We start from the raw sequence: 72089 nt of genomic DNA, 5'->3' as shown, positions 1-72089 counted from the left end.
TCTCTTCTCCTCACAGAACACAGTGCATGATGGGAAACACTCCACAAGTGACACCCTTTATATGTTTTAAAACTACAAATGAACTTATTAGTGCAGGGATTTATTTTAGACAATTTTTCTTTTTACATTTACATCAGCCAGTAGCGGTTTCGCGCATGCGCGATTCATGCGCAGTCTGAACATCTTCTGCTCTGACTGCTGCTGGGAGGGTGGACGATAAGTGCATCAGAGTCTCCATCAGTCTCCAGTAACACCAGAGAGTCGCTAGATTTGTCACTAGTTGCTTTTTTTTTTTCGCTGGAGGGTCTGAAAACTCGCTACATACAGAGACAAAGTCCTCTAAATTGGCAACACTGTGCAGCCCGGAGCCGGGATCCAAACACCATAACAGTACGAGAAGAGTTCAGTCAGTACTGCAGCTCGGCTCCATTTTCTAGCAGTTTGCAGTCGTAGTAAAGTGATGTTCCTGGTAGAATGTCCCTCACACAGCTGACTGAAGTGTCCTGTCACTGTGGAAGCAGTGATGAGTTCACTGTCTGTTATTTCCCTCTCTGATAAACACTGTAGTGTCCAACAAACAGCAGGATTTCATGTTTTTCACTTTCTTGCCAAATCCATTCTGCTTTATATGATTCCAGATCGGATGTTCAGGTTCAGATCACACGGTCATGTTGTCCCCGACATATATTCACATCACTTTATTGCACTTCAACGTCAAAGACTGACTTCCTGCTTTACTCTGATCAACACTTCTATTTGTAAGACAGTATATATTCTCTCCTCTCATCGTCCTCTCGTATATAGATATGTGTCTGAATAATCGGAGTTAAATCACACTTGTTTCCATCAGGAGAAAAGTGGAGTGTTTCCCATCATGCACTGTGTTCTGTGGAGAGAAGAGAAACATCTGCAGCTTCTTCATGATTTAATTCTGATGCTTCATACACAGATAGATATATATGAGAGGAAGATGGAGAGGAGACAAACTGTGATTTCACTCTGAAGCTGCGCAGGAAACTTTGAACAGAAACAACTTAAACTTTTGTTTCACTCTGAAAATGCACAAAAAAACTTTTAACCAGAACAGTGTCAGAGAGACAGAGCAGGTTTCTTTTGCCTCCCTGTATTTATAACCTTTCAATTACTGGAAGTTAACAGTCATAAGATCTGACATTGTTGATTGTTTACACTATACTGTATGTAGAATATGTGTTATGGCAACAATGTAAATTGACCTTGACTAAGCTTTAATGCTAATAGGCAACACGTTAACACAGGAGTATAAACACTTGCAACTTTCAAAAGCCAAGTTGAAACTCTGATGTCTGAGACAGGGACCTCCTCTAACTAGGTTTACTCTGGCTGTTTTGACTTAAGGACTTCTTCCTCCGATGTCTGCACACGTCAGCAGCTGCTCTGTGAGTACTGTTTGTTGGTAGAAGTCAGATGGATCAGATCATTTCCACTTGTATACATCTTGTGTGAGAAGATTTTATTGATGAAAACTAAACAGAGTCAGTGTTGATATTTCCCTCCACCTTCATCTACACACTTGAACACATTCATTCGTCAGTATTGAGTCAAACAGTGAGCTGTGAGCTCCTGATGTCCTGTGTGACAGTGATGTGAATGTGGACTGGGACGGAGTCGTCCTTCGTCTACAGCTGACTCTGTTTTGTCTCTACTGAACTTTACTAACAGCTGCTGGACTTGTTTGTCTGTGATTCTGCTGAACATTTAGAAAAGTTAATTAATTTTATCTAACCCATTCATTTTTACCACTATAACGTGAGCCGAATTAACAAGAAGGCCCAAATAGTTAATAACATGTTGTACATGTTTTTTAATGGAGTCTGGTGACTTTTCCATGGACCACAAGAAACAGTTTATATTAATTACTATTCACTGTGTGTGTAAAATGTGACATGTTTCCTGTCAGTATGTTCTGTTGTTTAATAGCTACATGAGGTGTAAATGTTGAGGTTCAGCTGCTGGAGGTAACAAACTCTTCAGACACAGAAGCAGACAGACTCTGACAGCGAGGAGACCACAAACTGACTCTTTACAAACAAACAAACACCTGAATGTTTGTGTTTAATGTTGAATTTACAAGAAATCATCAACGATTCATGTGTGTCATGTGTGCTTCCAGAGAAAGTCACCAGACTCCATCAACCCCCCCCCCCCCCAAAAAAAATGTTCAATTTGCAGCTTGTTGTGTAAAAAAAAACAAAACACTGAGAACACATTCTGAACTATTTGGGTCTTCTTGTTAATTTGGCTCACAATACAGTGGTAATAATTAATACGTCAAATAAAATCACGTAGTTAATTTAAACATAAATAAAACTTCATATCAAACTTGTTTCCATCAGGAGAAAAGTGGAGTGTTTCCCATCATGCACTGTGTTCTGTGGAGAGAAGAGGTTCAGGTCATTATTTTGAGATGTTATTGTGATCAAACACTCCTGTTAGCTGTCAAAAGAAGTGTGTTTTGCCCTGGACGCTCCTCATGAACAGTCTCTGTGCAAACAAAGACAGATAATTACGTGAACAGACGGTTAAATGTGACATTTCGGAGTTGTCGTGTCATGGCTCGATGATGGCCTTTCATTGTGTGATTTGTGACTGAAGCAACATACAGACATGAATTCATCTCATGTCTGTTTTTTGTTATTCTATTCATTAATGTGAATAGTGAATGTGTATACAAAATAGAGCAATGTGACAAAACAAAACACTGCTGCATACGACAATAACATCTCCACCTCCCTGTGATGCAATGCTCACCTGTTTAAAAGGCTGAGTCCTCTGTTCTCCTCCAGAACGAGGAGTTTTCTGTGTGGTTTAAGTTTTGAGTTTGGTTTTATTTGATTGTACATGTTGTTCAAGTTCTATTAAGACTTTTTTCTGTTTCGGATCCTGTCTGGTAAACGTCCCTTCATTTTATATTGATTATTTTTTGACTGGCTTCATGAGATAATTTTGTTTTTTACAACTGAGAGGATTTTACAGGGATCTTGCCACCATCTGCATCTAAAGGTAATCCTGACTGTAAAAATGATTTAGCAGCTGTTTTAGGCTCTTTTATAAACACTGAGTGAACTTCGCTGTCTTTCCATCTCAATGTTTGTTGCTCATGTGACTTCCTTCCTCTTTCTCTGAATGCTCTCTTGCAAGTTATAGCAACAGGCGAGAAAATTAAATGCTCTGTGTACTTGAACAACATGACAGGTTTCTCTGGTTTGAACATTGTTGAAATCATGTAGGATGATGTAAGAACACAGCTCAACAAAATATGTAGGAAAGCTCAAGTTGTTTTGGGGATTTCATTGCAGAAATGGTCAATATACGAAACGTGTGAAGTGCACAATAATGCTGATGACAAGCTGGAACGCTTAGGATTCAAATCATGAAAGCTTTCACTTTCATGTTGTGACAGTGTCGTACTAATGTGCTGAAATCAACATTTCTGTTAGGATTCAAATCATGTTTTGAGACAAACAAAAAATCTGGTTTTATGCCCGATGGAATTTCCCCATGGAATTGTTTATTTTTATTTAACCTTTATTTATCCAGGAAAATTCCAGTTAAGATTAAGAACCTCTTTATCAAGGGGAGTCCTGACCTAGAATTCCTGGAATTGTCTTGATGTGTTGTTTTAACTATCCAGTGGTTTCAAACTTGTAAATGTGAAAGCGCAGTTGTGAACAGGGGTCACCAGCTTGGCACCTGATTAGGGTTTGGACAAGATCCTGTCTTGGCTTTAAATATCTGGAAGACTTGCAAATGTCCAGCCGTTTTGACAAAAATATTTTGGTTTTGTTGGTACAATAACATCAGGAAAACATTCTGATATCCCGACAAAAATAGCCCAATTTTGTCACAACAAAAATGCCTGAAATGTCCTGATTTCTCATCAGAAATGTCCAGCTTTGTTGCCACAAACACAGCAGAAAATGTCCTGACAGCTTGTCAGAATATCTCTTCTGTTTCCAGAAAACTTGGTGGAAATTGTCCTGACTTATCAATAAAATCAGGTTTGTTACGACTGGAAATGTCCTGATGTCTCCTCAATGAAATCAGGTTTTGTTGCCACAAATACAGCAGAAAATTGTCCTGACTTCTCAATAAAAACAATCCTCCGCTGAGGATGTCTCAACATCAGAAATATCTGGTGGTTGATGGTTGTATGTGAGGACTGAACTTCATCACGTCTTTCAGGTCCGTCACCTCTCACATGGAGAAGATGATCTGCAGGATCCTGCTGTTCTTCTGTCTGACCTCCTGTGGTTAGTTCACACCTTCCCTTTATTATCCATGAAGAGAAAAGACAAAATACACTTTCAACCAACCGATTTTAGTTAGAACCAAACAACTTTAATCCCTGTTCTGTCTTTTCTCCTCTCAGTTATGCTGAAGCCTCGTTACACAGATCCAGTCTACCAGTCAGAGGAGAACCACAACATCACAGTGGAGTGGCGCTTCTCGTCCGAATCCAACATCTCCGTCCACTCACTAAAGGTCCACTGTGTGTTCGTGTCTGGGCTGAAGGTGTTTTATCACCTGAACAACAGTGTTGACGAGCCTCAACACATGCAGTTCTCAGGACGGGTTCAGTGCGACAAAGACGCTCTCAGAACAGGACGGGTCAGACTTCATGTGTCCAGACTCAGGACTGAAGACTCAGGCCTGTACCTCTGTAGGATGGCCACTGGATCTGGCAGGAAGGTCTCACAGTTCTCACTCAATATCACTGGTGAGTCGAGTCAAGTTGTCACATGTATCTGATCACATATGGAACAGATTGAGATAGTTGTTGCCAGTAGACAGTAAAAAAATACACAAAGTAACCCTCATCAGAACCCTCTTTGGAACAATAATACCTGGGAAGGAAAGTGCTGTATGTAATCATAATCAATTATCTTCCTACCTTCTTCTTGATATATTTTGGAAATGTGTTACAACCTAATCTGTTGGGGATATTTTGTTTTTGTTAAAAACGTCCAGTTTTCTTGTCACAAACTGTGGAAATGTCCTGACTTCTCATCAAAAATATCCCGTTTTATAGTCAACAACGTGACTGTACATTTCCTGACTTCTCATCAAAAATACCTGGTTCTGTAGCCAACAAAACAACCATAACTTCGTATGTTGACGATATTTTGTTTTGTATTGCAGTGAAGTGTTTTTCGTCACGTGACTGACACAGATTTGTGTCTTTACAGCCGCGAGGCATTGGCCCAAAACTGAGGGACCCAACACGGAAACACCTGAGAGACCCAACACAGTGAGACGAGGAGGGATCGACATCTTTCTTGTACTGTTACTGACACCAGGATTGGTAGCTTTGTTGTTCGTTTTATACCTTGTTGTTTATTCAATCCTGTCTAAGTTCATTCATTAGAGTATTGTGTCAGTGTCTTAGAGAAGAGTCCAATGTTTGACTCAACCAGTAAGGATCGGAGACAAAAGTTATACCATGGACACAGAAAATACTTGTTTCCCATTGGCTTGCAGGTAATAAAACTGTATATCAAGATACATTAAACACACCAGCAGGTAACCATAGTGACAACTTTGATGCTTCACAGACAAACTGTAGAAGCTGATAATTGTTTAAAGCAAATCGTGCCTTTATATTGTCCAAAATCTACCTTGTATAAATGTGAAATTACTCTGTGAAATGTATTTTTTTTCAACCTTTTGTATTTCAACCCTTTTCACTCTGCACTTTAAAGGACATTATTACAATTATTAAACGTTGCTGTGTTCCAGGTTGTAAGCTATATAAACAAAGCAAATCTGTCACATTGTCAGAGATTAAAGTTGTTTATAGCTGCTAACGTTAGCATTCAACCCCTTCATGGCGAACGTTACGGCTTGATTACATCCGGTGTGTCTCACTTCCAGGCTTATATCAAATGTTTGTTGAAATTTCAGAATTAATTCAAGCCTTTTCCCATCGTATTGTGTGACATTATAACAACAATATTAGCCAAGAAGTAGTTGAATGCTAAAATTAGCGAATGTGTTATCAAATATGTTGTTTTACCTTAAATAATGGTATATTTCACTTTTTATCGTTTTTACTTGTGTTCCATCAGTGAGCGGTGGTATAACATTTATAGTCAATTAATGGATACATCATTTAAAATGTAAGTTTATATTTTCAGTTTTCAACTTACCATAAAATCTGTGTTGTCAGGGAGGTTTATTTATCTCTGATAGCTTGTTTTTATTGTTTTGTCTTGTTTTATTAATAACATGTATTAGTATTTAAAATATGCACTTATATTCTCATTCACAGTTGTTTTTTATTGTGTGACCAGCATTATTTTGTCATGTCTGTTATTAAGGATAGTGTACACCACTGACTAATAAAATATATATATATATATATATATGTATATAGTGTGTGTATATATATATAAATATTTATATATATATATATATGTATGTGTATATATGTATATGTATATATGTATATATATATATACATATATATATATATATATATATATCTACATATATATATGTAGATATATATATGTATGTGTATATATATATATATCTACATATATATATATATATATATATATATATATATATATATATATATATATATAAATCTAGTACGGCCAGAGTCCAATCTTTAATTGAAGCCTATTTTTCCAGTTAGTGGTTTCAGTAATCTCATTAGATGTTTTCTTTAGGAGGAAATGTCTTCACACACGGTTGTTTTAGAAATGAAAATCTTTTCATCAGTTAGTTAAATAACTTGTTGCCATCTGAAACATATAATCACTGCAGTAATTATCCAATGGATGTTTCTGACCTATTTGCTTAGTTAACTCCAGGTGGTGACGTTTCTTTTGACCAGACAGTTTATAAATGTAACATATATACAGTTGTAACATAAACATGGTATTCTAGATCAACATGTTTCTCACAGAGCAGTTTTCAGATCTGAAGGTGAAGAACAACGTTTCCTCCATCAACTCCATCATTGTTCATCTCCTCTGACTCTTATATCAGGACACTTACTGAACAACATGAAGGCACGATGTGTTTTAACCGTCTCATTTACAGTGTTGATAAATGTTTTTCCTCTTGTTCTGCAGAGATGGAACTTTTCTTAAATCCTCTGCTGGACTTCTGTTTCTCAGACTGACGGTGAATAAGTAAAATGCAACAAACAAACAACACAACTACCACTGTTGCTGCTGTCAGTCCCAGTCCATTGTAGAGGCCCATCTTTCCTCGATTTGCTGTGCTGGGTCTCTCAGGTTCAGGTCGATCCCTCGCTGCTGTAAACAGACCAAACAACAGAACATAGTTGTGACATATTTCTCAGATACTGTGAGGTTCTTATTGATCCAAAAAACGTTGTACTGACTTCTACTCAACCAACTTACCAGAGACGTTGAGCCAACAATCACCAAAGTCCACACCATAGTTTGTCCTCACATCACACAGGTACTGTCCTGAGTCCTCAGTCCTGAGTCTGGACACATGAAGTCTGAGTCGTCCGTCTCTGAGAACGTCTTTGTCCCACTGGACTCGTCCTACAAACTGTTGATCCCTAAATCTGGGATCACAACACTGTCTTGTAAATGAAACAGGACTGAGACTTTGTGATCAGTTTTCATCTCACAGAAGATATAAAGTGAGTCGGGGGAAGTGTCAGCTGTGGTTGTGAACGTCCATTCCAGTGTGATGTTGTGGTTCTCTTCTGCCTGATAGAAGGTCTGTGTCACATTCACTACAAATGTTCCTGTTGAGGAGACAGAGAGGGAAAGTGAGGAGCAGACACACTGACAGCTTTAACATGGCAGCCTTTAAACTCCATCTCCATGTTTGTGTGGACAGTTTAGTGACGTCTCAGAGCTGCAGAGGCTCATCAACATCAGCTGTTTGCTCACATGTGGGCCACTTTAACTGCTTCATTGAATCACAGTGTCAGAAAGTGAAGCTGTAAACTGACCACAGACACAGTTGAGGCTGATGAGCAGCAGGATCCTGCAGATCATCTTCTCCCTGTGAGAGGAGACAGAGGTGAAGAGTCATGTGATCACAGTTCAGTCCTCACATGTACCACAACCAACATCTACAGTCTGTCTTTAGTCTTCTAAACACTCCTCTGTCTTCATCATTCTCATCATCACACACAAGGACTTCCTGACTGGACACAGTCTGGATGCTAATGCTAAGCTGCTGTGTTGTTCTTCTGACACAAGATGGCGCCAAAAGTCTGTGAAAAACACAGAACACGTGCTGCATGGAGGCAGACAGACAAACCAGGAAGTGGATTATTCAGCCTGTCTGGTTGTAAAGGTGTGACGACATAATGTCAGTGATGTAAACATGTAACACTGAAACACTATAAACACATATAAACAGTGTCTCCATATAAAGTCATGAGACAACAACTGCAAATGAACACAAACTATCTTCAATTTGGCGTCATGTGTCTCATAGTTGAACATGTCCTCTATAGACTCAATGTTTAGAGTCAAGATTTAAATGTTTTTGTTTCCACAAGATGTTTAAAGGTATAAATGAAGCTGTTTCTGTATAAAGTCCATCACACAGCTGACTGATCCCAGTGACCATGTCTCACACATCACTCATCACAACTGGTTCAAAAGTGAAAGTAAATTCAGGCTGCAACAAACAAACCTCATGGTTGGGACATGAACTGTTGAATATATTGTATTTTGGATGCTGGCCGACACAGTCTGGACTTAGTCTTCAGTTAGAAAAAGTTCTGTTATCCTTCTTTATTGTTTCCACATGGACACTGTACAGGATGTGTTGTGTTGAGGTTTCCTTGAAATGTACCAATAAACAACTATAAATGTATAAGTATGATATAAAGATAAAGTAATATGACTGTAAAATAAACAGACACATACTCAAAGAATGCAGTGATGTAAATAATACTCTCTAATGGCCGCACGGGGGCGCCTCAGAGGCGTAACGGTACTCGTCATGTTGATGACGTCGGTGTTTCCCCAGGTGTTCCCGTTGTCTATCTAAACCCGTGGACAGTTTATAATCATATGGATGCTGTTGTAATGTGTAGTGATTGAGATCCTGACCCACCAAACATCCTGGAAAGTGACAGAGTTAAGATTTTCGTGCTAAATTACATAATTATACATAATCACCATCAGTAAACAGGACGCTGTCTGACTCTGTCATTCCCTGAAGTCTTGGTCCGGAGAACTGATGGTCGCGGTGATTTATTTTCGTCACAAACACTCGGTGAGTTTAATTTTTTTGCCGGTGACAAACGCTGTTTTTTGAGCAGAAATGTGAGGAAGAGTCGGGAGGACAGACAGGAGGACAGACAGGAGCAGGGCCGGCCCTGTACATCTGGGGGCCCTAAGCAGGATAAAATTGGGGGCCCTGCCTCACAGTGTATACATGTACCATCAAATATTCATAAAACCAGCTACTGTATGCAATCCTTGCGTATTTTATTGTACCTCTATCAACATGATGGCGAGCAAATATTTTATTACTAATTAAATAGAGTCACTGAAACACTTAAAGCTGTCTAATTGCACTTGTCATTTTTTCTTCTATGTTTTTGTCTGAATGTTAATGTTAATATTGTGAAATGGCAGTAACTGTGTTTGTCCACTAGGTGGCTCCAAACCTGCAGTATTAAATCACTACTTTTGATGTAGCAGAAAGATAAAAGATTCTACAAAAGATTACAGTTTAAACAGATTTATTTTCTTTAAATTATCTGTACAGCTAAATTCTAGAACCTTTAAAACAAAACTTCAAACTCTATACAATTCTGTCCTGTGATAAGTAAACAAACAAGCCTAACATATACTGTACATTCACATCCAAACAAAATGAACAAGAAAACAGTTAACAAGGTAGAAAATGCAATGAATAATAGATAAAATATTCTTAATAAATGTGAATAAAATAAGAAAAATAATTAATAAGAAAAAATAAATAAATTATATTGTCTAAAACTTCAAAAAAACAAAACAAAACCTTCATTACTTTTTTTTTATCCCTGTCTTATACTCAAAGTTGCCAGTAATAAGTTAAATCTTACAACCCAAAACTTCAAACTCTATACAATTCAGTCCTGTGACAAGTAAACAAACAAGCTTAATTCACATCCAAACAAAATAAACAAGAAGAAAATTATAGAAAATGAAATGACTAACAGATAAAATAATTGAGCAATATGAAGGAAATAAGTCAATAAATAAGAAAATCAAAGTCAAGTCTAAAACTCTACAAAAAACAACTTTCATTACACCCTTATCCCCTTTTTTTCCTTCCTTTGTTCCAGTTCAGAATTTTGGTCTTCTTGCTTTTTGTGATGCAAAGTCATTTATAACATCATCATAGGAAATCTGGCTTCCAATCTGGTGGTTGATTCTGATGACTGCCAGTCCACTGAGGCGCTCTTCTGACATGGAGGACCTTAGGTAGGTCTTGATCAGTTTGAGCTTGGAGAAACTCCTTTCTGCAGATGCCACCGTCACTGGTAGTGTGCAGGCTATTCTCAGTGCCACCCAAAGGTTTGGATAAAACCCAGTCAGCTCATTTTTGTGGATGAAGGTGAGAAGCTCAAATGTGGTCATACTTGTCTTGGGTAGGTTTGGAAGGCTCTGGATTTCTGTGGCTAGTTCTCGCCAGTCCAGGTCAGTCTCCCCCCCTTCAGTGAGTGTGTTCCCAAGTAGCTCACAGTGCTCTCTGAGTGCCTTGTCATCCATGTCAGAGAAACTGAGTAGAACACAAAAATTTATCTCTGACATCCCTCAGTGACGTGAAACGATCCTCCAAAGATTGAATGGCAGTGTCAACTACAACATTAAAGAATGTCATCTCCATTCTCTTTAATGCATCAGTCACAGTCTCATCTCTTGCCTCATAGCTGAAATGCTTTTTGGTGTTACGAAGCCTCTTCTGCTTGAGCTCTGCCTCCACATTCATGTTCTCACATACTTCTCTTGCAGTTGTCTGGGCATCAGAGAATCCTGTGAACCTGTACTGCTTCAGGGATGTTTTTGTTTTGTCAATAAGATCAACAGCGACATCAAGCTGCATTTTGGGCGACTGCAGGAGTTTGCTAATGATGTTGATTTTGGACAAGATATCAAACCAAACCACTGTACAGATTTGAAATCTGAATGACCCTATCTCTTCTGCCAAGGACTGGGCCTCAATTCTTGCAGCCGGATCATTTGCCTTTTCTCTGACCTCGGTCAAGGCCTCTCTGACCTTGTCAGTTTGGTAACGTAACGGCTCAATGCTTTTGATTCTGCTCTCCCATCTCGTCTCACTTCAGGATTTGAGTGTGATGTTGACATGCTGTTTGAGAATGGCCCACCTCTGAGGAGCAGCAGAGAACAGGGTGTAGAGCTTCTGAACTACACCAAAGAAGCTGTTGGCATCTGTTGACTGCTTTGCTGAATCTGCAACCATTAGATTCAGGGTGTGTGTCCCACATGGAACATAAAGAGCACGACGATTTTTTTCAATCAGCCTGGCCTGCACTCCTTTATTTTTCCCCTTCATATTTGAGCCATTATCATAGGACTGACCCCTGCAGTCTTGAAAACTGATGCCAAGCTCCTCCAGCTTGATCAGTATCAGTGAGGACAAGCCAAGGCCAGTGGCGTCCGGGGCAGGTAAGAAACCCAGAAAGTGCTCTTTAATCTCTGGGGGTGTTAGTGTGACAATTCTGACAACAACTGACATTTGTTCCTGGTGGCTGATGTCTGGGGTGCAGTCTAAAATGATTGCATAATACTTTGACTGTTTTATTTCCGTCACCATAGTGCTCAGTATTTTCCCACTTACACTGGCAATCAGCTCGTTTTGGATGCTTTTCCCTAAGTAGGTAGTGTGTTTCTCACCAGCGGTGATGCGCCTAACATGTTCTTTTAAGACTGGGTCAAACTTGCCAAGAAGTTCTACCTCTTTTAGAAAATTGCCGTTGTTTGGGTAGTTGAGGGTGTCTACTGATCCTCTTAGAGCAAGGTTCCTCTCTGCTAGTGACTGAATGATGGTGATCAAACGAGTGAGCACCTCTCTCCATCGATTCTGCTCCGCTTGCAAGAGAGCCATCTCTGTCTGGTCAAATGTTTTTCCTGTTTTAAGTCTTAGTTCTAATTCCTTCCATGCTATCAAATGTTTGCCGTGATCTGGGCTGGTTTCATGGGACTTCAATTTTGCACTGATATTGACCCAGTCATTCTGTCCTTCTGTGTTGAGCTTTGAGGACTTTCTTGAAAACAACTTGCAGCAAAAGCAGTAAACTGCATCTTTCTGCTTTGAGTATGTTAACCAATTTCTTCTCACGTTCTCTCCATTTGCAAGCTTTCTAAACATGTGATGGTAGTGAAAGCTCCTATTTGAATGCGACTTGGGAAATTCAAACTCTCTCTCTACCTGTGCAGGACCCTTGCAAACCAAATCAGTCCGTAATTGGTTAGACAGATTAGGTGGCCACAGTGTTGGATCGCTCGGAGGTGGAGGAGCAGAGTTCCCGGAGTTGGAAGAAATAAAGGAAGAGGATGTTGGTTGGTCAGCAGCATCATCAGTAGTAACCACTGGAGCTGTGGCTTGGAGAAGCGTACGTGGAGAAGCGTGACGCTTCTCCACGTACAGCTGTGGTATTTGTTTTCCTCATATAAGTTGCCAAAGACAGTTACAGTTACTACGTTACTTTTGTTCAGTCCTGTAACGTTGCTTTGTGGGACATTTCTCTGTATTTAGTTGAGTGAAGGACCTGTGTAGTTATCAGACTGTCAGACCAACACGCCCTCGCTCCGCGCCTCCGGATTATCCGTTCACACTTGGACAGCTCACCAATAATGCAGCCCTGATACTACCTCCAGAGGCGGATCAGCGCCGGAGTGAAATTACCCCCTCTCCTCATCTGAAACTTTCACACAGAGGAGGGTGCGGAGAATTGGCGCAGGATCCCCGCACGCAAACGGCAGTGTGAAAGAGGCTAGTGACTCACCCGTCAGTTCTCATGGATTGGGCAGATGACATGAAGCATTAGCCCGACGTTAGCTACATCGACATGGTTAATTATGTTATATTTTCTAAGGGGGGTTGACGGCGGAGAATTACGCAGTTGCAAAAGCACAGAAGCATTCAACTACCTGCACAGTAACTAAATAGGGAAAGTACTGTTGTAGAAACACAGCAAGTTTATATTTCTGAAGGCAGCAGTAGCGCCCAGCCACAGTGTCAATCAAGCTAAACATTCAGCGTGGATAATGCTGAAGGAAAGTGGAGTCGTGGAGACAGGCGGCTGCTCGGACATTGCTGGGTTAGGGAAGTCATGCAGTCATGCAGCAGCTATTCTGTGGAAGATATTCAGAAACCCAAATATTTATTTTAGTGTCAAAGCGGCGAGCCGCGCTAGTCTCCGTCCCTCCTTCCTCAGCATGGCGTGCAGGGCGCAGGGCACGGACAAGTTTGTCTAAGTTGTTGATGTACTACACAAGACGTTTCTGAAAAAAACTTCATTTTTCATGAATTGTTGTGGCAACCAACAACGGCACATGTTGTACCTGAGCTCATTCTAAAAACAATTTAGCACTTATGACCTAACACTGGCCTGTTTAGGGCTAGCTTAGTGGCAGCGGTCAGTGACGCAGTTGCAAGGCAACCGGAAAGTAGTTATCCGTCATGGCAGCACCCATAGGCTTCTGAGGAAACGGCTGGGTATGAAGGAAGACAGACATAGTAACCGCCTCGTGGCAACATATCTCATATGGACAATTCTGTGTGCGAGAGCAAGCGTCACAACATGGTCCGGATCCACACCACGCACATTGGAAAACAGCATAAACAACAAACAACCTATGCAAACTCACTTTGTACTCACGCACAACAGACACAAGGCCACAACCTGGACAGCCACAGTCCGGCTCTGCTCAACGCTGTTACAACCGAAAAGGATGTGCGCAGCACTCAACAGGTAACTCAGAAGCCCTCTGGGCTGTTCTGTGGTTCCATTGGGCCTACTCGGGTCCTTCCGGTGACGCTCGGCTCTTCTCATACACAGCAAAGTTTGCACATGAACCATCAGTTCTATCTGATCAACTCAAACTCAACCTTTAGTGAATGCGTTCAGTGTTTCCTGTGATGGTGATGTGATTATGTTGCCAACTCTTTTCCAAGTAGCCACCACTAGCTCCAGAAGTCGCTACAGTCACCAGGTGACGTCATACGCTCCATTTACATATTGATGACATAATCATGTACCAATTTGCATAATGTTACTGGTTGTGTCTGTTGCAGTGAGGGGGAGATCACAGTTTGATAGAGAAATCTTTACCAAATAATCACAAACTCACTGCAGAGACAAACATATTTGAGGTAAAAACAGTAACGGGAGGGAGAAGATAAAACGAACTATGTACATTTTTACAAGATAGAGGAACATCCTAATCTGGAGTCAGCAGCTTCAGGTTATCACCGGTAAAGTACCAGTTGAGCCGCGAAAGACTAAGAAGTCAGAGAATTAACAGATCAAAACAGAGTAAACGGCAGCTATCCGGGCTCAAATCCTCAGAGCGAGCGCCCCCACACTGGCCTGCCGCCTGCGCAGCCGCGGGACAGGAGAGACAAATCAGGTGCTGCTGCAGAGGAGCTGTGGACTGCGATGACTCTGAGCAGCATGTGAATTCATATATTTCTCGCCTTTCCCCCTGATGATATGAATAAGTCGCTAGTTGCTTTTTAGAAATAAAGTTGCTAAGAGGGTAAATCTAGCGAGAAAGTCGCCAAGTTGGCAACACTGGATGTGACAGCAGTCAAAGCTGTGAAGCTCTCAGTCAGAGTCTTATTTCACCTTCATGTACAAAAGATCCATCAGGATGTTCTGGAGGCTTTCTGTCAGCAGTAAACTGTCTGTATATTTATACATTATTAAAGTAATTGATGCTTTTTAAGTGGCGGAAAAGACAAAGGATCAAAATATATAACTATTCATAAATATTAAACTTTCAGTTAATCAACATTGAAATTCTGGTTTGTTTCCACTGAGTTACATTAAATAAATACATGAGTTTGTGAGGCTTCAGTTATCAGTGGACGAAGAAACAAGAACAAATCACACTGACTGTCTGACTGACTGTGTGGTGAAGAGAAGAAAGTCGCTTGTTGCAGCTCGACTCTGAAGTTCACACTCATGTACAGATCACAAACACAAAGACTGTCTTAAGACACGATCATCAACTTTTTCACATCGACTTCAGTAAAGTTTAATTTTACACCCAACAAAGATTTTAAATACAATATAAATGTAGAGTTGATATTAATATCAAAGATATAAATTAGAAAAACATTCTCAAACACTAATCTAAGTTCTGCATCTTAGTCAACTAGACTTAGTTCAAAATGTTTTACCTCTCAGCCGAGAATGTTCAAGAAAAACGTCCAGCTCCAACGACTCAGTACAACGAGTACAGTGATAAGCATTTCACAATTTGAATAATATGGTCTTTTTGCGGAACCTCGTTTGCATTTTTAACATGAGCCAGGAAACGTCCCTCACTTTCCTGTTTGCAAACCGAAAGTATTATAGGCGAGACGGTCAAAGTCAAAAGACAATATTAATACAAAATTCCTCATACTATCAAATTAGAGAGCCAGTCCCACTCTGCTGTGACTCTCTGACTGTTGTGGTGTAAAGTTTCCTGCACAGCTTCAGAGTGAAATCACAGTTTGTCTCCTCTCCATCTTCCTCTCATATATATCTATCTGTGTGTGAAGCATCAGAGTTAAATCATAAAGAAGCTGCAGATGTTTCTCTTCTCTCCACAGAACACAGTGCATGATGGGAAACACTCCACTTCTCTGCTGATGGAAACAAGTTTGATCTGAAGTCTTATTCATGTTTAAATGTAACTACATGATTTTAATTGGACTATTATTTTTTATCACTGTCAGTCGAATGAACAAGGTTGTAGACAGAGACAAACTGACTCTTTTACAAAGAAACACCTGAATGTTTGTTTTTACAGTTTTTTTCAATTGCTTAAGCACGATTTCGAATAGAGGGCCCGGTTTTTCAAAACACTACACACAATTAGCAGAACACCCCACATCCTTTGCAAATTGAAACACTCTTGTAAAAACTATACACTACTTTATAAAATGATATTTTGTTACCATATGAAAACACACACGTTTCATATGACATAATTCTGTCTGAACCAGTTACACACTGCTGTGCTTAACCTAAAACACTTTTAGCAGTTCTACTCCTCAGTTATTTGAGTAATGTAAGTGAAGTACACAGAGGAAGTGCAAATATGCAATACTAAAAATTCACCAAATACAACACAAGACCAGTGCTGAAGAGTGATGAAAATATAATTTATTTATCTAAATCAGTCAAAATTTCAACAAAAGATGTCCATGCTACAACAGTACTGTGCATAACACAAAAAAAACAACCAAAAAAAACAAAAATACCCACCCAATCAAAGAAAAAAAAAAAGATACTATAAAAAAATATGGGGGGGGGGGGGGCTAACAAAAAAAGAGAGGAAAATCCAGCAGGGAAAATATTAGGGATTATCTCTTCGCCGAGCTGGATCAGACCAGAGAATTTCGTCGACATCACAGGCGATATCTTCATTAGCAAGACAACGAGGGTAGAACCGTCGTGCATGTCGAATCCATCCTTGAATGGCTATGGCGTCAATTTGGTCACAGGCCTCCTCCATGGCCTCAATGAGGGGCACTTGAGCCTGGAGCTGCAGATCATACACCTTCCACCGCCACGCTGAGAAGAACTCCTCGACTGGATTGAGAAATGGAGAGTATGGTGGAAGGTATAGCACAGAAAATTGAGGATTGTGTTGAAACCAGTTGTGGACCTGTGCAGAGCGGTGGATTGATACATTGTCCCTGATGACAATGTATTGCATCTGTTGTATTTGGTTCACTGTGAGGATGTTGTGCAGTTGGTCCAGAAATGTCAGAATGTGAGCTGTGTTATAAGGGCCCATATTGGCATGACGGAGGAGGACCCCATTCTGTGTAATGGCAGCGCAGAGGGTGATGTTACCCCCACGCTGTCCTGGGACGTTGATTATAGCCCTGTGGCCAATGATGTGTCTGCCTCTCCTTCTTGATTTTGTGAGGTTAAACCCTGCCTCATCGATGTAGATAAACACGTGTGGGATTTCTTCAGCATCCATCTGTAAAACTCTCTGTAATACAGTGAAAGACAAGATTGTGTAGTTTAGCATGGATCTAATACACAGTAAATGTAGCTTGCAGTGTGTAACATCACAGTGCTAAAGTGAACAATACATACCTCCACATATGCATGCTGCAGTTGTTTGACCCTCTCCGAATTCCGCTCAAAAGGCACTCGATACAGTTGTTTCATTTGAAGTTGATTTTTTTTCAGGATGCGTGCCAGTGTTGAGAGAGAGACCTGATGAACATTATTGAAAATGCCATCGTCGCCAATGATGCTGAGTTATTGCATTATTGGCCAGAACCATGTTCATGATTGCTCTTTCTTGTTTTTGTGTGAAAATAGGCCCCTCACTCCTTGTCGCTCTCGCCCCTGAATCCTATGTGGAAAGAAATACATAGGATCTCACAGGAACCAGTATGAACAGTGCTGATATGGTACACACTAAACAGTTGATTACTTTTGTAGAAAGATTTGTTTTTACCTGTTTTCTTGTTGAAATGTCCTGATCACAGATGCCGCTGTATAACTGCTAAGATTTGGCTGAACTCTCAGTCCAGCCTCCCTCAGCGTCAGTCCGTGGTTCACCACATGGTCAACTAATGTTGCCCGAATTTCATTTGATAAATTTATTCTTAGGGCATGTATTCCTGCTTCCGGTCTTCCTCTGCCTCTGCCTCTGCCTCGTCCTCGTCCTCTACCTCTACCTCCACCTCGGCCTTGACCTCTGGCATGGCCTCTGCCTTCACCTCCTTCTCCTTCTCTTTGAAATTTTTGTAGTGCTTGAACCTGATTGGTGTGTCTACAATTAAGCAATCATGTGTTGGTGCACCTGAGTGTTGTGTTTAACCAATTAGATAATGAGTGTGGTCATTTGAAAGTCAGTGCTTTGGAATTTGCAAGGAAGTGACATCATGATATGCATCTGTGTCTAATGTATACAAGTGTGTTTAGTGTTTTGCAATTTACTGTGTGCAGTCATTTGCAAAAAGTGTGAAGCTGACATTGATCCTATAGTTGTGCTAATCTGGTCTGGAGTTTTGCTCCTTGAGTGTAAAGTTTTTATAATTGTGTACGACTTTTGATTTTATTGTTTATGCAATCCAAAAAAAACTGTAATTTAATAGGTAAATATGACATCATGATTCATCTCTCCTGTACTGGACTACAGAACACACAGGAAGTGATGTCATCATGTATTTTATATCAACAAATTGTTAATATGAGCCAAGTTGGTTTTACTAACATAGTATCATTTAAAGATGCTATTTCTGAGAAAAGTTGATTTTTGAGTCTTGTTCTTTTGAAATAGATGCTTTGGGATTGTAGGACAGTTTGCAGCCATACATCAAATAAAATTCTCTAGTTTCATATAAACATGAAGAAAAACATATTTTTTATTTGAAAATATATCATATGACACATGAAACTCCTTTATATCCTGTTTCTGTTATGTATTTTTTTCCATGTATTTTATCATGTTCACTTTGTTGTGTTAGAAAAGCTGTGATTTGTTAACACTGGTGTTAAAGATAAAGGATTTCTACTTTATTCAGGAGAGTCTGCTTGTTGTTGTTCCTGAAGACATCTAACATGAGAGTAAAATGAAGCCTCCTCAGCTGCAGTCATGTATTAATGTCAGCAGGGGGCTCCAGTGGTTACCAACCTGTGACAACATGTGGATCAGCTGCTGCTGCTGCTGCTGCTGCTGCTGCAGAGAAGATCAGATACATCATCAGCTGTGAGCTTCACTTTGATTTACTCTCAGTCTGTGCAGGAAGAGGAGGATCAGTGGAACATAAAGAGTGTGTTGCTCTTGGTTTCTTCACCTTAATGACAGCTGACAATATCTTGGACTTTATTAAAGAGTCTTATAAAACATGACATGTACTGTTTGTAGGCCTGCAGGTGATTTTCCAACACATGGTTTTGTGTTTCCAGTCTGACACAAAGTCTCTCTGAGTCTTCTGGAGAAAACATGAAGTGAAGTCAGTTACAAACTGCTTTACAGGCCACATTAATGACCAGTGACATCACAGTGGTGAAGACTGCAGGTTTAGGTCCAGTTAAAGATCCTCTTCAGGTCTGAACAGACAGAGGTCAGAACCAGACTGAGAAGAGAACAGTCACATATATATGAGACTCAGTTGTAGTTGAGCTCAGTCATCAGACAGAGAGTCCTCCAGTCCACTGAAGACTTCTTCTACAACAACATGAAGCCTCAGAGACTTTTTACTGCTCACAACCTGCTCTGGATCAGATGTGACGTCATCAACCACTGAACAGTTATTAACATGGTAATCATGTAATATGTCAATTAAAATCATACAGTTACATTTAAACATAGATAAAACTTAAGATTAAACTTGTTTCCATGAGGAGAAAAGTGGAGTGTTTCCCATCATGCACTGTGTTCTGTGGAGAGAAGAGAAACATCTGCAGCTTGACAGCCAGCCTCAGTGTTGATACTGAAGCTGCTCTAATGTACTTCTGGCACAAGATGGCGTCAGTGGTTTACAGTCAGTGTTCTGCTGCTCGTGTCTGAGCAGAATGTCTCCACGTACAGAGAACTTGACTGCAGACATGAGCATCAAGTCATTCACATGGACTTCAGTAAAGTGTAAGCAGAGTTTTACAGCAGCACCAATACATTTATTAAACATGTTCATCACTGGACATTTTGAAGTGAATACACAGAAACTGAGGAGCTTTTGTATCACATGAACCATATAAACATAACCCACTGTATGAATCCCTGGCAGAGATTCTGTGTTTCTGTTATTTCTCTCAGGAATGACAAAACCAGTTTAAAGATACAACAGAGACATGTGATCATGAGAGGAAGTTTACAGCAAAGAGTCCAACTCAGACCAACACTTACCCAGGTCAGGTCAGAGTGTTCGGTCGTCTGCAGAAGAAGTGATGATGAGAGTTCAGACTGCAGCGATCTGTGAGAAGACTTCTGTCCCTCTGAACACCACCTGGGCTTCTGACAACACACACTGCAGGTGTGCTTCTATAGGACCATATAAGAGGCTCAAAAGCTTCCTGTAAGTTACAGGAAGCTTTTGTTGGAGGCCCGCCTCCTGTGATGTCACAGACAAAAGACGTTAAACTGTCAGTTAATCAACATTGAAATCCTGGATTGTTTCCACTGAGTTAAATAAAATAAATACATATATGAGTTTGTGAGTCTTCAGTCATTAGTGGATGATGAAGTGTTTGTCGTCTGATAGCAGAAATAATGAAGTGACTCATGTGAGGAGGAAGTAAAGTGCAGATCTGCACACACAGACTGACTGAAGACACTTTAACAAGAATTCTACAGCACCATAAAATATTAAAAACATTTATATAGAGGATGATTCATTAGAGAGAAAGACTCTAAGTCCTCTGACGTCACAGACAAAAGATGTTAAACTTTCAAATAATTAACGTTTAATAAAATAAATACATATATGGGTTTAAGAGTCTGCATCATAAAATATTAAAAACATTTATATAGAGGATGATTCATTAGAGAGAAAGACTCCTGCAGGAGGTCATGAAGCTTCAGATGAACTGATCTGCTTGTTCTCATGTGTTGTATGATGTTACAGACACACAGGAAGTGATGTCATCATGTATTTAATCTTACTCTTTGTCTTCTGATGAACATTGTTACAATGCACTGACTTTACTGATGTTCTGTTTATAATGTGAACATACTGTAAATAAATTCTTTATTATGAGAGAAGCTGTTTTTATTAACATGGTATCATTTAATAGGAGTGTTTCCCATCATGCACTGTGTTCTGTGGAGAGAAGAGAAACATCTGCAGCTTCTTTATGATTTAATTCTGATGCTTCAGAGACATATTGATATATATGAGAGGAAGATGGAAGGAGACATTTTAACAGTCAGGTAGTGAGACCAGTGTGAGTCTGTATGAGCTGTTACATATAAATGCAAAGCATGAATACGTAGATGACACAACAGCTGAGTGTTTCCTCAGTGATTACTGAGACTCACACATTCAAACATTAATTGTCGTCTGTGATGTGATGTTTTGGTACAAAGTCTTTCAATTATTCCAGCGACGAATCATAGAAGTTGTGTACAAATTTTTGAAACCTCAATCTCAAGATAGCCAAATCTGATTAAGACAAGGAGTCACATCAGATGCAGGAGAAGTTCAAGCAGGTGAGTACACATTGTCCTCTCTGCAATACCTGTGCTATTACTTTACAAAAGACTTTTGTGACTCTCTGACTGAGTTCTGGTGTAAAGTTTCCTGCTCAGCTTCAGAGTGAAATCACAGTTTGTCTCCTCTCCATCTTCCTCTCATATATATCAATATGTGTGTGAAGCATCAGAATTAAATCATGAAGAAGCTGCAGATGTTTCTCTTCTCTCCACAGAACACAGTGCATGATGGGAAACACTCCACTTTATTCCTCATGGAAGTTTGATGTGAGGTTTTATTTCTCTTTAAATGTATCCGACAGCGATGAACCGACACAAGGGGAAGAGTCGCAGGAAGAGGCCACTGACTCTTTCTTCTTCTTTTTTTTCACAAAGAAACAAACATGAATGTTTTAATGCCAAATTTACAGGAAAGCATCAACGATTCTTGAGTGTCATAGTCTGCTTCCGGAGAAAGTGGTCAATTGTGAGACTGTATACACTCAGAGAAACACTACAACATATTGTTAACTATTTGGACGTTGCAGTAAATTGAATTCAAAACATTCCTCTGTTTGTTTTCATTTTAAAGTGTCAGTTCTTCGTGTTTAAATTCAGCCTGACTGCTTCCATGTCTGAAGAGTTTCTGACCTCCCAGCAGCTGATGAACTCACTCAGCTGTTTTCACCTCAACATTTACACCACAAGTATTAAAGAACAAAACATGCTGAAGGTTACATGTCACATTTTACACATACAGTCAGATAACTACAGTAAAATGCTTCTCGTCAACTCACCAGACAAAAACACTCAATTTTAAGAATTATTGCATTAAGAGGAACCGTCTAAACTGTGAGAAACACTTTCTACAACACATTATTAATTCAGCTCACAATACAGTATTAACCATGAATATGGTCAAACAAAATCATGTCGTTAAATCTAAACATTAAGAAAACTTCAGATCAAACTAGAAGTTAGACGTGTGTCAACAAGTTCCTCCCCTGTCACGCTTCCCCTGCCGTCTGCAGAGACAGATCTCAAAATATGACTGTGTCCAAAACTCAGCAGCGTAACATTCAACAGAGAACAGGCGAGTGAGGGTACCACAGTAAAACTGTCCTACTATCCAACTACACTGTCAAACTGGACACAGATGAGTGTGTGAGACCGATGATGAAGGTTGTAACATAGTGCTGAGTTGTTGGAACTGGACGTGTTATCTGAAGACTCTGATCTGATGAGAGGTAAAACATTTTGAACTCAGTCTAGTTGACTAACATACAGCACTTATTTGTAATGTTGTGCTGATGTATATCTTTGATATTAATATCAACTCTACGTTTATATTTGTTTTTAATATTTTTTTGGTTTAAAATTTACACCAATTTAACTTCTTGATGAGAAAAAGTTGATGATTGTGTCTTAAGACTTTGTGTTTGTGATCATGAGTGTGAAGCAATCTCCTCCTCCACACAGACAGTCAGTCAGTGTGTTTGTGTTCACCATTTGTGCTCTCACATCACGATGACTTGTTCTCGGTCTTCGTCCTCTAAAGACTTGAAGACTCACTAACTCATATATGTGTTTTAGGGGCGGGTGATACTGCAAATTTTGGTATTGATCCGATACCAAGTAAGTACAGTGTCAGTACATCTGCATGTAGCCTAAAAAGGAATACTAATGTTCCTTCAGCAGATACACAAAATGGTTATTATATTCTTGAGGTAGGCTATATATCTAAATATAAGTATATATTTTTGTGTTACAGTTAAAGTGAACCTGAGTGAGAGAGTTGAAGAGGAGCACAGTGTATGTAGGTATCAGTTGTGTGTGTGTGTGTGTACACTGTATTTATCCTGAGTCTGTGTGACAACACAACATGATGATAATCACACATACTGTATTAACCAACAGTAGTTAATAAAGCACTAACTGGACTAAACACAGTAGCTGTAATCTTCCAGTACACAATATTATCTTCAGCTGCTGCTAGAACAGACAGTGAAGCAGACTACAACACATTCTGACTCACTGATGCTTTCTCTTACATTCAACATTAAACCAAACATTCAGATGTTTGTTTGTAAAAAAAAGTCAGTTTGTTGCTGTCTACAACCTTGTTCATTTGACGCTATAGTGCTAAATATTAATAGTTAAATTAAAATCATGTAGTTACATTTAAACATAAATAAAACTTCAGATCAAACTTGTTTCCATCAGCAGAAAAGTGGAGTGTTTCCCATCATGCACTGTGTTCTGTGGAGAGAAGAGAAACATCTGCAGCTTCTTTATGATTTAACTCTGATGCTTCACACACAGATAGATATATATGAGAGGAAGATGGAGAGGAGACAAACTGTGATTTCACTCTGAAGCTGCGCAGGAAACTCTACACTACAACACAGTGAGGTAGTGGGATGTGTATTCTAACAAGCTCCTTCTTGCACCGACCTGCTGTGCTGCTTTAATCGCGTCTGTAGATTGCTAGATAAAATGTGATCACTGCACAACCTCAATGTGGGTAGGACTGGAAAATCAGTGGTGGAGGTATACCATTCTGAAAGTGTTTACTTCAGACCATTTTGTCAGGTTTTACAGGAAAACCGTGAAACTGGTGTGTTTGAGACGGATGATGAAGGTTGTAACGTAAGAAGTTACTGACGAATCGAAGTGCTGAGTTGTTGGAGCTAGACGTGTTTCTTGAAGACTCCTGGATGAGAGGTAAAACATTTTGAATTTAGTCTAGTTGAGAAAGATACAGCACTTGTTCTGATGTATGTCTTGGATATCAATATCAACTCCACATTTGAATTTACTATTTTTGTTGGGTGTAAAATTGAACTTTACTGAAGTCGATGTGAAAAAGTTGATGATCGTGTCTTAAGACAGTCTTTGTGTTTGTGATCTGGACATGAGTGTGAACTTCAGAGTCTTTTGTGTGTGTGTGTTTGTGTTCACCATTTGTGTTCTCACACAATGATGACTTGCCATTCTTCGTCCTCTATTGACTGGAGACTCACAAACTCATGTATGTATTTATTTGATTAAACTCAGTGGAGACAAACCAGAATTTCAACAATGATTGACTGAAAGTTTAACATTTATAGATATTTATACATTTTGACCTTTTATCTTTTGAACTGTTTTAAAATCATTAGTTACTTTAATAATGTATAAACATCAGTGTTGGGAACGTTACTTTTAAAATGTAATTAGTTATAGTTACTAATACTTCTCCCAAAAAGTAACTGAGTTAGTAACGGAATTACTCTACTATTAAAGTAATTAGTTAGATTACCCGTTACTGAAAGAAAGTAAAGCCGTTAGTAACGCCGTTTATTCTAACACCGTTATTCTCAACACTGATAAATATACAGACAGTTTACTGCTGACAGAAAGCCTCCAGAACATCCTGATGGATCTTTTGTCCATGAAGGTGAAATAAGACTCTGACTGAGAGCTTCACAGCTTTGACTGCTGTCACATCAAACACTGAACTCTTTCACTGAAGGTTGAGTTTGTGTTCATCAGTTAGAACTGATGGTTGGTGTCCCGACCATGAGATCTATTTTACTTTAAACAACCTTCATCATCTATAATGTGACAATAAGAACTTTCACTGTTGAACCAGTCGTCACTGGGATCAGTGACACAGAAACACTTTTAAACAGCGTATGAAAACTAATCATTCTCTTATTATCATTGTGAGTCAGTGTCGCTGCTCAGTGATCTTACTGTGAATAAGACGCACAGTGTCTGTAGGTCTGTGTGTGTGTGTGTGTGTGTGTGTGTGTGTGTGTGTGTGTGTGTGAAACTCATGGACCTGTACACACAGTGGCCCTCATTTATCAAATGAACATACGGCAGAAAAACGTGCGACCATTTCCACGCAAACTTCGGCACTTGTCAGTTTGGACGTGAGCGGAAGCTACGATCAGATCTCACGTCAGCTCTGAGCTCGTGTACGCAAATCTGAGTCTGTGGATTTGCGGTGCAGCACAGCAAAATCTGACTGAGTATAAAAATAATTATTAAACAAACTTCAGCTATCATTAAGCATAAGCAGTTTAGAACAGATTAAAACGGATTCTTAAAACGAATAAAACAAAATAAAACGATGTAATTAATAAACATTTTTACTGATAACTTTTTTTTGTAATATAAAATATGACAACTAAATAACGGAATACCTAATAACCCCGCTGGTGAACCTGCTACAGAGAAGGAGCGCAGATTCAATAGTGCCACACACGCACACGGTCACAGTGGAGCAGCTTCAGGTTGCTGAAGGGCAGGTGGCTCTGTTTCTGAGAAGAGATGTTGTGTTCACAGAGGCTTTATTTCCTCACACATACTGTATTAACCAACAGTAGTTAATAAAGCACTAACTGGACTAAACACAGTAGCTGTAATCTTCCAGTACACAATATTATCTTCAGCTGCTGCTAGAACAGACAGTGAAGCAGACTACAACACATTCTGACTCACTGATGCTTTCTCTTACATTCAACATTACAAACATTCAGATGTGTGTTTGTAATTAGAGTCAGTTTGTCGCTGCCTATGCTCTTGTTCATTCAGCCGACAGTGATAAAAATCAACAGTTCAATTAAAATCATGTAGTTACATCTAAACATAGATAAAACTTCAGATCAAACTTGTTTCCATGGGGAGAAAAGTGGAGTGTTTCCCATCATGCACTGTGTTCTGTGGAGAGAAGAGAAACATCTGCAGCTTCTTTATGATTTAACTCTGATTCTTCACACACATATTGATGTATATGAGAGGAAGATGGAGAGGAGACAAACTGTGATTTCACTCTGAAGCTGTGCAGGACACTTTACACCAGAACACAGTGACGTAGTCACAACACTTTGTCTGTGTATGGGACACTTTCTCCTGATACACCACACTCAGCTATATTCGGGGAATCCGCTATCAGATAAGCTTCATCTGAAGTTGTCTGAGGGAGTGTCTCTTGGCAGACAGCGCTACCTGTGTGAGTTGAGATTGTTATCAAACTTGGAGGATCCGCACATAGTTATTGTGCTTTCCTTGTATATATAATGGGTAAAGAGCAGATGCATTCGCGTACACATAATTGTGTAATTCGAGCTGTCACACACGATTCATTGCAAACGACTGAAGTCTGAACGTGTCAGTCCGAACCCGTTGTTGAAAGTTGTCACACACCAGGTTAATGGCTCGTTGAAGTGCTGAGTCGTTGGAGCTGGACGTGTTACCTGAAGACTCTGGATGAGAGGGAAAACGTCTTCAACAAGGTCGTTAGTTAGTTGACTAACATACAGAGCTACATTTGTTTCTCTAATTTATATTTTACTGATGTCGATATAAACGAGTCTGTGATCGTGTGTGCAGTCAGTCTGTGTTAGACTAAGTTAGCTGAGTTATTCTCCTCACATGACAAACTGTCAGTGTGTTTGTGTTCACCATTTTTGATCCCACCTGACGAAGACTTGTTCTCATTCTTCATCCTCTAATGACTGAAGACTCACAAACTCATATATGTATTTATTTAATTTAACTCAGTGGAAACAAACCAGGATTTCAATGATAATTAACTAAAAGTTTGATATTATATTTTGTCTATTAAACCGTTTAAAAAGCACCAATTACTTTAATTATGTATAAATATACAGACAGTTTACTGCTGACAAAAAGCCTCCAGAACATCCTGATGGATCTTTTGTCCATGAAGGTGAAATAAGAGCTCATCTTCATGTTCTCTATCACTTCTGGTTCTTTCACTTTCCAACCAGTTGTCACCAGTGATGTGTGAGACATGCTCACTGGGATCAGTCAGCTGGATGATGGACTTTATACAGAAACAACTTTAACTAAACATCTTGTGGAAACAAAACTTTTAAATCTTGACTCTAAACATTGAGTCTATAGAGGACATGTTCAACTATGAGACACATGATGACAAATTCAATCATGTTCCTGTTTATTTGCAGTTGTTGTCTCATGACTTTATACGGAGAAACTGTTTATATGTTGTTGTTTTTTTTATTTATTGACAACTGAGGAACATTACAATCATGAGGTCAGACAAAAAAAGATTTCATGAAACAGAGAACAATCAGAAGAGGCACATACATTGGTCATGCAGAGAATACAAATGACATAAAGTCTGTGCATTCACTGATAATAAGGGGAAAAAATCATATAGTTATTAGATAGATATTAAAGTTATACACTCATCAGGCTGTCATAACATTGAAGAAAAAGTTTTCATTTTCTTGTCTTTTACAGTTCTGAGAGACTTATGTAGATGGTTGCATTTGAGTAGAAACACATTAAACTTCAGCTTAGATTTGGAAAATCTGTGTTTGTGTATAAAGAACTTACAAGAGAAAATGAAGAAATTGGTTACTAATTCAACAGATTTGTTACAATGACTAAAATAACAAAGAGCATCTTTTTTAGTGAATTGGTATGAGACACTAACAAAGTTAGATAAATGGTTTCTAAAGTCCATCCAAGTATCATGCACAACATTACATTCACAAAATGCATGAGCCATAGATTCCTCCACATCACAGCAGAAACATTTACTATTATAAACCTAGATAACATTGCATTGCAAGGGAAGATTTTGTGTAAAATGTTAAAGTGTATTTCTTTAATCTTATTAGAGGTGCAAAATAAATAAGCTGCTTTTTCCAGTCAATATCATCAATTAACTCGTCCCAGAAGAAGAATTTCCCTCGTGGAGAACATTTCTTTTTAGCATGGATAGCATTCCTGATGAATTTATTATTACATTTTTTATCCAGGAGAGGGCGACCAATTCTTGCATTTGTGCTGAGTGAGAGATGATATTTCATCAGCTGTATCAGTCTATGAGGCTATCAGGGGTCTCGTTAAAGTCACCTGCTAAAATCATTTGAACATTTGTATACTTATTTTGTAACTCAAAAATCTTGCTAACAAGATCAGAGAAGAAGATCCTATTGGAGATATGAGAGTTATAACCATATATATTACATTACATTATCAACATTAACTATCAGCATCAACCACCTTCCCTCAGTGGAAGTAACCGATTCAATAATGTCCCCTTTAAACTTGTGGAGTAAAATCATAACACCAGCAGAGTGGTTTGTGCCGTTCTGACTTCCAAAATGTGCAATCGGCTTCATCAGAGTGAGTCTCTTGTAGAAAAATCATATCCGCTTCAGTGTGTTTGCTAAATAAAATAAGTGCTTTTCTCTCTGTGAAGTCTGTTAGACTTCTCACATTTAAGGAGACAATATTAAGTGAGTTGAACTCAAAGTTCTGCATGACTTTCAGAAGAAATAAACAAAAGAAGGGACAGACAAAAACAAAGACAACAACAACAAGAAATGTACTAGTACTACGACTAGAAAGCTTAGTGATAGTAAGGAACCTGAGATTAGATGAACTGTGCCGCCCCCAAAAAACACGGCAGCAGTGACCATGAAGTGGCCGGTTGAACAGTCTCAAGCAAAGGTTTATCAGAGAGTATGCCTCGTGTTGAAAAAAGCAGACCTGGTGATGAAGAACAGTGGGTTTGTTGAATATAAGAAGGAATAATGAAATATTTCATAAGTCTATTCAGAAAGAACAAGTCAACAAAATCATATGATAAAGTCTCTTCAAGTATGTTAAGGTATGAAATGAGGAAAGACCATGACATAGATGATAATGAAGTCATAACAAGAACAGGCGAGTTATTCAACCGTTTCTATTTTTAACCGTATCAAGTTTTTTTTTTTCCTCCTCATTTCACCTCCAAGCAGTTGATCTTCTGTCCTTCAATGTAAGAGAAGAGGCCTCTGAATGAAGCTCTCTTCCTCTCCTCTCTGGCCTTTTTCAACAAAGGCCACAGTTTCTCTCTGGCAGCTGCATCCTCGGGAGTTAAGGCCTCTTTGGTGCGGAGATTGTTGTTGCACAGATACCCGGAGTTCTTCGCTTCCCGCCAGATGATGTCTCGGTAGAATCGCATGATGAACCTGATGATGACTGTATGAGGAGAGACAATCTTTTACACATGCCCAATTGATGGACGATGTCCACGGCGAGCGCCATCTTGTCGTTGATTGTCGTGGTGCCACTTTGGGGAGAATGTTTATTGTGATTTGTCGTATGTCCTCCCCGTTTTCCTCCTTCAGTCCATGTATTTTTAGATTCCACAGTCTAACATGGCACTGCATATCAGTTTTACCTTCAGTTGAAGATTTTCTTTTAGCAGCTTCTCCATCGCTAAGTCAATTTTCTGTATTCTCTGGCTGTGGGTGGTTACCTGATTTAGCAGAGACTGCACTGTAGCCGTGAGAGCTTCCATCATTCATTTCGGCAGTCGCTTGAGACGACTCTTCAGTGGTTGAGAGCTTTTCCAGGATGACGCGAGTTGCCGAGGCACCGTTGTTCATTTGCTCTTAATATGGAAGGATGACTTTTGCTAGCAGTTTAAAGCTTCAGTTGAGGAGTCATCATCCATGAATTCAGCCATGTTGTCTGAGGCTAGCTCTGTTGCGTTCCTTCTTCTTTGTGCTTTTTTCCCATCAAAGAGATACATACAACTGTCGAACACTTTTCGTATAAACTAAACAAAATGGGTCTGGGGAATCGTAGGTTCATTGAGTTTCAAGTAATACAGTCACATACAGTGATAGTTTCTGAGGACGATGTTCGAAAACTCCCGCTTCTGACGCTATCTTGGCTTCACCCCGATGTCTATATATGTTTATAATGTTTCAGTGTTCAGTGACATTATGTCATCACACATTTACTTACTGGTTTGTCCATCTGCCTCCATGCAGCACATGTTCTCTGTTGTTCTCTCCCTGATGATGCTGTTCCTGAAATGTTCACAGACTTTTGGCGCCATCTTGTGTCAGAAGAACAACACAGCAGCTTAGCATTAGCATCCAGACTGTGTCCAGTCAGGAAGTCCTTGTGTGTGATGATGAGGATGATGAAGACAGAGGAGTGTTTAGAAGACTAAAGACAGACTGTAGATGTTGGTTGTGGTACATGTGAGGACTGAACTGTGATCACATGACTCTTCACCTCTGTCTCCTCTCACAGGGAGAAGATGATCTGCAGGATCCTGCTGCTCATCATCCTCAACTGTGTCTGTGGTCAGTTTACAGCTTCACTTTCTGACACTGTGATTCAATGAAGCAGTTAAAGTGGCCCACATGTGAGCAAACAGCTGATGTTGATGAGCCTCTGCAGCTCTGAGACGTCACTAAACTGTCCACACAAACATGGAGATGGAGTTTAAAGGCTGCCATGTTAAAGCTGTCAGTGTGTCTGCTCCTCACTTTCCCTCTCTGTCTCCTCAACAGGAACATTTGTAGTGAATGTGACACAGACCTCCTATCAGGCAGAGGAGAACCACAACATCACACTGGAATGGACGTTCACAACCACAGCTGACACTTCCCCCGACTCACTTTATATCTTCTGTGAGCTGATAAATCATCACAAAGTCTCAGTCCTGTTTCATCTACGTGGAGGTGTTGAGGTCCCAGAGATTCAGGATCAACAGTTTGTAGGACGAGTCCAGTGGGACAAAGACGTCCTCAGAGACGGACGACTCAGACTTCATGTGTCCAGACTCAGGACTGAGGACTCAGGACAGTACCTGTGTGATGTGAGGACAAACTATGATGGGAACTCTGGTGATTGTTGGCTCAACGTCTCTGGTAAGTTGGTTGAGTAGAAGTCAGTAGAACTTTTTTTGGATCAACAGAACCTGAAGAAAAGTATTGAGGACGACCACAATCCTTCACTTCATTCTCACAGTATCTGAGAAATATGTCACAACTTCAGCTGTTCTGTTGTTTGGTCTCTTCACAGCAGCGAGGGATCCACCAGAACCTGAGAGACCCACCACAGACACACCTGAGAGATCCAACACAACAAGTCGAGGAAGGATCGGCCTCTACAGTGGACTGGGACTGATAGCAGCAGTGCTAGTTGTGTTGTTTGTTTATTACCTTTTATTGATTCACCGTCCGCCTGAGAAACAGAAGTTAAGGATTTAAGAAAAGTTCCATCTCAGCAGGACGAGAGGAAAAACATTTATCAACACTGTAAATGAGACGTTAAATCACACGGTGCCTTCATGTTGTTCAGTAAGTGTCCTGATATAAGAGTCAGAGGAGATGAACAATGATGGAGTTGATGGAGGAAACGTTGTTCTTCACCTTCAGATCTGAAAACTGCTCTGTGAGAAACATGTTGATGTAGAATACCATGTTTATGTTACAACTGTATATATGTTACATTTATAAACTGTCTGGTCAAAAGAAACGTCACCACCTGGAGTTAACTAAGCAAATAGGTCAGAAACATCCATTGGATAATTACTGCAGGGATTATATGTTTCAGATGGCAGCAAGTTATTTAACTAACTGATGAAAAGATTTTCTTTTCTTAAACAACCATGTGTGAAGACATTTCCTCTGATTATTAGGATGCATCAAACAAAGAAAACATCTAATAAGATTACTGAAACCACTAAAATTGGGTCAAGAAACGTCCAATGCATTATTACAACCTGGAAGAACAGTGTTGAACCATCAACTTCCAAGAAGAAATGTGGTCGGAAATCTATCTTGAATGATCGTAACCAGAGATCACTTAAACATTTTTGGTTAAATCAAATCATAAAAACTCAACAATAGAGATCACAGCTTTGTTTAATAGTGAAAGTCAGAACATTTCCACACAAAATGTAAACAGCACTCAAGGGACTGGATCTAAACATCTGTGTAGTCTTAAGAAAAACACTTATCAGTGAGGCTAGCTGGAAAAAAGTCTTCAACTTGCTCTGGATCATAAAGATTGGACTCTGGAGTGGATGGAAGAAGGTCATGTGGTCTGATGAGTCCAGATTGACCCTGTTCCACAGTGATGGGAGCATCAGGGTCAGCAGAGAGGCAGATGAAGTGATGTACCCATCATGCTTAGTGTCTACTGTAGCTGCCTGTTGGGGCCATGTTATGATCTGGGGTTGATTCAGTTGGTCAGGTCAGCTGACTACCTGAATATACTGAATGAGCAGGCTTTTCCATCAGTGCTCTTCTTCTTCCCTGATGACACACTGTGTTCCAGGATGTGTTGAGACTTCACACAGCAGCTTGACTCTCCCATCATCAACACAAGATGTTGGTGAACAATTAAAGCAACTCTGGACGGAAAGAAATGTTGTGACATTGATCAGCTGATCAGAACGATGCCACGGAGAAACTGGCTGTAATCAAAGCTAAAGGTGGTTCAACCAAATATTACAGTGTGGGACTTTTTTTTGGGCCAGACAGAATGTTATATTTATATTTTTCTACATGATGTATTGATTTAATTAGTAAATATGACATTATTATTCATCTCTCCTGTACTGGACTCCTGCAGGATGTCATGAAGCTTCAGCTGAACTGACCTGCTTGTTTTTTGATGTTACAGACAAACAGGAAGTGAAGTCGTCATATATTTTTATATGTTTTATATCAACAAATTGTAAACAAATGCATTAATATGAGAGAAGTTGTTCACATTAACATAGTATCATTTAAAGTTGCATTTAAATTTGTGAAAAAAGTCGATTTTTGAGTCTTGTTTTTCTGAAACTGATGTTTTGGGATTGTAGGACAGTTTGCAGCCATACGTCATAAAATCCTCTAGTTTCGTATAAACATAAAGAAAACATATTTTTATATGAAAATATGTTACATGACACATGAAACCCCTTTATATCCTGTTTCTATTATGTATTTTGTTCCATGTATTTTATCATGTTCACTTTGTTGTGTTTGAAAAGCTGTGATTTGTTAACGCTGGTGTTAAAGATAAAGGATTTCTACTTTATTCAGGAGAGTCTGCTTGTTGTTGTTCCTGAAGACATCTAACATGAGAGTAAAATGAAGCCTCCTCAGCTGCAGTCATGTATTAATGTCAGCAGGGGGCTCCAGTGGTTACCAACCTGTGACAACATGTGGATCAGCTGCTGCTGCTGCTGCTGCTGCTGCTGCAGAGAAGATCAGATACATCATCAGCTGTGAGCTTCACTTTGATTTACTCTCAGTCTGTGCAGGAAGAGGAGGATCAGTGGAACATAAAGAGTGTGTTGCTCTTGGTTTCTTCACCTTAATGACAGCTGACAATATCTTGGACTTTATTAAAGAGTCTTATAAAACATGACATGTTCTGTTTGTAGGCCTGCAGGTGATTTTCCAACACATGGCTCTGTGTTTCCAGTCTGACACAAAGTCTCTCTGAGTCTTCTTGAGAAAACATGAAGTGAAGTCAGTTACAAACTGCTTTACAGGCCACATTAATGACCAGTGACATCACAGTGGGGAAGACTGCAGGTTTATAAACCAACATTTTACTGCTGCGGGTCCAAACATCACTGATGTTAACGTCCCTACAGCACAACTCAACAGACAGACAGGTCCAGTTAAAGTCCAGTTTTAGACCTGGACGTCACAAACAGCCAGCAGCCTGAACACAAACTGAGAGCGACACAGACTTTGACCAACACCTTTACTTTTAGAGGGCTGGTCTGAGCCCAGAGTCAGAGACCTGACACACAATCCTCAGGTGGTGAAAGTCTTCAAGTGTTCAGGGAGGAGTTAGCAGTTCATTCCTCAACACTCCCTAACAACGGACCTTGTGGATCTTGTAGATGAGGTGTGACGGACCTGTCGGCTCAGGTCTCTTACACAGACTGCTGTTCATCCACACATGATCCATCACTTACAGGCTCGTCTGTGTCAGTGTGTTAGTTTCCTTCACAGCAGGATGAGCTACCACTCCTTCATGTGATGTGCTCACCACACGGTCTCTGTTCACCTCACGCTTCATCAAGAGAACAGCCACCAGGAACACACTGGAGCTGCTCTCTGGACAGAAACAACTCAGGAGAACACTTCAGTGCAGCAGCTTGTTCTTTAATACACTCCTCTGTAGACAGAGAGGGCAGCGGGATACAGAAACAATACATGTATGAGGATAAGTTAACATAGAGAAGTAAAGTTGTAAACCATCTGTAACGTGAACAAAGGCCACAACTAAAGACAATCACAACTAAACTAAATTAAGTTGTGTTTCTGAAAGTCACCAGACATCCAGGAGGGACAGAAAGTCACCTTGAAACCAACCAGTTAAACAGACTTCAAGGTGAGAATCCTCCCTCAGTGAGGAGGAGGACAGATCAACAGAGAGAGACTGAAAGTAACAGTCTAATCATAAACATCAGTCATAAACCAGTGTTTATGAGGCTGCATGGTAATACACGCCTGTTCAGGAAAATAATCAAATTCTGCATCATGTTCACTCATCTGGCCTGAACATGACCCACTGTTAACTCGGTGACTAAGATCCTGCACACCACCATGACCAGGGACATTATTTTAATGTTTCACTCACTTTAAATGAACACAGACTGACAGGTTGTGTTGTGACAGCTGAGGACAGGAAGTGTCCTGATATAAGAGTCAGAGCAGATAAACAGTAACGGAGCTGATGGAGGAAACGTTGTTCTTCTTCTCCTTCATGTGTTGTCTTCTGATGGATGGAGTTTCACTGCTGCCTGACCTCATGTTGTGTTGATAGTGTGAACATGTTGTACTCTTCTGTGTGTCGGTCTTCTGATGTTAGAAGCTGATTTACACTGAGGTCACATTAAAGACTAGAAGACACAAAGGGGGTGAATTTATTTGTTTTTATTGCGTCAGATTCTTGAAAAAGATAATCTGATGAATAAAAACAGTTATTATATCAACAAATATTGTTCATGACATCATAAAGCATCAAGAATTAAAAGCCTAGTGAAAGTTTAAAGTCATCGAGGAGATTTAACTTCATATAACACTGATCTGAGTAGTTTTGTTCAAAGTGAACATAAAGTAACATCATATTGATATAAACTGTATAAAACACGAGTTTTCTAATGTTAACATCCCACAGGTCAAACACTGCAGCTGCTGTAGAGGCAAGACATCACATATGATCACAATTAAATCAGACTTGTTTCCAGGAGGAGAAAAGTGGAGTGTTTCCCATCATGCACTGTGTTCTGTGGAGAGAAGAGAAACATCTGCAGCTTCTTTATGATTTAACTCTGATGCTTCACACACAGATAGATATATATGAGAGAAGATGGGGAGGAGACAATATAAACTGTGAAGCTGTGCAGGAAACTTTACACCAGAACTCAGTGAAGTAGTCACACCCACTGGTCAAAGTCTTCGTAAGGTGAGATAAACTTCGGGTGTGTCCTGCTATAACAAAACTCCACCCGGTTTATCTAGCAGCGTTTTTCTAGTTGAGTGTTACGTTGTTAGATATCTGAGGAAGTCGGACATACCAATCACCATTACTATTAAGACAGGTGCAATATCCAGGCAGTTTGGGGTTCGTTGTTAACTGGACAGGTGGTTGCTGATCACGCAGGATTAACCATCGGCCTGTTACTTCTTTGTGTCATTAGATGATCACTGGTCCATCTGATCGAAAGCTTCAGCAGCTCCTGTCTGTAAGTACTCTTGTTAATAGAAGTCCGATGGATGAGTCAGTCAAACATGTTTGTTTTAGATTCTGCTGCACATTTAGTAAAGTTCAGTCCTCAACAAACTTGTTTGGACTTGGTGATCATGTAGGGAAGTTACATTGTATCCATGAACTGTGTTCAGTGATGATTAATGCATGGTGTTCGCTGAATTGTGGGCAGATGATCGCTGGTCGATATGTATTTATTTAATTTAACTCAGAGGAAACAAACCAGGATTTCACCATCGATTAACTGAAAGTTTAACATGTTTTGTCTTTTCAAACGTTTAAAAAGCATGAATTACTTTAATAATTTATACAAAAACAGACATTTTACTGCTGATCAAAAGCCTCCAGGACATCCTGATGGATCTTTTGTATATTAAAGTAACATAAGAGCTTCTCTTCATGTTCTCCTATCATTTCTTGTCACTGTTGAACCAGTCGTCATGGGGATCAGTCAGCTGTATGAGGGCCTTTATACAGAAACAGCTTCATTTATACTTTCAAACAGCGTACGAAAAAACTAATCATTATGTTATCATCATTATGAGTCAGGGTCCAAGTAACAGCAATATCACCAGACTCCCTTAACAATCATGTGATTTTTTAAGAGTTGTCGCATCTTGAGGAGAAACTTAACACACTTTGTGAATTAGCTACAACAAATTCTAAATAATAGGCACTTTCTTGTAAATTTGACATCAAAAACATTCAGATGTTAATCTACTGGAAACCCCCATATGGCCCATATTAAACCCAGAAATGTTGTTACCTATAAACATTTATTATTAAAATGTCATGTATAGGTTTAGCAGATTTAGCAGGTTGCTAAGAGTTGTATGTTGGGCAATTTGAGTAATTAGCATAATGAGCTAATTAAGGGGAGACACTACGGGTGAAGAATAGAGACATTTGTTAAACTAATGTGTATCACCATGAGACTTCCCCAGTTGATTACATTAAGACAATTATTTTTCTATCATGAGTTTTCTGAAATTGTATGTTTAAATATGCAAATGAGCATTATCTCAGTGAATATGTGCTTAGTTCCATACATTTCCAGAACATAAATCTAAACACTGGATATAGCCAGGTTCAAAATTCCTCTTTCATTTTGTTAATATATTAGAGCAAAAGGTTTTTACAGAGGGAATTGTGGATATCCCTTTATATTACTCCATAAATCAGAAAATACTGTCAACAACCATAAATAAAAAAAATTAAAATTGCCCTGTTTTTAGGAATAAAATGTCATAAAAATCAGGCTATTACTCAATATAGTGGTAAAGATTAATAGGTCAATTAAAATCATGTAGTTACATTTAAACATAGATAAATCTTCAGATCAAACTTGTTTCCATCAGGAGAAACGTGGAGTGTTTCCCATCATGCACTGTGTTCTGTGGAGAGAAGAGAAACATCTGCAGCTTCTTTATGATTTAACTCTGATGCTTCACACACAGATTGATATATACCAGAGGAAGATGGAGAGGAGACACACTGTGATTTCATCCTGAAGCCGTGCAGGAAACTTTAAACCAGAACACAGTCAGAGAGTGACATGGGTCAAAGTCTTCATGGTAATCATTCACATGCCTTAAAATATTAAGATTATATGACATAGCTAAAGGGTAAAGGGCATCCTACTCATTTTATAGTACCTGTAAACTTCAGTGTCTGCTTTTATTGCTCTTCTCTAAGCACATACTGCAGTGAGTCTTGAACCTATGAAGTTTTCACGTTGTGCTGGGTAAATTGTGAGTTCGGCAGATGATTGCTTTTACACGCAGGATAAACCGTTGGATATTTGTGTCATTAGATGATCGATGGTCCATTCTATCGAACACTCCAGCAGCTCCTGTCTGTAAGTACTCTTGGTAATAGAAGTCTAATGTATCAGTCAGTGAAACATGTTTGTTTCTGATTCTGCTGCACATTTAGTAAAGTTCAGTCCTCAACAAACTTGTTTGGACTTCATGATCATGTAGGGAAGTTACATTGTATCCATGAACTGTGTTCAGTGATGATTAATGCATGGTGTTCGCTGAATTGTGGGCAGATGATCGCTGGTCGATATGTATTTATTTTATTTAACTCAGAGGAAACAAACCAGGATTTCACCATCGATTAACTGAAAGTTTAACATGTTTTGTCTCTTCAAACGTTTAAAAAGCATGAATTACTTTAATAATTTATACAAAAACAGACATTTTACTGCTGACAAAAAGCCTCCAGAACATCCTGATGGATCTTTTGTATATTAAAGTAACATAAGAGCTTCTCTTCATGTTCTCCTATCATTTCTTGTCACTGTTGAACCAGTCGTCACTGGGATCAGTCAGCTGTATGAGGGCCTTTATACAGAAACAGCTTCATTTATACTTTCAAACAGCGTACGAAAAAACTTATCATTATGTTATTATCATTATGAGTCAGGGTCCAAGTAACAGCAATATCACCAGACTCCCTTAACAATCATGTGATTTTAAGAGTTGTCGCATCTTGATGAGAAACTTAACACACTTTGTGAATTAGCTACAACAAATTCTAAATAATAGGCACTTTCTTGTAAATTCAACATTAAAAACATTCAGATGTTAATCTACTGGAAACCCCCATATGGCCCATATTAAACCCAGAAATGTTGTTACCTATAAACATTTATTATAAACATGTCATGTTTAGGTTTAGCAGATTTAGCAGGTTGCCAAGAGTTGTATGTTGGGCAATTTGAGTAATTAGCATAATGAGCTAATTAAGGGGAGACACTACGGGTGAAGAATAGGGACATTTTTTAAACTAATGTGTATCACCATGAAACTTACCCAGTTGATTACTTACATTAAGACAATTATTTTTCTATTATGAGTTTTCTGAAATTGTATGTTTAAATATGCAAATGAGCATTATCTAATTGGATGTGTGCTTAGTTCCATACATTTCCAGAACATAAATCTAAACACTGGATATAGCCAGGTTCAAAATTCCTCTTTCATTTTGTTAATATATTAGAGCAAAAGGTTTTTACAGAGGGAATTTTGGATATCTCTTTGTATTACTCCATAAATCAGAAAATACTGTCAACAGCCATACATAAACATTTTTTTTGCCCTGTTTTTAGGAATAAAATGTCATAAAAATCAGGCTATTACTCAATATAGTGGTAAAGATTAATAGGTCAATTAAAATCATGTAGTTACATTTAAACATAGATAAAACTTCAGATCAAACTTGTGTCCATCAGGAGAAAAGTGGAGAGTTTCCCATCATGCACTGTGTTCTGTGGAGAGAAGAGAAACATCTGCAGCTTCTTTATGATTTAATTCTGATGCTTCACACAGATAGATATATATGAGAGGAAGATGGAGAGGAGACAAACTGTGATTTCACTCTGAAGCTGCGCAGGAAACTTTACACCAGAACACAGTCAGAGAGTGACAACACTCTTTGTGGAATATATATCACTTCTGTTGCTGTACTTTAATATCAGCTGTGTTTATGGTATACCTTATCTTCCTGCGCAACTTTTATGATGATAATATCTCAGCCATAAAACAGCAAAGTCTGAGCTAGGGAAGCTTGTTGTGTGCTAGTTGCTGTTACTCAACAGGTGATCACTAGTGAGGCAGGATGAAAATATCTGAATTTTCTTTTTATTTTATCATCTATGACAGAAATAACCGTGTCATCTGTTCCAGTCAGTGGTCCTGTTGAGTGAACACATCAGCAGCTGCTCTCTGTAAGTACTCTTCTCTTGTTGGTTGAAGTCTAAAACAGAGTCAGTGTTGATATTTCCCTCCACCTTCATCTACACACTTCAACATGTTTGTCTTTGATTCTGCTGCACATTTAGTAAAGTTAATTCATCTATTTGACCACTATAATGTGAGCTGGATTAACAAGAAGGCCCAAATAGTGAATAACATGTTGTCGACAGAGTTTCTCAGAGTGTATTAAGTTCATTTTAATGCAACAAGTGCAAAAATTAAACGTTTTTTTTTTTTTTTTTATGGAGTCTGGTGACTTTTCAACAGACCACGAGAAACTGTCTATATTAATTATTGTTCACTGTGTGTGTAAAATGTGACGTGTTTCCTGTCAGTGTGTTTTGTTGTTTAATACATGAGGTGTAAATGTTGAGGTTCAGCTGCTGGAGGTAACAAACACTTCAGACACAGAAGCAGACAGACTCTGACAGCGAGGAGGACACACACTGACTCTTTACACACAAACAAACATCTGAATGTTTGTGTTTAACGTAGAATTTAAGAGAAAGCATCAGTGATTCATGTGTGTCGTAGTCTGCTTCCAGAGAAAGTCACCAGGCTCCATTAAAAAAAAAAAAAAAAGCTAAATTTTGCGGCTTGTTGTGTTCAGAGAAACTGTATAAACTCTGAGAAACACTGACAACACATTCTTAACTATTTGGGTCTTCTTGTCAATTCGGCTCACAAGAAAGTGGTAAAGATTAATAGGTCAGTTAAAATAATGTAGTTAATCTAAACATAGATCAAACTTCAGATCAAACTTGTTTCCATCAGGAGAAAAGTGGAGTGTTTCCCATCATGCACTGTGTTCTGTGAAGAGAAGAGAAACATCTGCAGCTTCTTTATGATTTAATTCTGATGCTTCACACACAGATAGATATATATGAGAGGAAGATGGAGAGGAGACAAACTGTGATTTCACTCTGAAGCTGTGCAGGAACCTTTACACCACAACACAGAGTCACACCGGTCAAAGTCTTTGAAAAGACTATTGGTTTCATTGTGAGATTTTTATGAGAGTAATATGCTGTGTGTCACTGTTATAAAGAGGGACTTTATCTTGGTGGAGACAAGTTGCATTCTGTTAGTCAGCAGGTGATCACCAGTGAAGCAAGATCAAAATGTGTGTGTCTTCATTACATTGTATCATTTTTAACAGAAGTATCAGAGTCATCTGTTCCAGTCAGTGTTCCTGTTGAGTGAACACATCAGCAGCTGCTCTCTGTAAGTACTCTTCTCTTGTTGGTTGAAGTCTAAACAGAGTCAGTGTTGATATTTCCCTCCACCTTCATCTACACACTTCTACATGTTTGCCTTTGATTCTGCTGCACATTTAGTAAAGTTAATTCATCAATCTGACCACTATAATGTGAGCTAAATTAACAAGAAGGCCCAAATAGTGAATAACATTTTGTCAACAGTGTTTCTCAGAGTTCATTAAGTTCATTTTAATGCAACAAGTGCCAAAATTTAATGTTTTTTCATGGAGTCTGGAAACTTTTCAGCGGACCACGAAAAACCGTCTGTTAATAATTGTTCAGTGTATTTGTAAAATGTGACGTGTTTCCTGTCAGTGTGTTTTGTTGTTTAACACATGAGGTGTAAATGTTGAGGTTCAGCTGCTGGAGGTAACAAAGTCTTCAGACACAGAAGCAGACAGACTCTGACAGAGAGGAGGACACAAACTGACTCTTTACACACAAACAAACATCTGAATGTTTGGTTTTAATGACGCATTTAAGAGAAAGCATTAATGATTCATGTGTGTGGTAGTCTGCTTCCAGGTAAAGTCACCAGACTCCGTTCAAAAAACCCTCAATTTTGCAGCTTGTTGTTTTAAGAGAAACAGTATAAACTCTGAGATACACTGACAACACATTCTGAACTATTTGAGTTTTCTTGTTAATCGGCTCACAGTACAGTGGTAAAAATGGATAGGTCAATTAAAATCATGTAGTTACATCTAAACATAGATAAAACATTAGATAAAACTTGTTTCCATCAGGAGAAAAGTGGAGCGTTTCCCATCATGCACTGTGTTCTGTGGAGAGACGAGAAACATCTGCAGCTTCTTTATGATTTAACTCTGATGCTTCACACACAGATAGATATATATGATAGGAAGATGGAGAGGAGACAAACTGTGATTTCAGTGCAGAAAACTTTACACCACAACTCAGTCACAGAGTCACAGCGGTCAAAGTCTTTTGTCTGTCATGACTTCAATAGCTGTTATTATAATGATATTGACTGCACTGTGTGTTGCGGATATAAGCTAATATGAAGTCATATAACTGAGTAGCCAGTTCAGGGGGGATGAGCTGCATGCTTCTTACTGTCACAGGTGATCACCAGTGAGGCAGGATGAAAGTATCTGAGTCTTCATTTTGTTGTATCATTATTATCAGAAATAACGGAGTTATCTGTTCCAGTCAATCTTCCTGTTGAACGAACACATCAGCAGCTGCTCTCTGTAAGTACTCTTGTTAGTAGAAGTCAGATAGATCAGACGTTCTACCAGAAATATCATTTCCACTTGTATAAATCTTGTGTGAGAAGATTTTATTAATAATAATAATAATAACTGCGATGAGCTGGCGACTCATTCAGGGTGCACCCTGGCCTACGCCCATCGAGTAAAACTGGATTTGGCCCCAGTAAGCCCCGCAACCCCTTAGGGGGAAAAATGCGGAAACATCCCGCGACCCTCACGGATAAGCGGGAAAGAAAACGGAACGGAACGGAATAATAATAATAATGATAATAATAATAATAATGCATTTTATTTGAAGGCGCCTTTCAAAGCACTCAATGACACCGCACATAACAACAACAGTAAAACAAAAGTCAGTACAAGAACAGGACAATTTAGTGCAAATAAATAAATAAGTAAGAGGATGCAATGACATGGTGCCATCTCAGGACAGAATTCAGACTCTGCAGTTCTCACCATACAGGAAGTCAAAAGTGCAGTAGATAAGAATAGGGAAGAGTGTGTGCAGGATTCAGATTGCGCAGTTCTCACCATACAGGAATTCAACCGGGCCGGGTTAGGCAGGGCTGAGCTTCCAGGGTGAGAATAGTGACATAGAGTGGGACCGAGAATAGGCAGGTGTGTGCTTATATGATTAGGCTGATACAGAGTAAGCCATGCGGAATAAGTGTGTTTTCAGGCGAGATTTAAAAGTGGAGACAGTGTCTGAAGTGCGAATGTCTAGTGGGAGAGAGTTCCAGAGGCTGTGGGCAGATCAGCTGAAGGCTCTTGACCCCATGGTGGTTAGGTTGGCAGATGGGGTAAAGAGCTGGATGGTAGAAGAGGATCGGAGGGTGTAGGAGGGTGTGTGAGTATGGATCAGTTCAGCGAGATATGATGGTGGCAGGTTATGAAGGATCTTGAAAGTGAGGAGTAGAATCTTGAAATCAATGCAGGATTTGATAGGGAGCCAATGCAGTTGCTGCAGGGCTGGAGTGATGTGTTCAGCAGAGGGAGTTCTGGTGATGATACACACAGCTGCGTTCTGGACCAGTTGGAGTTTATGGAGTGATTTCCGAGGAAGACCATGGAGGAGAGAGTTACAGTAGTCCAGACCAGATGTAACCAGGGTGTTTACAAGAATAGCAGTGCAGGCTGGTGTGAGTGAGGGATGGAGGCGGTTGATGTTGCGTAGATGGAAGTATGCAGACCAGGTAACATTATTGATGTGGGCTTTGAAGGTTAAGGTGCCATCCAGGATGACACCCAGGCTCCTTACCTGGAGTGATGGTGAGACAATGGAATTGTCGATGGACATGGAGAAGGGGTTGTGCTTTGCCAGGATGGATCTGGTGCCAACGAGGAGGACCTCAGTTTTGTCACTGTTCAGTTTAAGGAAGTTGAGTCTGAACCATGATTGAATCTCCAGTAGGCAGTTGGATAGAGCTGTGGGTGGTAGAGTGGAAGTAGGCTTGGTTGAGATATAAAGCTGTGTATTGTCAGCATAGCAGTGGAATTGAATATGGAATTTCCTGAGAATGTGTCCAAGGGGCAGAAGGTAAATAGTGAACAGGAGGGGGCCAAGGACAGAGCCCTGGGGAACACTGCTGGAGACTGGAGAGGAGGAAGATCCTAGGTTCTTGAGTTGGACAAATTGTGTGACAAGTGAGATAGGACTTCAGCCAAGCCAGAGGGATGTCAGTGATTCCAGTGGAGGCCAGCCTGTCCAGGATGATGTCATGTGAGACAGTGTCGAAGGCTGCGCTGAGGTCGAGGAGAATCAGGACGGAGAGTAAGCCAGAGTCAGATGCCATTAAGAGGTCATTTGTGATTTTCACAAGGGCTGACTCAGTGCTATGATGGGCACGAAAGCCAGACTGAAATAGTTCAAAGAGGTTGTTGTGAGACATATGAATGTCTAGTGGGAGATGAAACTAAACAGTCAGTGTTGATATTTCCCTTCACCTTTATCTACACCAGTGGTGTCAAACTGATCATGTAACGGGCCGCTGTGGCTGCAGGTTTTCATTCCAACCAAGCAAGAACACACCTGACTCGACTTATTCAATCAACCGAATTGTCTTTACACAGTTGATTTGTTGGATCAGGTGTGCTCTTGCTTGTTTGGAATAAAAACCTGCAGCCACAGCGGCCCTTTACTGGATCAGTTTGAAACCACTGATCTCCACACTTGAACACATTCATTGATCAGTATTGAGTCAAACAGTGAGCTGTGAGCTCCTGATGTCCTGTGTGACAGTGATGTGAATGTGGACTGGGACGGAGTCGTCCTTCGTCTACAGCTGACTCTGCTTTGTCTCTACTGAACTTTACTAACAGCTGCTGGACTTCAACATGTTTGTCTGTGATTCTGCTGAACATCTAGTAAAGTTCAGTCCTCAACAAACTTGTTTGGACTTTGTATGTTTAAGCTTTCTTCTTCTTCAGGAAGTTTCAACTGGACTCGTTCACTTTTTACTATAAAGTCATCAAAGTCATCAGATATGATGATTTGTTACTGAGACCTGACAACAACAACTGGAGCCTGTTTGTGTGTATTAGCAGTTGTTGTCTCATGACTTTATATGGAGACACACTGTTTATATGTGTTTGTAATGTATCAGTGTTAAACACTGACAACATGTCACCATGTTCCAGATACACAACTTCCATGTGTGTGTAGGAGCAGCACTGGTTCTGCAGTGTTTCATGTGGCAGCTACATGTTGTTGTCTGCAGCTGAATCCACATGTTGTCATGTTTCCTGCTGATGGTGGACACTGTAACCACTGGCGCCATCTTGTGTCAGAAGAACAAGACAGCAGCTTAGCATTAGCATCCAGACTGTGTCCAGTCAGGAAGTCCTTGTGTGTGATGATGAGGATGATGAAGACAGAGGAGTGTTTAGAAGACTAAAGGCAGACTGTAGATGTTGGTTGTGGTACATGTGAGGACTGAACTGTGATCACATGACTCTTCACCTCTGTCTCCTCTCACAGGGAGAAGATGATCTGCAGGATCCTGCTGCTCATCAGCCTCAACTGTGTCTGTGGTCAGTTTACAGCTTCACTTTCTGACACTGTGATTCAATGAAGCAGTTAAAGTGGCCCACATGTGAGCAAACAGCTGATGTTGATGAGCCTCTGCAGCTCTGAGACGTCACTAAACTGTCCACACAAACATGGAGATGGAGTTTAAAGGCTGCCATGTTAAAGCTGTCAGTGTGTCTGCTCCTCACTTTCCCTCTCTGTCTCCTCAACAGGAACATTTGTAGTGAATGTGACACAGACCTCCTATCAGGCAGAGGAGAACCACGACATCACACTGGAATGGACGTTCACAACCACAGCTGACACTTCCCCCGACTCACTTTATATCTTCTGTGAGATGATAAATGCTCGAACAGTCTCAGCCCTGTTTGATCTATATGGAGGTGTTGTGATCCCAGAGTCTCGGGATCAACAGTTTGTAGGACGAGTCCAGTGGGACAAAGACGTCCTCAGAGACGGACGACTCAGACTTCATGTGTCCAGACTCAGGACTGAGGACTCGGGCCGGTATCGCTGTAATGTGTGGAGGAATAACATCTTGAACTCCAGTGAATGTCGACTCAGAGTCTTTGGTAAGTTAGTTGGGTAGAAGTCAGTAGAACTTCATTAACAGGTTAAATTCAGCAGGTTTTTTTTGGATCAATAAGAACCTAAAGAAATGTACTGAGGATGACCACAATCCTTCACTTTATTCTCACAGTATCTGAGAAATATGTCACAACTTCAGCTGTTCTGTTGTTTGGTCTCTTGACAGCAGCGAGGGATCCACCAGAACCTGAGAGACCAAACGGGCACATTTGGGGATTATTCGCCCTCTACAGTATAGTAGTACTGGCATTAGTAGTTATGTCTGTTTTTTCCCTTTCATTCATGAACTGTCTGTCTGATGAACAGGATTCTGTCTCAGACTCCAGTGGAGGATTAAATACTAGTCACATCGCAGTGGAAACAGAAGGAACAGTGTGATCAACATGTTAATGAGATGTAAGGACAGACAACTTCAGAACACAACACCTCAGCACCAGTGATGACTACATCCTCCAGCACCTGGACTCCTCTGAAAGCCTCCACCAGGATGCTGTTTGTGGACTTCAACACCATCATCCTGGTTCTGCTACAGAACAATCTCTCCCTGCTGAGTGTGATGACTCCACCTGCAGCTGGACCACAGAATATCTATCTGTACTGAGAACATGAACAATTCATGTCAGACATCCTATTTACATTTATGTTATCATGTCTTCAATTATTTTTGTGTTTGTTCTTTTGCACCTAAACACAACACCAGATTCCTCATATGTGAAAACTTACTTAACAAAACTGAATAGATTATGATTGTGATTCAACTGAAACTGTACATGTTATATATCATCAAACTTTTTCTTTGACTTTTATATACGTTTTTATATGTGTATATATGTATAAAAGGGTTTATATTTTATATATGTGTGCTTTTTAAATTGCCTGTGAAACCAAATTGAAAATGTGACCCTTCTGTAAATCATTCTGACTCTGTGAAGCACTTCATCACTTTGCTCTTAGATATGAAATGTGACTATTGTTGATTTCCAGTAGATGAAAATAAACGTTTCTACTATTTTACTGTGTAACATCATTGTGACTGCAGGAGCTCGGAGGGATTGTGGTAACCAATTATTGCTGTTTGACAAAATCTCTCCTTTATGTTCAGATTTATCTTATTTTTAACGTTTAACATCATCTGTTCAAGCACAGACGTTTAAAAATATAAACTCTGAATGTTTGAATCACAAGTTGAATCAGTCGACTGGGAACCTCTTGGGTCGACATGAAGGAGACTCAAGTTTCTGATGAAGCTGCTGTTTCACTCCAAACAGAATAAAGTCCAGCTGTAACCAGACAGCAGCAAACTCAACACCACACAGATTCTGTAGTATAGAAGTTGACATGAGAATAACATTGAAGATAAACACTTAAAGAACGACCTAAAACAACCTCTTCATTTAACAAACCATTCAATGGTTCAATAAACAAGTTAGAGATGAAAAATCTTGACTTTTATTCAGGAGTTGTGAATTAATCAGGTCAAACATCTTCATCTGTGACACTGATGTACTGAAATACTCCAGTAATGTGAGACAGACTGAGTCAGAAGTCACATTTAAATCAAATATCACAGAGAAAACACAACAAGTGAACGTCTTTGTGACCTTCAGTCACATTTCAACAACCTGAAGGTCCAAATGATCTCAGCTGTCACCTGCAGCCAGGTGAAGATCTCTAAACTGGTGATAAAGATAAAGAGCTCCCTCTGCTGACCACAACACATCTTTACTTTACAGCACAACAAGGAAATGGTAAAAAACTTCCTGTGAGCTGCTACAACATCCTGTCAGTGTTCATGACACATCAGAACAGAGAGATAAATACATCCTGCTGGAGTCCAGACAAGGATAATAATAATAACAATAATAACAACAATAATAATAATAATAATAATAATAATAATAATAATAATAATAATAATAATAATAATAACTAATACTAATAACAACAATAATGACAATGATGGTTATAATATGAATGATGATAATAATAATAACTATTATGATAATAATAATAATAATAATAATAATAATCATTATTATTATTATTATCATAGAAATTATTATGATAATAATAATATTGATAATAATTTGATAACACATATATTAATATTAATAATAATAGTAATTGTACTTGTAATAATAATGACAATGATGATGATATTAATACTACTGCTAATAATAACAACAACAATAATGACAATACTAATAATAATAACGATAGTAATGATATGTGGTGTTTTTCCAATTTTAACCAATATTAAAACATATTGATCGAGGGAAAATGAAAACAATCCATTAAAGCATTACTATATATTACATTTACATGAATATATATAAATATATACACTAATAGACAGATATATATATATACCAATCAGGCATAACATAATGACCACATAGATAGATAGATAGATAGATAGATAGATAGATAGATAGATAGATAGATAGATAGATAGATAGATAGATGGATATTTAAAACTGGTTAAGCGTGTTGGAAATAACTGTGCTACACTTGGTTTGTTAAGGCTCAACTCCAGCCCAGGGGTTTCAGGCAGTGCAGGAGCAGAGTTTTCTGTGGAACAGAGTAACTCCCTGTGGCGTTGACTTTGGGCTTTTTCACTTTGCAGACATTTTACATGTGCAAAAATGCTCCATAAGAAAGTTAAGGAAAGGCAAAAACCCTTAAACGCATAATATGACCTCTTTAAATGCAAGATATAAACGGTACATACACATAAACGTTACATATAAATGGTATACAAAGAAGACATGTTTCTCTACATTACTGCAGTAAAGTGAACACATAGCAGATCTCAGATCAGTCCAATAAGAAAGTTTGATGAGACGTCTGGTCAAAATAATGGACAACATGAAGGTGAAGAACGACGTTTCTTCCATCAACTCCATTATTGTTGTTCATCAGTCAACGGATTTTGGTTCATCAGCAACAACGTTTTTAAACAAAAAACCCAACGACCACTGCTGTCAGTCCCAGAACACAGTAGAGGGTGATCTTTCCCGGACTTGCTGTGTTGGATCTCGTAGGTTCTGGTGGATCCCTCGCTGCTGTAAAGAGAACAAACAACAGAACAGCTGAAGTTGTGACATATTTCTCAGATACTGCAAGAACGTAGTGAAGGATTGTGGTCGTCCTCAATACTTTTCTTCAGGCTCTTATTGATCCAATAAAAGTTCTACTCATCAACTTAACTTACCAGACACGCTGAGCCAACATTCACCAAAGTTCCCATCATTGTTTGTCCTCACATCACACAGGTACTGTCCTGAGTCCTCAGTCCTGAGTCTGGACACATGAAGTCTGAGTCGTCCGTCTCTGAGGACGTCTTTGTCCCACTGGACTCGTCCAACAAATTGTCGATTCTGAAACTCTGGGACCTCAACACCTCTAAGTAGATGAAACAGGGCTAAGAATTTGTGACCAGTTTTCATCTCACAGTAGATATAAAGTGAGTCGGGGGAAGTGTCAGCTGTGGTTGTGAACGTCCATTCCAGTGTGATGTTGTGGTTCTCCTCTGCCTGATAGGAGGTCTGTGTCACATTCACTACAAATGTTCCTGTTGAGGAGACAGAGAGGGAAAGTGAGGAGCAGACACACTGACAGCTTTAACATGGCAGCCTTTAAACTCCATCTCCATGTTTGTGTGGACAGTTTAGTGACGTCTCAGAGCTGCAGAGGCTCATCAACATCAGCTGTTTGCTCACATGTGGGCCACTTTAACTGCTTCATTGAATCACAGTGTCAGAAAGTGAAGCTGTAAACTGACCACAGACACAGTTGAGGCTGATGAGCAGCAGGATCCTGCAGATCATCTTCTTCCTGTGAGAGGAGACAGAGGTGAAGAGTCATGTGATCACAGTTCAGTCCTCACATGTACCACAACCAACATCTACAGTCTGTCTTTAGTCTTCTAAACACTCCTCTGTCTTCATCATCCTCATCATCACACACACAAGGACTTCCTGACTGGACACAGTCTGGATGCTAATGCTAAGCTGCTGTGTTGTTCTTCTGACACAAGATGGCGCCAGTGGTTACAGTGTCCACCATCAGCAGGAAACATGACAACATGTGGATTCAGCTGCAGACAACAACATGTAGCTGCCACATGAAACACTGCAGAACCAGTGCTGCTCCTACACACACATGGAAGTTGTGTATCTGGAACATGGTGACATGTTGTCAGTGTCTAACACTGAAGGTGGAGGGAAACATCAACACTGACTCTGTTGAGTTTCATCAATAAAATCTTCTGTCACAAGATTTCTACAAGTAGAAATGATGTTTCTGGTAGAACGTCCTTCACACAGCTGACTGATCCGTATGACTTCTACTAACAACAGTTCTCAGAACAGCTGCTGAAGTGTTCAGCCAAGGTGGAAGAAGTCCTGAAGATCAGACAGAGTGAACCAGGTTAGAGGAGATCTCTCTGTCAGACATCAGAATATTAACTTGGTTTTTGAAAGTTGCGAGTGTTTATTCTCTATTGCAAGCCGGGTCCCTCTACAGTGTTGGCATCATATAATGTAGGTGTTATGACTGTAAACTTCAAGTGCAAGTTCTACAGAGGGGTGCAGGAGGAGGGGCTGCACTGACTCTGATTCCTCTGCTTGGCTTGGCTCATGATGTCATCAGACAGAGAGAGCACGGGGGATTACCCAAACATACAGAAACTAAATTTAAGATATCTAAAAAGTGGCTGTTTAACATTTAATAGATGGACTGGATTTGTATTGCAGATATCCAGAATGTAATTGTGGATAGCTGAAATTGAAAGACCAATACTGAAGAATGGCAAAAGTGATATTATGGCATTCACATCACTGAAAGAGTGCTCCTAACCTGCCAACAGGTCTGTTTGCATTTTTCACTTAGACTTCAGACAATGCTCAACTAAACAGGGCGGGTGATCACCATCAAACTCTCCTGTTCTGTATGTTCAGGTAATCCTGACGGTCTGAACCCACTGAAGGCTCTTTTCTTTTCTTTTTTTTTAAATGAAAGTCATTATTTACAGTACAGAAAATCAGAGTGAATATAACAACAGGCATTGAGTGATAAAGAAGAAAAAGAATAAAACAAAATGTATATCTCTATGTAAAAATAATATATGTAATCTAAATAAAATAAATAAAATATATATAAAGCACTTCTTATTTTAGGGTGAGTGAAAATGACTTCAAGTATAATAGTGTGCGCTCACTTTTTATCTTTGGCATCAGTTTCAAGGTATCTATATAAAAAGAAAACTCATTTGTGAAGACATTAAAGTTTGGGAGGGACTTGGAAAATGTACTCTTGTGGATGTGGAATTTACCTCTTAAAATCATGAGGTTTACTGTGGAGCCAACTGATTTGTTATTACGTTTGAATTTTGAAATAATTTCTTCGGGTCTAATTGTTACATACTGTTCCCTCCAACATATAGATGACAATGGGAAAATACAAAACAAATGCAACATTGTCTCTGACTCATCTCTGCAAAACGTGCACATTTCATCCACTTCAGCAAACCCAGAAACTGATTTGTTACAAGGCAAAATATTATGAAAAATTTTAAAATGATCTCCTTTAATCTTAAACTTTCCTCTGGGGGAAAACTTATGTCTCTGAAATCCTGTCCTTAGATGTTTGTTTGTACATTTTCTATCCATTATGTCAAGCCCGTCAAGCTTTAGAGAAGGTGTCTGAACATTAACATTTGGTAACTTAAGAGACATTTTATTAACTCAATCATACCAGTGGGGACAGCCTTTACAACCTAAACAAACTCTCTGTATCTGACTGGAAATGATTTAGCTTTCAGGAAGTTTTCATAGCTGTAAAGATTTCCATTATGGTCAAACAAGGCCATCACAAATATTATATCCCTCTCAGTCCAGCTCTCTTTATATACACTTTTGTTGTTAATAGTAATGTGACCATTGTTCCAAAGCAATTACTTGTGTGGAGAAAAGTTGTGAACATGACATAATTTCTAAGAGCGTAAAGCCTGTTGATAAAACTTCGAGAGTTTTCACCTGCCAAAGGCTCTCTGCTATGCCTACTGTCTGATGACGTCAGGAGATAAGCCCCGCCCCTCCACACACTGAACTCGCACTCTCTGTCCTTATATCCCCCCCCCCCCACTCCAGAGCACTATAAACTACACAGGTGTGTTCAGGTAAAGAAGGAGGAGGAGGGAAAGAGAAACACAGAGAGACACAAAAGAACACACAGCAGACACACACCTAACACAATTATTAACTAGTGTTGGTTAATACAGTATGTGTGATTATCATGATGTTGTGTTGTCACACAGACTCAGGATAAATACAGTGCGCGCGCGCACACACACAAACACACACACACACACACACACACACCCACACACACCTCAGAGTCATCAAAGACACAAACATGTCAGTTTCTAGAAACCTTCAGGTAAAGAGTTCAGTGTTTGATGTGACGGCAGTCAAAGCTGTGAAGCTCTCAGTCAGAGTCTTATTTCACCTTCATTATTAAATTAATTGATGCTTTTTGAACGGTTGAAAAGATAAAATATGTTAAACTTTCAGTTAATCAAGCAGCTCAGCTCAGTGACACACTGACTGCAGAAACGATCATCGACTCTTTCACATCAACTTCAGTAAAGTTTAACCTGAATTTTACACCCAACAACAATATTACATACAAATATATATAAAGAGGTGATATTCATATAAAAGATATAAATGAGGAAAAACATCCTCATTGACTAATTGCCGTATCTTTCTCAACTATAGTTCAATATGTTTTACCTCTCAGCCAAGAGTCTTCAGGAAGGTCCAGTTCCAACCACTCAGTACTTCCATCCGTCAGTAACTTGATGTGTTAGAGCCTTCATCGTCGGTAAGTTCATCATCAGTCCAGTTGTAGGCAGAATACAGTGATAAGCGTCCAACAGTTTGAATAACACGGTGTTACTGTGGAAGGATCACCTGCATTTGAAGACGAGGGATTAAATTGTTGGTGCACTGTCTGAACATGAAGCATTAAGAGTCTCTCACTGCCTTCAACTGAAAGGATGTTTAGAAAGCTGGTCAAAATCTTTAGTTTCCTGTTATTCAAAACTCCTCCCACCGGCAGAGCGAGCCACCCTCTGTCCTCACTGTCAGTTTTCTTCTGCGGTGACATCCCTGCATTGTTTAGGGAACTGGTGCTGTTGGGGGGAGGATGTGTGAGTAAAACCTAAAGTTGTGTGTTGCTGAGACACGTGACCGTGCACACTAAAAAATGCTGGGTTATTTTCATAACCCATCCGCTGGGTTGCTGTGGATTTTGAGCTGATTGGGTTGTTTTGATCCAAGGTTGGGTTAAATATTTTGACCCAACAGATTGGGTTGAAGATATCGTTTTGAGGGAAATGGTGGTGATGGTGGCGGAGTGTGTGAGTCAGTTGTGTGTTGCTGAGAATGTGACCGTGTGTTTCGTGTTCGTGAGTCTAAATAAAGCGTCTACTTCAGAGTTATTCTTCGTCTCGGACACTTCTGTGAAACGTTACAGTATGTTCTGTTCTTTTATACTTGAAAACAGCTGAGTGAGTTAATCAGCTGCTGGGAGGTAAAAAACTCTTCAAACACAGAAGCGGACAGGCTGAGTTTAAACGTGAAGACAGTCTCTTAACGCAACACGTGGACAAACTGAGTGTTTCCGAGATGTCTGGTGTCTTTCTCCTGAAGCAGACTGACATACATGAATCATTGATGCTTTATTGTAAATTCAACATTAAAAACATTCAGATGTTTGTTTCTTTGTAAAAAAGAAAAAGAAAAAAAGAAGAAAAAAAGAGCCAGTTTGTCGCCTCTTCCCCTTTTGTCGGTTCATCTCTGTCGGATACATTTAAAGAGAAATAAAACTTCAGATCAACTTGTTTCCACCAGGAGAAAAGTGGAGTGTTTCCCATCATGCACTGTGTTCTGTGGAGAGAAGAGAAACATCTGCAGCTTCTTCATGATTTAACTCTGATGCTTCACACACAGATAGATATATATGAGAGGAAGATGGAGAGGAGACAAACTGTGATTTCACTCTGAAGCTGTGCAGGAAACTTTACACCAGAACACAGTCAGAGAGTCACAGCAGTCTCGATGGGAAGTGAAAGCGGTCGGCTGTGTGTGACTTTAGAGGAAGAATTTTTGCTCTGTTGTGTGACATGTTGATGCATGTCAATTGTGTAGAATCAGCTGCAATGAGATCAGCTCCAGTTGAGAAAAATGGTATTCATCACAAAAGCAACCTGGACTGAACTGACAACAGATCCAGGGCTTAATGTGTAAGCTGTAAAGAAGCTGAAGATGTTTTTCTTTTCTCTACAGAACACACTGCATTATTGGAACACGTTTGATCTGAAGTTTTATTTCTCTTTAAATGTAACTACATGATTTTAATTGACCTATTAATTATAAGCACTGTATTGTGAGTTGAGTTAACAAGAAGATCCACTTTGTTAATAACATGTTGTAGACAGAGTTTCTCAGAGTTCATACAGTTTCTCTTAATGCAACAAGTGTCAAAGTTGATCACTTTCTTAATGTCCAGCAGCTTTCTCTGGAAACAGACGATGATTCATTGATGCTTTTTTGTAAGTCACAGCAGTCTGGATGGGAAGTGAAAGCAGGATACTAAGAATCAGACGTACTCTCCATTCAAGAAAAACGAGTTACTGATTAAACATATAACACACAGCCATGGTCAAACTGTCTGCAGGTTTCAGACTTCCCTAAATCTTATCAAGACAAGAGCGCTTGTTTCATCATCACAGTAGAAATCCCAATAGTAGATATGAATGTTAGTTATGTGAAAATAAAAAAGGTTTGTATTTTGATATAGAATTGTAGACTACTTCCCAGGCACGTTTTCCAACACTTCAAACTAAAACGTCACGTCAGCGACTACAATTGATGTTTGTATCTGTTAGTCTCTACGGAAGCGCATTGCATTCACTGGATAAAACAAAAATTAGACACCTTATCTCGTAATTATGAGAAAAGATCTCGTAATTATGAGATAATACTTTTACAGTAAATACTCCCGGTAATAAACTGAAGGTATCACGAAGGTATCCGGATTTCAAAGTAAAGGACGACATGAGAAAAACAACAACAAAACATTGTTTCCATAAGTAGTTCAAGATTCATAAACTGCTGGATTTAGCACTTCCTAGACTACTTGCATGAATAATATGAAGTACTTTTACTGTGTACTTTTCGAGTAATCCTCTGTCAAAATCCTTATCCTCGTATGCTTCACGGGTCTGACTGAGACTGCAGTCTGACCCACACAGTCACCACCAGCCGCTCATCAGAGCGGCTTCAGTACGATTACCGTAAATCTTATTCGCAGTCAATGACGCACTTTTCCTTATCTCATAATTACGAGATCTTTTCTCATAATTACGAGATAAGGCGACTATTTTTTTCTTTATCCAGTGAATGCAATGCGCTTTCGTAAGTCTCAGTGATCACTGAGGAAACACTCAGCTGTTGTGTCCTTTACATTTTCACACTTTGCATTTACGTGCAACAGCTCAAAACACACAGACTCACACTGGTTTCACTACCTGACTGTTATAGTGTCTCCTCTCCATCTTCCTCTCATATATATCAATCTGTGTGTGAAGCATCAGAGTTAAATCATAAAGAAGCTGCAGATGTTTCTCTTCTCTCCACAGAACACAGTGCATGATGGGAAACACTCCACTTTTCTCCTGGTGGAAACAAGACTGATCTGAGGTTGTATTTATCTTTAAATGTAGTTTGTGAGTCTTCAGTCGTGTGGGAGCAAAATGAGGAACTGAGCCACACTGTGACTGTGGTGAAGAGGTAATGACTGGTTCAGATCCTGACTGCTGATTTAACTCTGATGATTCAGACACATATCTATATATTAAGGAGGACGATGGAGAGGAGAGAATATAAACTGTATTTTACAAATAGAAGAGTTGATCAGAGTAAAGCAGGAAGTCCGTCGTTGACGTGGAAGTGCAATAAAGTGATGTAAATATATGTCGAGGACAACATGACCGTGTGATCTGAACCTGAACATCTGATCTGGAATCTTATTAAGCAGAATGGATTTGACAAGAAAGTCAAACACATGAAATCCTGCTGTTTGTTGGACACTACAGTGTTTATCAGAGAGGGAAATAACAGACAGTGAACTCATCACTGCTTCCACAGTGACAGGACACTTCAGTCAGCTGTGAGAGAGACATTCTACCAGGAACATCATTTTATTGATGAAAGTATACAGTGCTGATCCCGGGTCAGTCACACAAACACCAACGACAACAGCGAGAGACACAGAAACACAGAGACTGTGACTGTGTGCAGCCGTGCGCTCTATTTATCTGTGTGTATCCACCCACATGTAGCAGTCAGCTGCCAGAGTAGGTAACCAATCACAACACAGGAAGCCCCGCCCCCCTGTCACTCGCTGCACCCCTCAGCTGCTTCTTCTTCTTCCACAGAGGACAGGAATAACTTCTCTCCTTCTCTTCTCTCTGTTCAGCCTGATCTGAAATATTTCAGCTGTCTTTGTCATTCTAAGAAACACTTTTCACTTTACTACGACTGCAAACTGCCAGAACAAGAACAAGAACAAGAACAAGAGAGCCGAGCTGCGGTACTGACTGGACTCTGAGTACTGTTCCGGTGTTTGGATCCCGGCTCTCTCTGCACAGTGTTGACAACTTAGAGACTTTGTCTCAATATGTAGCGAGTTCTCAAACCTTCCAGCGACTCTCTTCTTCTTCCTTTTAAAAAAAAAAAACGACTAGCGACAAATCTAGCGACTCTTTCTGGTGTTACTGGAGACTTTTTGAGACTCTGATGAGAAATCGTGTGTCGTCCTTGCTCTTCTCAGCAGCAGCGGGTGTTGCTGTGGCCCCTCACCTTCCTAAAGCGCTCACAGCTGGCGCAGTCATCTGCGCAGCTGCAGTGTGAGCAGATGTTCAGAACTGCGAATGAATCGCGCATGCGCGAAACCGCTGCTGGCTGATGTAAATGTAAAAACGTTTTTGTCTAAAACTAATTCCCTGCAGTAACTCCACTATTCTCCTGATGGAAACAAGTTTGATCAGAAGTTTTATTTATGTTCAAACGCAACTGCATGATTTTATTTGAACTATTAAATGTTACCATGTTAATAAATGTTCTGTGGTTGATGACGTCACATCTGATCAGCAGCTACTATATGAAGGTAAATGTCCTCGATGACTTTAAACTTTCACAAGGCTTCTAATTCTTTATGATGTCATGAACAATATTTGTTGATATAATAACTGTTTTTATTCATCAGATTATCTTTAATAAGAATCCGACACAATAAAAACAAATACATTCATCTCCTTTGTGTCTTCTAGTCTTTAATGTGACCTCAGTGTAAATCAGCTTCTAACATCAGAAGACTGACACACAGAAGAGTACAACATGTTCACACTATCAACACAACATGAGGTCAGGCAGCAGTGAAACTCCATCCATCAGAAGACAACACATGAAGGAGAAGAAGAACAATGTTTCCTCCATCAGCTCTGTTACTGTTTATCTGCTCTGACTCTTATATCAGGACACTTCCTGTCCTCAGCTGTCACAACACAACCTGTCAGACTGTGTTCATTTAAAGTGAGTGAAACATTAAAATAATGTTCTTGGTCATTGTGGTGTGGAGGATCTTTTTCACTGAGTTAACAGTGAGTCATGTTCAGGCCAGATGAGTGAACATGAAGCGGAATTTGTTTTGCTAAACAGGCGTGTATTACCATGCAGCCTGATAACACTGATATATGACAGAGGTTTATGGTTTATGTTCTGAATAGTGTTTGTCAGTTTTACTTTCAGTCTCTCTCTGATGATCTGCCCTCCTCCTCACTGAGGGAGTATTCTCACCTTGAACTCTGTTGAACTGGTTGGTTTGAAGATGACTTTCTGTCCCTCCTGGATGTCTGGTAACTGTCAGGAACACAACTTGATTTAGTTTAGTTGTGATTGTGTTTAGTTGTGGCCTTTGTTCACATTTCACTGGACTTTAACTGGACCTGTCTGTCTGTTGAGTCGTGCTTTAGGGACGTTAACATCAGTGATGTTTGGACCCGCAGCAGTAAAATGTTGGTTTATAAACCTGCAGTCTTCACCACTGTGATGTCACTGGTCATTAATGTGGCCTGATATTGATATTATAGCTGTTTTTATTCATCAGATTATCTTTTACAAGAATCTGACGCAATTAAAAAATAACTCATCTCCTTTGTGTCTTTAATGTGACCTCAGTGTAAATCAGCTTCTAATGTCAGAAGACTGACACACAGAAGAGTACAACATGTTGCTACACTCTCATTCATGAGCTCATCTTGTTCCTCTTGGGAGAGGCTGAGTGTTGTGAGACATCTAGTGGCTGTATTTAGTATTACAGGTCCAGTCTGAGGCCTGATATCACACCAGTTTTAAGATGTAAATAAGCCAAACTCAACCCTTGTAAGGTGACCAGTTCTCTGTATTATCAACCATAAATGTCATAATTTACTGTAATTAATGACACACACAGAAAAGTAATGCATAAGTAACTCAGCTGTCTTAACTTTAGTTGAATCTGTTGGAGATTTTATGTAATTCTGCATTTGTTCTGACCCACTACAGGGAACATGGAGAGCCTGGATGTATTACCATCTGCTACGTTGTTGTATTAAATTATATTCTTGTGTGCTTTTATGAAGGCACTGCATTTTATAACAAGCCTAACATGAAACTAAGCTCCTTATGTATTTATTATGTGAATCTTATTTATCTGGTGATCTATCTTCTCAGTCTGATTTTAACAGTTTCCCCTCCTGCATTTATGACTTTAAAACTGATGAAAAACTTGTTGTGCTGTTATTAATTGTTGTTTCTCCAAAGTGTTTGTATCTGTAACAGTCATTTTGACCACAGGAGGCTGAAGTGCACCATTAAAGTGTTCATGTATTCATGTCTCTGTGCAAACCAACAGAAAACAAAAGAAAACTTTGAAAGTTTATTGGTCAAGATTATTTTTCCACCAGTTCTCAAGACATAAACACAGGAGAAAGAAAACAGCATGAAATCCTAATTTACCCCTCAGGGCTTCCATAGAAGGTTGAACAACAAGTGAAAGCATTACATTTTGTTTCATGGATTTAAATTCTACTTATCTATAATTCAAGTTTTGCTGCAAGTGTAACTGACTTCCGGTATTTATAACTTCCGTAGGTGTCATTCATTCATTTGATGTTCACATATTCTGTTTACAGCAGTTGTCTGCTATGTTACATGTGTAGTTTTAATACAAATAGAAAACAAAGTTGGACATCTCAGATACTGTCTGGAGTGCACAGACCGTCCACATCAGGGCAGGCGTAATTAAAAAGTTGTGTAATGTATTACTCTACGCAGACAGTAATATTGTAACATAATATATAACTTTAATATGAAATTATCTAGTAATATATAATACATTACATTTAGAAAGTAAGTTGCCCAACATGGACAAAAAGAGGAACTGATGATAAAGTAACTGATGAGTTGTTGTTCAGTTAATCATGAAGGAAAGTGATTCACAGATTTCTATGGATTCATTATCACCTGATTAAATTATTATCCCACAGTCTGTAAAGTGTTACAGTGTACAATATGTTTCTGTGCTGTCTGGTTTATATTCTGGGAAACAGTAACTGTCACGTATATTGTTTAACTTAAATATTATTATAAAATACATCAACTGCTGTCAGTTTAGAATATACTGTCAGTGACAGCAGATCAGAGGTGGAAGTATCATTATTATTATTTAACATCAATAACTTTTCAGGCACTATTCAACGGAAAATAAATGACTTTTCTACATTTTGACTTTGACTCTTCTGCTTCTTCTGAGGCGCAGATTGTCGAAAATGGTGGAATCACCACGAACAGTTCTGTGTTTGCAGCTCACTGCGTGAAGTTACTGACAACAACCTGAACCGACAACATGAAGGTGAAGAACAACAAATAAACACCAAAAAAACAAGACAACACAACTCTCCATCCGACTCGGTCCCCAGTGCAACACCCGATCCAGGATGTTGTGGTGGAGATCTCTGTAGGACTACAATCGTCTCAGATGTAATGTTGTTTAACCAGCCTGAGCCCCATTTGTCCATTTCCTTTTCCTGCGATGGGACATTAGCCAGTTGCAGTCTAAAAACAAAGCTTTATTATCATGAATCCCATCCTGAAACTTTCTCTTCTCTTCCCTGGTTCCCTGATTGCTGTGTTCAGATCTGTCCATCGTATAAAACTGTTTCATTAAGTTTTGTTCATCAAACTGTTTCCTCAGATCCTCCACCAGAGTCTGAGCAAAGAAGCTGTTTATCAGACTGACAGTGAACATATCATAAAAAACACATTTTCTCTGCTCTCTACACATATAAGCTGGTCCTCTCTAGTGTTGTGTCGTTCGCGAACGTGTCGTTCAAAAGAACGAATCTTTTCAGTGAACAAAGTGAATGGAATCACTTCCTGAACTGATTCGTTCCTTTCTCAGTTCAGTTGAGCTCAGCAGCGAGCATGCAGGCCGGGAGTGGAACTGCCGCGACTCACACAGAGAACTGTGAGGACTTGATTCACGTTTGTGCTGATTCGTTCATGATTCGTGAACCTACTGCATACAGAGAACTGTCGCTGATGAGGTGATTCTCATTCACGTACTGTGCTGAAAGTGGCACTGTGTCACTCACTCAGGGCAGAGGAGTTAATTGATTTTACTGCACAGTTAAACTCACTAACGTTCGCGAACGTGATTCTCAGCAGGTAACGTAATTCACGTTCTCCGCAGCTCGTTCGCGAACGACGTACTGGCGTCCGCCAGTACGCGAATCTCGTTCAGTACTGTGCTGAAAGTGGCGCTGTGTGTCAGTCACTCAGTCAGGGCAGAGGAGTTGATTCACGTCCAGTAACCTACTGCTAAAACTAGCGCTGTGTTGCTAGCATCTGTGTAGCATCATGTTAAGTGATTTTACTGTGCACAGAGGACACTTTCACTGTTTCATAATTTTAGTGCATGTATACCACTCAAAACAGCGCTGCGTCTCCAGCAAATGATTGTGTACTATAGTCCGTGAACGCACCATCCCTCAGTAAGTGAACGTGAACCTCAGGGCTGAATCATGAACTGAATGACGGATCGTTTGGCTGCTTATCAGTTCAGGGAGTTGGAGAGCACTGAACGATTCGGTGAACGAATCTTTTGAACGAATCATTTTAATGAACGGATTCTAGAGATTCAGTACAGTAAAAAGAACTGCCGTTCCATCACTAGTCCTCTCTGAGCCTGCCATCTCCCAGAATGAGGAAAACAAGTAATTCCTGCATGGTCTCTGCAGCCCACCCACTGGTAACATGGCGCTCCTACAGGCTGTTCAGATTTTGCTCCTTTCGTTACATAATGAAAGGAGTCATTGTCATAGGCCGGCCTCCTCTGCACGGTGATAGGAGATATCAGAGAGGGGGGAGTTCATCCCTGAGGTGAAGTTCGATGTGTCCAGTGGTGAGACAGCAGTGTTTCGCAGCGTTGTCGCTCAGAGCTAGACACGCAATTGCTCTGTTGTTGGTTGTAATAATCCCAGCTACAGAACAACAGAAGAGACAGCGGTCGTGTTTCATTTTTAACGACAACGTGCCGGCTGTGGTACATGTTAGCTTGTATGTGTGTGCTAACCACTTCACATCGGACTGCTTCAGTAACAGGGTGTCAGTACAAAGTACAAAGCTGGCTTTGCCTCGACACTGACCCTCATTAAAGGATCAGTCCCAACCATACCGGACCCAGCAACTGCACCCAAGCCAGCGATAAGTGTCGACTCAGTTTGATAGTATTTACAGTTGCCTATGAGTATGGTGAAGTCAGCTGGAAACTGGCTAACTACTTAGCTCCACTTCGGTCCGCTATGCAATGGCGTTTAAAGCGATTTTGACGTTACTAATATTACAATGGAGCTTGGTTGTCACAGTAAAAAGTCTGGAAACGTGCAGACTGGAGACAGACACGATGCGAACAGTGTCCGAGAGTTTGGAAACTATGTTGGAGACAAATACAGCTTTTGCTTACTACACGGTAGTAACTGTAACAACACATAGAACAAACTAATATTATTCAGCCAAAATAACCATTCTGAAACGTCCTGCTGCAGCCATGGTGTATGTACTTCTTCTGGAGCCTCTCCCTCTGAGTCTGATTCTGGGTCAAACTGGTTCGGTTGAACGAAAAAATCTCAGCGGGCCACAGTGTTACATCCACTGTAAAAATTAGTGCATGCTACCGTTAGCATAAGGGGCTTCCTCTCCCTGAGAGTGACGTAGCAGGCAAGGCTCCCCAAGTAGGCGTTGACAGACGGACCTCATTAGCACCTGCTCAGGTGCAGGCACAGAAACAGAGTGCTCTCAACAGAGCTCAGCAGAGCGACTTTTAGACAGCTGGAATGCAGGACCACGGATGTGTTTGGGGCAATACATATCAAATACAGAGTTGTTGGACCTCTGACAGCTGTGTGAAATTTATGAAAAACAGTATAATTATGGTACCTTTAAAAAGGAAAAAAAACAAAAAAAACAACGACCACTGCTGTCGTCATTCCACAGTAGATGCTCATCCTTCCTCGACTTGCTGTGTTTGGTCTCTCAGGTTCGGGGCGATCCCTCGCTGCTGTAAAGAGACCAAACAACAGAACAGCTGAAAAAGCTGCTGAAATGAACCTGTTCATAAAGTTCTACTGACTTCTAGTCAACCAACTTACCAGAGACGTTGAGCCGACATTCACTATAGTTCACATCATAGTTTGTCCTCACATCACACAGGTACTGTCCTGAGTCCTCAGTCCTGAGTCTGGACACATGAAGTCTGAGTCGTCCGTCTCTGAGGACATCTTTGTCCCACTGGACTCGTCCTACAAACTGTTGATCTTGAAACTCTGGGACCTCAACACCTCCACGTAGATGAAACAGGACTGAGACTTTGTGACCAGTTTTCATCTGACAGAAGATATAAAGTGAGTCGGGGGAAGTGTCAGCTGTGGTTGTGAACGTCCATTCCAGTGTGATGTTGTGGTTCTCCTCTGCCTGATAGGAGGTCTGTGTCACATTCACTACAAATGTTCCTGTTGAGGAGACAGAGAGGGAAAGTGAGGAGCAGACACACTGACAGCTTTAACATGGCAGCCTTTAAACTCCATCTCCATGTTTGTGTGGACAGTTTAGTGACGTCTCAGAGCTGCAGAGGCTCATCAACATCAGCTGTTTGCTCACATGTGGGCCACTTTAACTGCTTCATTGAATCACAGTGTCAGAAAGTGAAGCTGTAAACTGACCACAGACACAGTTGAGGCTGATGAGCAGCAGGATCCTGCAGATCATCTTCTCCCTGTGAGAGGAGACAGAGGTGAAGAGTCATGTGATCACAGTTCAGTCCTCACATGTACCACGACCAACATCTACAGTCTGTCTTTAGTCTTCTAAACACTCCTCTGTCTTCATCATCCTCATCATCACACACAAGGACTTCCTGACTGGACACAGTCTGGATGCTAATGCTAAGCTGCTGTGTTGTTCTTCTGACACAAGATGGCGCCAGTGGTTACAGTGTCCACCATCAGCAGGAAACATGACAACATGTGGATTCAGCTGCAGACAACAACATGTAGCTGCCACATGAAACACTGCAGAACCAGTGCTGCTCCTACACACACATGGAAGTTGTGTATCTGGAACATGGTGACATGTTGTCAGTGTTTAACACTGATACATCACAAACACATAGAAACAGTGTCTCCATATAAAGTCATGAGACAACAACTGCTAATAAACACAAACAGGCTCCTGTTGTTGCTGTCAGGTCTCAGTAACATATTTGATGACTTATTGATTTGATAGTAAAAAGTGAACGAGTCCAGTTGAAATGTTCTGAAGAAGAAGAAAGCTGAAACACACAAAGTCCAAACATCTGAGTAGATGAAGGTGGAGGGAAACATCAACACTGACTCTGTTTAGTTTCATCAATAAAATCTTCTGTCACAAGATTTCTACAAGTAGAAATGATGTTTCTGGTAGAACGTCCTTCACACAGCTGACTGATGCATCTGACTTCTACTAACAACAGTTCTCAGAACAGCTGCTGAAGTGTTCAGCCAAGGTGGAAGAAGTCCTGAAGATCAGACAGAGTGAACCAGGTTAGAGGAGATCTCTCTGTCAGACATCAGAATATTAACTTGGTTTCCAAAAGTCGGAGTGTTTATTCTCTATTGCAAGCTGGGTCCCTCTACAGTGTTGCCATAATATAATGTAGGTGTTATGACTGTAAACTTCATGGACTCTGATTCCTCTGTCTGAAGAACACGTAGTGGTATGAAGTAGGGGGCGGGGCTTGGCTCCTGATGTCATCAGACAGAGAGAGCACGGGGGATTACCCGTACATACAGAAACTAAATTTAAGATATCTAAAAAGTGGCTGTTTAACATTTAATAGATGGACTGGATATGTATTGCAGATATCTGTAAGTCAGTTTTTTTCCTTGTAATGATTATATTGCAGATATCCAGGATGTAACTGTGGATAGCTGAAACTGAAAGACCAGTACTCAAGAATGGAAAAAGTGATATCATTAGTCCTAGGAAGAATGACGTTGTGGATATCTGAAATGTTCTTTTTGATTAGGAAGAACTGAATTACAGATATCTGCGATACATATCCAGTCTAGCTATTAGATGTTAAAATGGTTTGCCATGCTAGGTACGTAATAACATAGGTCTTATCTGATCTGACAAAAGCAGCAACCTAGTCGGTACTTGGTGTTATGAATGGCATTCACATCACTGAAAGAGTGCTCCTAACCTGCCAACAGGTCTGTTTGCATTGTTCACTTAGACTTCAGACATGCTCAACTAAACAGGGCGGGTGATCACCATCAAACTCTCCTGTTCTGTATGTTCAGGTAATCCTGGCGGTCTGAACCCACTGAAGACTCTTTTCTTTCTTTTTTTTTCAATGAAAGTCATTATTTGCAAAAGTACAGAAAATCAGAGTGAATATAACAACAGGCATTGAGTGATAAAGAAGAAAAAGAATAAAACAAAATGTATATCTCTATGTAAAAACAATATATGTAATCTAAATAAAATAAATTAAATATATATAAAGCACTTCTTATTTTGGGGTAAGTGAAAATTACTTTAAGTATAATAATGTGCACTCACTTTTTATCTTTGGCATCAGTTTCAAGGTATCTATATAACAAATAAACTCATTTGTGAAGACATTAAAGTTTGGGAGGGACTTGGATAATGTACTCTTGTGGATGTGGAATTTACCTCTTAAAATCATGAGGTTTACTGTGGAGCCAACTGATTTGTCATTACGTCTGAATTTTGAAATAATTTCTTTGGGTCTAATTGTTACATACTGTTCCCTCCAACATATAGATGACAATGGGCAAAGACAAAACAAATGCAACATTGTCTCAGGCTCATCTCCACAAAAAGTGCACATTTCATCCACTTCAGCAAACCTAGAAACTGATTTGTTACAAGGGAAAATATTATGAAAAATGTTTTAATGAACTAACTCTAATCTTATTGGAAATACAGATTTGATATCAACCAACTGTGAATCCCTAAAAAAACCTTTACTCTGGGGGGAAAGTTATTTTGTCTCTGAAATACTTTCCTTAGATGTTTGTTTGTACATTCTCTATCCATTATGTCAAGCCCGTCAAGCTTTAGAGAAGGTGTCTGAACATTAACATTTGGTAACTTAAGAGACATTTTATTAACTCAATCATACCAGCAGGAACAGCCTTTACAACCTAAACAAACTCTCTGTATCTGACTGGAAATGATTTAGCTTTCAGGAAGTCCTCATAGCTGTAAAGATTTCCATTATGTTCAAATAAGGCCGTCACAAATACTATATCCCTCTCAATCCAGCACTCTTTATATACACTTTTGTTGTTAATAGTAATGTGACCATTGTTCCAAAGCAATTACTTGTGTGGAGAAAAGTTGTGAACATAACATCATTTCTAAGAGCGTAAAGCCTGTTGATAAAACTTCGAGAGTTTTGACCTGCCAAAGGCTCTCCGCTCTGCCTACTGTCTGATGACGTCAGGAGATAAGCCCCGCCCCTCCACACACTGAATGTGCACTCTCTGTCCTTATATCCCCTCCCCCACTTCAGAGCACTGGGTAAACACACAAGTGTGTTCAGGTAAAGAAGGAGGAGGAGGGAAAGAGAAACACAGAGAGACACAACAGAACACACAGCAGACGCACACCTAACACAATTATTAACTAGTGTTGGTTAATACAGTATGTGTGATTATCATGATGTTGTGTTGTCACACAGGCTCAGGATAAATACAGTGCGCGCGCACACACACACACACACACACACACACACCTCAGAGTCATCAGAAACACAAACATATCAGAAACATGTTCTAGAAACCTTCAGGTAAAGAGTTCAGTGTTTGATGTGACAGCAGTCAAAGCTGTGAAGCTCTCAGTCAGAGTCTTATTTCACCTTCATTATTAAAGTAATTGATGCTTTTTAAACGGTTGAAAAGACAAAATATGTTAAACTTTCATTTAATCAACGTCGAAATCCTGGTTTGTTTCCACTGAGTTACATTAAATAAACACATACATGAGTTTGTGAGCCTTCAGTCGCACTAGTCTCTGTGAGAGCAAAATGGGGAAGTCACCACACTGACTGACTGTGTGGTGAGGAAGTGCAGCTCAGCTCCTCACAGCTGAAAGGTGCTGTCAGCTCAGTGACACACTGACTGCAGAAACGATCAGCGACTCTTTCACATCGACTTTAGTAAAGTTTAAACCGAATTTTACACCCAACAACAATATTACATACAAATATATATAAAGAGTTGATATTCATATTAAAGATATAAATGAGGAAAAACATCCTCATTGACTAATTGCTGTATCTTAGTCAACTATAATTCAACAAGTTTTACCTCTCAGCCAAGAGTCTTCAGGAAGGTCCAGTTCCAACCACTCAGTACTTCCATCCGTCATTAACTTGATGTGTCAGAGCCTTCATCGTCGGTAAGTTCATCATTAGTCCAGTTGTAGGCAGAATACAGTGATAAGTGTCCAACAGTTTGAATAACACGGTGTTACTGTGGAAGGATCACCTGCATTTGAAGACGAGGGATTAAATTGTTGGCGCACTGTCTGAACATGAAGGAGGTCAAAACATGGTAAAAATCTTAAATTTGCTGTTAATAAAAACTCCTCCCGCCGACAGAACCAGTCGGGGAGGGGCTGAATAAGTTGCGTTGCTGAGAATGTGACCGTGTGTTTCGTGTTCGTGAGTCTAAATAAAGCGTGTACTTCAGAGTTATTCTTTGCCTAGTACACTTCTGTGAAACGTTACAGTATGTTTTGTTCTTTTATAGGCTACTTAAAAACAGCTGAGTGAGTTAATCAGCTGCTGGGAGGTAAAAAACTCTTCAAACACGGAAGCAGACAGGCTGAGTTTAAACGTGAAGACAGTCTCTTAACGCAACACGTGGACAAACTGAGTGTTTCCTTGATGTCAGGTGACTTTCTGCTGACACACATGAGTCAGTGATGCTTTCTTGTAAATTCAACAATAAAAACATTCAGATGTTTGTTTCTTTGTAAAAAAAAAAGAGAGAGAGATTTTGTCTCTTCCTTCGACTCTTCCCCTTTTGTCGGTTAACATACGTTTCCCGAATTTTAATAGAGAGTGGTTTGATACATTTATTTATCCAATATCTTTTCATAGGCTGTGTCATGGGCTTGTAGGCAACTTCCTTATTTTCACTTCATGCATTGCATAGCCTAAATGACTTTTCAGTGGGCTGCCCTGTCACTCAACAACCAATCACCGTTGTCACCGCTTCTAAGTGCGTCCTTATAAAATGATGTCATCCATAGCAACAGAGAGTTACTTCTAGTTCAGGGCCCGTATTCACAAAGACTTTTATCTTAATGTTAGGAATACTTCTAAATCGGACTTAAAGTTCTTATGTAGGAGTCATTTTTCGTAATTTTAGTTATGGAAACATTAAACTCCTAAACTAGAAGTATCGAGTGACAGGGCAGCCGTTAAAATAGGTTAAAATAATCTTTAATATGAGAGAAGCTGTTTTTATTTACATGGTATCATTTAATAGCAGTGTTTCCCATCATGCACTGTGTTCTGTGTATGATTTAACTCTGATGCTTCACACACAGATAGATATATACCAGAGGAAGATGAGAGGAGACAAACTGTGATTTCACTCTGATGCTGAGCAGGAAACATTACACCAGAACTCAGTCAGAGAGTCACAGCAGTGTGACTGTGAACTGACACAACCTCATTTAAGAAACTAAACAGCAAGTCGGAGAATGTCACTTATGCAATAACCTGATAACAATCAGATAATCTAGTTTTATGATTGGAGTTCTTATCACGAAAAGCCCAGGACTTGAATGACATGTATGTTATCACTTGTGTCCTTTAACTGATAACAGGTGCAGTAACAGTTCAGTCAAGAGTTTCATGTGATACCTGTCACTGGCCCCAAATCATAAAGAAGCTGCAGATGTTTCTCTACTCTCCACAGAACACAGTAGAGGTGGGCGATACTGCAAATTTTGGTATCGATCCGATACCAAGTAATTACGGGGCCAGTATTGCAGATACCGATACTGATACCGATACTTTTTACTTGAAAATTCCTGATCATTGAATGATTTTGTACTTTTGCCTTTAATCAGCTGATCATGATTATGATAATAATAACACACAGGACAAAGATTTTAGCCAAATAAGAAAATAATATTTAACATAATTCAATCTAAAACCTATCTGCATGTAGCCTAAATAGGAATACTAATGTTCCTTCAACAGGTACACAAAAAGGGCTATTATATTCTGCCATATTCATACTTCAGGGTGAACCTGAGTGAGCGGAGTGAGCGAGGTGGAGAGCAGCACTGCCCATAAGGACTGAGAGAGATGCTGTGATCACACAAACTCTGTGAAGAAATACAAGTGATTTGCTGAACTTTTGGAAGAGAAACCACAACAAAAATTTATCGGATCCCATCGCGCTAGTATCGATCCGATACCAATACTCACCTTGGTATCGATACTATCGATATTTGGATCGATCTGCCCACATAAACATAACAAAACTTCAGATCAAACTTGTTTCCATCAGGAGAAAAGTGGAGTGTTTCCCATCATGCACTGTGTTCTGTGGAGAGAAGAGAAACATCTGCAGCTTCTTTATGATTTAACTCTGATGCTTCTCACACAGATAGATATATATGAGAGGAAGATGGAGAGGAGACAAACTGTGATTTCACTCTGAAGCTGTGCAGGAAACTTTACACCAGAACTCAGTGACGTAGACAGACCAGTGTGTCTGTGAAGTGAAATGGTTTGGAGTGCACTACTGTGCCTAACTGACAATATCTATATTCTGTGGACAGAATTAACGGTCATATATAGTGTATTTTAGTTTAAATGTACTTTAATTTGTGTGATTAGATTCTTTTGAATAAAACAAAGTAATACATCAATAACATAACCAAACTGTAGGAATGTAAGCAAATGTGTTCAAATTACATTGTCACAATAAATATTCTAATAAATGTGGTAAAGAAAGAAACTCAGTAGAGTTAACAATAATCCACTGCCACAATAATCTATAATAATCCACAATAGGCCTAATATGTATCATAGTTGTTTAGCACACTTTACATTGGAGACCTATAAACTGAGGACACACTAAAATAATTCTAAAGTAATGTTACGTGGCAGATATTGAAGAGCAGAGGAGGTCTATGAGGGAACAGCTGCTCCCACTGACGAGGATCCAGCAGACATGACAGACATCTGCCTAGCAACACACCCTCTCTCACAAATGTAATGCCAACCTGCTGGACCACTTCAGTCAGTCAGTCTGATGGCGTTCACAGTGACATATACATTTTATTTTAGCACTTTCCTCAAGCAAACACTTAAGCTAGCTAACAATTCGGCATTAAAGCTCCCCCTCCACCCCACATCATGAAAACAAAGCTTACCTTTATCCTGTGGGTGTCTGTCACCACAAACTCAGCTGGAGACGGACTGACTTCCTGTAGAACATTTCCTTATTTCCTCACCAGACACATGGATGGAGATGTTGGATTAACAGCTGTCAATCATCCTCTCCTCTGACCTTTGTGTGGAGCTACAAACTGGACAAAGAAACCCACCAACATCTGCCAACATCTGTCTTTTGTGTGCACTGTGAATGTGTCCAGTCGGGTCAGCTGACCCTGCAGCAGTCGAGGGGATTTACCTCCCTGGTCTCTGAGACAGTTAGAGACTGGCTGCTCTCATGCTGATCATTCCTGTGGCCTCCTGTCACGCTGCTGCAGTGTGTAAATAAAAACACTACCCAGTCAGCAGAGCTGCTGTGAGTCACGGCCCGCTCTGACAGAGTGTGTTACCATGGAAATCTGGCAGGCTGCACTTGATGATTGAGGGGAGAGGTAGAGCAGGTCATTGTCTGGAGAGTGGGGAGGTGGGTTTGTATGAGGACAAAGATAAGGTAGATAATTACTCCATTAATTAGACTACTTATTACAGCCCATTTTCCATGAAGACCAGCAGAGAAAGAGGCAGAGGCTCTCCTCAGCAGAGAGCCCGAGGCACTTTGTTTCAGTCTGTTACAGCTCGGCTGTCAGCTCAAATTACCTTGTACCTTCCAGAAGAGAGGCAGGGGAGTCCACACATCTCTCTCTCTGTTTCTTCTGCTTTATTTTTCCCACCTCGGCTTCTGTCATCTTCCACACAAAGCATGATTGTGTGTTTATCTGCAGTTGAAGCTGATGTTGCGCCCTTTAGCACAGGGCTTGCTCCCTGCTCCAGAGCAGAGTTAGCTCCACATTCCTAGAGATTTTAAACAACTGTGTTCGACTTCATTGAGAGGAACAAAAAAGCTGACTAACTCCTTTCTTAAATAAAGAGAAATCGTCCTTTTTGTAGAGAAAAAAACGGATCACATGTGATGCATGATGTTATGATGTGATGTCAGAGGGATGAAAAGGAAAAAGGGAGGACAGGTTGTGAAAAACCCAAAGAGGGAAAGCAGTGCAGAGAAAACAAAGTGTGGTGTTGACTCTGACACATCATGTGTAGTTGAGCTGTGTGTCTTCAGTATTCAGGCTGTTATAGACACATCACATCATGTCTGTCTGGATCTGATTACTCTGTTTGTTCTCCTGTGCAGCGACGAGTTCACATGAGTCCACATGGAGCTGGTCCGGGTCCGGAGGACTGACGCAAACCTTGTCGGCGGTGTGTGGGAGCCGGCTGGAGACTACAAGAACCGTATTCATCACGTTTCAGCCTCCAGCGTCAACCTGACCGGAGTGAACTTCAACGATGAAGCGTTTTATGAGTTCACTTGCAACCATGATCTTATGAAAACCATCGAAGTGACTGTGATCTTCCCCTATGATGTGAGAGTGTCTGAGGGGGAGACAGCCAGGATCCCCTGCTACTCCTCCACGGAGGGGCTGCAGGGGGGGAGCGCACGGTGGGAGAGGGACGGGGAGCTGGTTCTGGTTCAGAACCGCTCCTCCGGACAGCCCGAGGGGAGACTGTCGGTGTCACCTGACTGGGTCCAGACTGGAGACTTGTCCCTGACTGTGAAGGACGCTCAGCTGGAGGACGGAGGGAACTACGTTTGTTACACCGTGGATGGAAACAGAGAGAAAACCAGAGGAAGAAGTCCTGCTGCTGTGAAGGTGACCGTCCAGAGGAGCCTCCCTGCTCCCACTGGTACCCTGCAGGTGAGTCACCTCAGTGCCTTGCTCAAACTGCGTGATCAAACCTGTTCTTCAGCTGCACGTTATCGTCAAACGTCATTCTTGATTCACATCCTAAAATAGAACAGAAAAACTATTTTTGTAATGTCATGTATTAATAGCTGCTCTGAGGCTGCTGTCAGTTATTTGAGTCCTAACACATGTTGGGCCTTCATTTCTGCAGGAGAGCAGACTGAACCAGTTTTATTACTCAAACAAACAAAAAGTTAAATGATTCGATAAATGCGCAAATGAAATGAAAATCATGTTCCAAAGTATGTTCCCTTAACAATCACCGACATGCCCGAAAAAGGAGCAGGAAGAAATCTAGACTGAAATCAATAAATCACATGT

The 72089-nt window shown here is 39.9% G+C and overlaps 2 protein-coding genes and 1 long non-coding RNA gene across 5 annotated transcripts; all 3 read left to right on the top strand.

Moving 5' to 3' along the window:
• Positions 1-4240: 4240 nt before the first annotated feature.
• LOC115589348 (programmed cell death 1 ligand 1-like) lies at positions 4241-7265 on the top strand. The gene is made up of 3 exons (XM_030430191.1): positions 4241-4292; positions 4412-4759; positions 7125-7265. Exons 1-3 carry the CDS (start codon positions 4241-4243, stop codon positions 7172-7174), a joined length of 450 nt encoding a protein of 149 aa, XP_030286051.1. The 3' UTR covers positions 7175-7265.
• Positions 7266-23010: 15745 nt separating this feature from the next.
• On the top strand, positions 23011-30488 carry LOC115589019 (uncharacterized). The gene is made up of 3 exons (XR_003985467.1): positions 23011-23024; positions 23161-23205; positions 30471-30488. It is a non-coding gene; the product is annotated as an uncharacterized LOC115589019 (long non-coding RNA).
• Positions 30489-44778: 14290 nt separating this feature from the next.
• On the top strand, positions 44779-46833 carry LOC115588986 (uncharacterized). 3 transcript variants are annotated; one of them, XM_030429659.1, is made up of 3 exons: positions 44779-45236; positions 45447-45806; positions 46129-46833. In XM_030429659.1, the coding sequence occupies exons 1-3, from the start codon at positions 45191-45193 to the stop codon at positions 46164-46166; spliced, it is 444 nt and encodes a 147-aa protein (XP_030285519.1). In that variant the 5' UTR covers positions 44779-45190; the 3' UTR covers positions 46167-46833. The 3 variants fall into 3 exon arrangements, with proteins under 3 accessions (XP_030285519.1, XP_030285518.1, XP_030285517.1); XM_030429658.1 differs by having other exon boundaries at positions 45992-46833; XM_030429657.1 differs by having other exon boundaries at positions 45989-46833.
• Positions 46834-72089: the final 25256 nt, after the last annotated feature.

Source organism: Sparus aurata, chromosome 10 (assembly GCF_900880675.1).
Source record: "Sparus aurata chromosome 10, fSpaAur1.1, whole genome shotgun sequence".
Taxonomy (NCBI): Eukaryota; Metazoa; Chordata; class Actinopteri; order Spariformes; family Sparidae; genus Sparus; species Sparus aurata.
Note: the sequence above shows the minus strand (reverse complement) of the source record. Positions and strands in the feature narration are given on the sequence as shown.

Coding starts and splice junctions, on each gene's coding strand:
- LOC115589348 (XM_030430191.1), top strand. CDS start 4,241: ATGGAGAAGATGATCTGCAGGATCCTGCTGTTCTTCTGTCTGACCTCC. Junction 4,293..4,411: donor CTTCTGTCTGACCTCCTGTG/GTTAGTTCACAC, acceptor TTCTCCTCTCAG/TTATGCTGAAGCCTCGTTAC. Junction 4,760..7,124: donor GTTCTCACTCAATATCACTG/GTGAGTCGAGTC, acceptor CTTGTTCTGCAG/AGATGGAACTTTTCTTAAAT.
- LOC115588986 (XM_030429657.1), top strand. CDS start 45,191: ATGATCTGCAGGATCCTGCTGCTCATCAGCCTCAACTGTGTCTGTG. Junction 45,237..45,446: donor CAGCCTCAACTGTGTCTGTG/GTCAGTTTACAG, acceptor TCTCCTCAACAG/GAACATTTGTAGTGAATGTG. Junction 45,807..45,988: donor ATGTCGACTCAGAGTCTTTG/GTAAGTTAGTTG, acceptor GTCTCTTGACAG/CAGCGAGGGATCCACCAGAA.